The 66,791-nt window shown below is 52.9% G+C and overlaps 1 protein-coding gene and 1 long non-coding RNA gene across 5 annotated transcripts; one reads left to right on the top strand and one right to left on the bottom strand.

The window, feature by feature from the left end:
- Positions 1-6,539: 6,539 nt before the first annotated feature.
- LOC110344845 (uncharacterized) lies at positions 6,540-50,801 on the bottom strand. Of its 3 annotated transcripts, none has more exons than XR_002387726.2 (2): positions 46,206-50,801; positions 6,540-10,551 (listed from the first exon to the last, which is right to left on the bottom strand). It is a non-coding gene; the product is annotated as an uncharacterized LOC110344845 (long non-coding RNA). The 3 variants fall into 3 exon arrangements; XR_002387731.2 differs by lacking the exon at positions 46,206-50,801 and adding an exon at positions 14,782-20,980; XR_002387733.2 differs by lacking the exon at positions 46,206-50,801 and adding an exon at positions 12,353-14,398.
- Positions 37,201-45,938, top strand: Ccr7 (C-C motif chemokine receptor 7). Of its 2 annotated transcripts, XM_004859431.3 has the most exons (3): positions 37,201-37,281; positions 41,731-41,780; positions 44,014-45,938. In XM_004859431.3, the coding sequence occupies exons 1-3, from the start codon at positions 37,272-37,274 to the stop codon at positions 45,088-45,090; spliced, it is 1,137 nt and encodes a 378-aa protein (XP_004859488.1). In that variant the 5' UTR covers positions 37,201-37,271; the 3' UTR covers positions 45,091-45,938. The 2 variants fall into 2 exon arrangements, with proteins under 2 accessions (XP_004859488.1, XP_087058747.1); XM_087202621.1 differs by lacking the exons at positions 37,201-37,281; positions 41,731-41,780 and adding an exon at positions 41,789-41,911.
- Positions 50,802-66,791: the final 15,990 nt, after the last annotated feature.

The raw sequence follows: 66,791 nt of genomic DNA, 5'->3' as shown, positions 1-66,791 counted from the left end.
CTTGCGAGGCAGGCGCTGTGCCTCTGAGCTACATCCCCAGCCCCAATTCATTCATCCTTATTGTACAGGGGGAAATTTTTTTTTTAAACCAGGTTTTCCAAAGACAGAATAGATCACAAGTATTCTCTTAAGGAATGGAACATTCTTACAACGGACTAGATAACTTGAAAATGATTAGCCTATTCCAGAAGAAAAACAGCTGGGAATTTAGTTCGTCTGCTTGAAATTGTTTATAATCAAAACATTCAAAACCTCAAGGCTCAGGATCCCACAGATCAGAGCCAAACTTTTTGATAAACTCTTAGTAAGTCTTGGAGACTAGAAGCAAGATAGTTTGTGACATGTATGCGTCCTAAAAACTAGAATAGATTTTTACTGAATAGTGGTATATCTGATGGTCTATGTTTCTTAAAGGTTCAAATGTAATAAAAAAATGAAAAAAATGGTCTCGGCGTTTTTAATGCACTGAGTATTTATAAGCAAGACAAGCATGGGGTTTTGTCTAAGCCGGTGATGGCAGGGAGCGGCCACTGGCAACCGGGAGGAATTTGCTTGCTCACCCCTCATCTTGCCCTGCTATTTCTGTATGACACTGCGGTGGTAAGTTCATCTGTACAAAACACCTGCAGAAGTTTCCCTTACGACAGTCATGTTACTCATGGAGGCTGTGAAGGGAAGATTTGCACATTAACATGAACATGATCTTAAAAGCATGATGAAATCGTGCACGCCCTGAGCTTGCAGGGAGGCACGCTGCCCCGGAACACCTGGCTGTATGGTGGGTTCCCTGTCCATGGGCACGTGGCACTGTGAGTGACTGACCCTGTGTCCAGTCCCAAGAGGAGCAGAGCGGAATGGGGCAGAAACACCCTCTGACATCTGCCTTGCTAGGTAACGAGGAGCCGCTCTGGTTCACTAGTCCGAGAACCTTCAGATAGGCCTGTTTCTAGGAGTCGGTTAGGAACCCACGAGGTCTCTGCCCCTCCTCTTCGGTGTGCTCTCCAGCGGCCACAGGGGACAGAGCCGTTCAGAGCGAGATGGAAGCAGAATGAAAGCACTTCCTTGGCCGAGCTGGACACGGATGGAAACGAGTCTAGACCGAGCCTGCAGCACAAGGCCAGACACAGTGGCTGGAGGACTTAGGTCAGAGGGGACTTGACAGCATTTAACCTCAGGGGAAATGGGATCAAAATTCTCCTTTGTTGGAGAGATGCATGCGGACCTGGATGTTTCTTAATTATGAGAATGAGGATATGACAGTCTTGATTTCTTTTTCTATATCCCCACAGGCACTGGGCAAGTAGCTTAAATTCACAGCTTGTGTTCAACCCTAAAATAGATTGAGCCACTTCTATGATTTTTAGTGCAGCTGGGTGGGAGTGTGTAGTTTGAGGGCTTACATTTTATTCGTTTGTAACAAGTCAGATGGGACTTCTATAGCTCCTCAGTTTTCTTCCAGAAATTTCAAATTCCTTAACTTGCCCCATCAGTCCGCTTCCCCCCACATACATTTTTCATTGACTCCTGCCGTGTTTGGTCATTCTGCGGTCTGGTGTGGCATAGTGGTGTTTGGGGCATCGCAGGACCTCATACAGGACGGTAGTCCCATAAGTTTTTTTTTTTGGTACCAGGGATCGAACTCTGGACCTTTCGCTTGCGAGGCAGCCGGTGGAACCACTGAGCTAAATCCTAGCCCTAGTAGTCCCATACGATTACAATGGAGTTTTCAAATTCCCATCACCAGGAATATTTACTGCAGCTTTCCTGAGTGTGAACACAAATGCTTAGCATCGCGTTCCGGTTGCCCGCAGGATGGGGTGCAGTCACGTGCTGGGCAGCATTGCATGCTAGGAGCAGCCGGCTGTGGGTGGCAAACCTGTGGCACGCGCGCCACAGCTGGCTGTTTGTTATCATTGAAAGCCCTAAAACGTTTGCCACCGCTGAGCCCATGTAGTCTAGCTGTGCAGTGGGCGGGGCCATGTACGTGTGAGTGAGTCCACTCTGACATTCACACCACAACGATCTGTTTCCCGGAATGTGGCCCCATTACTAAGTGACCCAGGGAGGAGTAAACAGGAGCGATCTCGTTTTAACACAGGATGTGAATGGCATATGGAAAAAAGCAGAGGTTAGAACAACTCAAAGGGGATTCTGAGATCATCGTGGTAATGGACTGAAGATGAGGCAGAGCCAGATTTTCCACTTTGATCCTACATTTAGATACTAATTCGGATGTTACACAGTGGGAGCCGATAGTGTGAAACTCCTACAGCCTGCCATTAAATGGAGGCTTTGGTTTTTCATGTGAACAGGGAATGAAGCTGGAATTATACATTTAAAATCCGCACTTCAGAAATAATTCCCCTCCTACTGCCAAGTGCTACCTCACATGCAGTCTCCCCGCCTGGCTTCAGCCCCTGCGTGCTGTTGTATCTTCTTGTTCACCTCTGGCCAAAGCTTTCTGGAACAACAACAATTGACTTCTTAATGAGTCGCACATTAAAGGGCTTCACATCTTTGCAAATGATGTACTTTTGTACGCTGTGCCGGGCTCTTTTAGAAGAAATCATGCTGAATGATAATTTGACCGACCCACCGTGGTGATGTTTCTTTGATCAGTATGGTAAGGAAAGCGCTGAGTTCAGTAGAAAACACTAAGTCCATCTGTAATCCTAAGACTATTTATAAGTGTCTTGCTGTTACATAGCTTGAACCATATGAAATGGCCAATGTAGATTTTTATCCACAAAAATGACCATTTTGCCAGGTTCAGACTAATAATTCTACATCTTATACCTCACGTATAAGCTCTTAGGAGCTTTCAGAATGTAAAATGTTGGAAATTGGGTTTTACCAGACTGATCTACACTTCTCTAGTACTTTCACTGCACAGAAACAACACCTAATTAAAATGCAAATTCCAAACTATCAAGAATCCAGTAGCCTGATTTTTAAAATATTCTGTGGTAGGGCCGGGGATTTAGCTCAGTGGTTCTGCCGCCTGCCTCACAAGCGCAAGGACCCAAGTTCGATCTCCAGTACCAAAAAAAAAAACAAAACAAAATATTCTGTGGTAGACATATAGCTCGGCTAGCTGGCTTACGTTCCCGTTGTCTCATTTAGCACCAGAAAAGTCTCTTTGCATGTATTTAGGAATGGAATACACGTGCTCATGTGGAGAGGGGAAATTCCAAATGGCAGCAAAGACATAAAACTGAGACAGTAACTCACAGATAATATGTGAAGAGCTGCTTGAAAGGCAGGAAAGGCTGCCCCAGACTCTGGGCATTTGGGGGGGACAGAGGGCCCTGGGTCATCACCTCCTACACCCACCCAGCCATTGGCCCCCCTGGGCATCATGCTCTGGGGAAATAAATCCCTCTAGTCTCTCGAGACAGCTCATTCCTTCCTTAGTTAACTTAAAGTATTTCCTTTCATTGACCTGCAGTCAGACCTCCTAAGATTGTAGCCTCCTGTTTACGTACCCCGAAGTCACACAGAACAAATGCAATCCTCTTCTGAGTAATGGATCTTCAAATATTTCAAAACACGTGGCCCTTGAGTTCCATTTCCGTGCTTGTGGTCCTTCAGCTTCTCCACCAAGTGTCTTTTCCTGGTGAGCTAAGGCAAGGGAGGGCAATGCCTCTGACATCTGAGGTCTAGAGCAGTAGAAAGCACTGTTTTCTGCAATATGGTCGAATCAGAGCTCCTCCCCATCTACTCTGCTTAATCAAAGGACCACATCTCTAGACCTCGGAAACCAGCTAAACTCGGGGTTGCCCGACGGTGATTGCAGGTTCTATGCAACACAAAGATTTTATGACCACATTATAGACTCGAACCCCGTGGAATGAATGTTGATGGATATTTTCATATAGAGCAAAATGAGAAACAAGCAGGTTTGATTTCACTAACTTGGTACTTCTCCAAGCTGGGCCATTTGCATACCACCATCATGATTTGCCATTTCTGGGTATCACCAGTGCTATTATTACTTCACAGCTTTCTTTGAATTATTAGTATCTTCTCCTTTTTTATTTTACAAGGAAACTTTATATCAGCATAAATGAGCTATTCTTGTCTTCTCTCATAAAAGAAATCCTAAGCACAAATATTTTAGACATTATGCTTATGCTTAAATACATGTTTTTTGGGGTTTTTTGTTTTTTAGGGGGTTTTTTTGGTACCAAGGATCGAACTCTGGTCCTTGCGCTTGTGCAGCAGGCAGCAAAACCACTGAGCTAAATCCCTGGCCCAACATGCTATTTTTTATTGTTGTTTTGTTTTGTTTTGTTTTGTTGAGACAGACTCTCTTACATAGTTCAGGCTGACCTTGAATTCACTGTGTAGCCCAGGCTGGCTTCAAACTCATGGCAATCCTCCTGCCTCAGCCTCCTGAGTGCTGGGATCACAGCTGTGCACCGCCATGCCATCTTATTCTATTTTATGCTATTTTAAGGAACTTGTATAAAAGGTCCACCTACCTCCCCAAACCATCTCAAGGATCCTATGTACTACTGGCTAATGCTCATTGGAAAAGATTGCATTAATGAAAAGATATATTTCCTACTACTGGAGAGGCAAGAATCTCATCTTCTTAAAATTGTCCCTGGGTATAGGCGGGCATGGTGGTGCACATCTGTAATCCCAGCATTTGACAGGCGGAGCAGGAGGATTGCTACAAGTTCAAGGCCAGCCTGGGCTACATAGTGAGACCCTGTCTCAGAAAAAAAAATTGTCCCTGGGTCAACAGTAGCTTATAACATGTGCAAATTAGTGGACGTTATTTCCATGATCATCTAATAAATAATAAAAGCAGTCAAACATTTAGTATATGGCCGTGTGTTTTATGCATTTTCTAATTCCTGGAGTTAATGTCAGAGTGGATCACTTTACCAGGGAACTCTATATTTATAATCTTGGGCCTGCATAGATCAGTCAACTCCTAGAAACCATTTTTCCTGAGAAAGAGCTGAGTGACATGAAACTGAACATTTGTCCAGGGATTTTGTCCCTGTGGGTCAGTAACCCACAAGACTCTGGACAAGAGTCCGCGTGGAGATCGGGCTTTTGTAACGGGAGACGTAGGCGTGCGCGACTGCCTAAGGGATCACATCCTTCCCTCCGGAGTGTTCCGCACCGCCAACAGGAAAACCCACAGGCTGAAAACAAGTGCCCGGGAGCGTGTGAGAGCTTACAAGCTATCGTGCTACACGGGGAACTTCATGTCTGACTGGGCTGTGTTTTGTTTGCCTTTTACACCTGTTGTGGTTTCCTGTCGAGCTGTGAACCATGGGAAACCTTTTAAAGACGCCCCGGTTGAGTGTCAGAAATTTCAGGACATCCCAACATCAGATGGCACCGGATGGTACCCAGAGTTCCTGTCCACCTTGCCCCCTCAGAGATCCTCTCCCACCTGCTCAGATCACACACCCCGTGTCCTGGGGCGCTGGCCGTTCCTCCCAGCGGCCATTACTTCTCCTATCACATCCTGTCTGCCTCCCCAAGTAGCCACTGAGCACAGAGTAGTAATGGCAGGTAAGGCAAAGATAGGCCGATCCAGGCTACCATTTTCGTTCTTGGGGGGGGGGGGGGGCTGGGTACCGGGGATCAAACTCGGATCCTTGTGCTTACGCAGCAGGCAGCGAAACCACTGAGCTAAATCCCCAGCCCCACTTATTCTTTTTTTAGTACATATTTGTCCTACATACTGACTGCATTCATCACAGGGAATTTGTACCTGTGCATGACACATCTCAATTCTTCTTTCTTCCCATTCCCCTCCCCTCCCTTCAACCCTTCTTCGCCTCCCCATTTACACAAGCTGTTTCCATCTTTTCCATTTCTTTCTTTTTTGCCCCTTTCCCTTCCTTCCCTTCCCTTCCCCCTTATTCCTCTTCCCATTTGAACATTCTCTACCTACTTCACAGTATCTATCCTCCACTATGTTCCTCATCATATACCCTTTGGGTTTCTCAAGAGAAACAATGCGGTATTTAAACTTGTGTGTCTGATTTATTTCACTTGAGATTATGGTCTCAAGGTGCATCCATTTTCCTACAAAGGATTCAAGTTTATCCTTCTTTATGGAAGAGTACTATTTTCTTGATCCATTCATTTTTTAATGGGCATATGGGCTGTTTCCAAGATTTAGCTATTATAAATTGTGCTGCTATCAACATGAGTACGCATATATCACTGTGGTACGATGCTTTTAACTTTCAGGAAGATACCTAGAAGGGGAATAGCTGGGTCAAATGGAACCTCTAGTTCCAGTTTTTTGAGGAATTTCCACACTGATTTCCACAGTGGTTGCACCAGTTTATACTCCCACCAACAGTGGAGAAGGGTTCCTTTTTCCCCACACCCCCGCCGGCATTTGTTATTGGCTGATTTCTGGATGATAGCCATTCTTTCTGGAGTGAGATGGAATCTCAGTGTTGTTTTAATTTGTATTTCTCAAATGACCAGTGATGTCAAGCATTTTTTCATATATTTATCTCCTGTTTGTACTTCTACATCTGAGAAATGACTGTTCATTTCAGATGCCCATTTTTGAATTGGGTCTTCAAGTTTGGGGGGGTCTGATTTTTGTTTTTGTTTTTAGTTTTTAGTTTTTTATATATTCTAGATATTAGTCCTATGTCTGAGGAGTAGCCAGTAAAAAAATTTTTCCCATTCTGTGGGTTGTCTCTTTACCCTCTTAGTGATTTCTTTTGCTGTGCAGAAGCTTTTTAATATGCTGAGATCCCAGTTGTTGATTCTTTGTGATAGCTCCCGTGCAATCAGGGTTTTGTTCACAAAGTCTTTTCCTACGCCAATGTCTTCAAGAGTTCCACCTAACCTCTCTTCCAGCAGATTGTTTCTGTCTTTATATTTAGATCTTTGATCCATTTCCATTTTAGTTTAGTGCACGGTGAGAGATGTGGGTCTAGATTTAATCTTCAGCATGTGGACAGCCTGTTTTCCTGGGGCTGGCTTTCTTTTGGTGGGGGGGTACCAGGGATCGAACTCGGGACCTTGTGGTTACAAGGCAGGCAGCAGAACCACTGAGCTAAATGCCCAGCCATGGCATTTTTTATCTCTAGCTTTCAAGGCTGATTATTTTTCAGTTCTTTCTTATTTTCAGAAACACATGGTGGCACCACCAGTCATCTTGTCCTTGGCAGTGTTTGCGGACAACTTGAAACCAGAACCCAGGACCCGGAGATTGCTGAGTCCTCCAGAAGCGAAACTAGTAAGATCCAACCTGTGAAGGATGAAATCAGTCACGTGAAGAGAAGCAGTAAAGAGTTGAGGTTGAGAACAGGTTTTAGTACAGTTTGTGGTTCAAGTTCAGTTTTTAGTTTTCTCATCTGCGCAAGAGGGAAAAAATTACTGCAGTATCCGTTTCCTGGAGTGGATGTGAGAAGAAAATGAGAACATGTGCAGGGTGCTTTGTCTCTTGCCAGGCGCCTCGCGGTCAGCCCGTTGGTCTTCGTTGTAGATAATGAGGAGGAGGGTGAAGACAGTTCAAAGTTGGATACCTGTGAAAACTTGCAAAACATCTAAACCTATTCATTGAGTGTCTCTAAATATGAGATTTGATTTTTAAAATATGGTGATTACTACATTTTTTAAAATGTGTTAAAGTAAAGAGTGCACTGCCATGAATCTCCCTCAGAATCCTTCCCCTCACTTCCAACACACTTATCCATCGCTCTTGCTGCTTTCTGCAGCAGTTCTGAAAGTCCTCTTTCAGGAATGTCTTTACTTGCACTGTCGTGGCTGCCCCCATGCCCTGAATTGATTCAAAACTTTTCTTTTCATGATCATTTAGACTTTGGAGAAGAGCCCGAAGTTGCACGGTGCCATACCTGGTGACTAAAGTGGATGAGGACACGCTGTAATGTTTATATGAGCCTGCTTTTCCATACTTGAATGGCACTTGGCATCAGCATTCACCATAGTTGTTTTTATCACAACTCGTAATGACACTCACGAAAGAGGACTCCAGAACTCCTTCAGAAAGTGGAAAGAAAGGGCCGGGGATTTAGCTCAGTGGTTTCACCACCTGCTGCACAAGCGCAAGGACCCGAGTTCGATCCCTGGTACCAAAAAAACAAAAAGAAAGTGGCAAGAACAATGGCATATGTGTGTTCAAAGTGACGGGGGAGTATTGAGGGGGACTCATGGCAACATGTCCTTTACTGTAATAAATTTCTTAAAATTTAATCATTCACACTGTATTTTGATCACGTTTCATGCAACCAATGAAAGCCATAACTTCATCTACTCCAGCATCATTCCAGCTAAACAACAGTGGATTAACAGAAGAGGGAACTTGAAGTTAAGAACAGGAAGTAACTCACTCCCTCAACACACATAGAGGCTGAAACCCTGCAAAGGCCAGGTCTAGACTAAAGACCTTACCTGTTCTCTCCCTTCACCCACCTGGATCTCAGGAGGATGTCATGAATATCATCACCATTGGTTCAGGGAGGTTAAATAACTGGTCCAGAACTACACGATGAACTTAGGATGGAGACAGCATCCCACCTGGGTCTGCCTGCTGGGGCTCTACGGGTGATGGCACCCCACTGCGGGGTGAGAGCTCAGACTGGGAGCCACAGCGCTGCCTCTCCTCCGCAGCTCCCTCCGAGCACCGACGCTTTTCTCCTATCCCTGCAGTTCTTCAAGTGATTTTCTAAGAGGGTGAAAGGCTTTGAAGCCAGTAACTTCTCTTCATCATACAGGAAGAAAGACGGGGACCCTAACTAAGTCATTTTCCAGACATGGGTGCAGGCGCACACAGCCACACTAACAGTGTCCCGAGGAGTGAGCAGCACCTCTGCTTTTCAATCCCCAGCCGGGCATCCTTACAAAACAGTGCCCACACACACCTGAGGAAATGCAGTTGTTGCCTCAAGTCTGGTTTAACAACATAGAGTGGGCCGCGAGAGCCTCTGTCCTAACGCCTCTGCAGCCCAGCCGAGCCCCGGGCAGCTGCACGCACCAGGCGGCCACTCATGGGCGTTGCGTGCGGGCCCGGGAAATCTGCGCTCCCGGAGCCGGTACTGACTCCTGTGCTTCTGCCAGGCCAGTGCCCGAGGTGGGATGTGTTGGTGGGGCCCAGGATATGTGACCCCCCAATTATGGGGTCTTGGGATATGGACTTTCTTAGGTAGAAGTGATCAGAGAAATGGCAGGGACAGGAAGGACTTTCTGGCCTCCTCTTGGAGCGGTCATAAGACTCTCATCTGAGAGCTGTCCTAGACTCAGGGAAAGAAGCGGCCTCACTTCTGAAAAAGAGGGGATGCAGAGCTCCTCGAACCCGGAGCTGGCTGGGTCCCGGCTTTACTGCTGTCAGCTCAGACCCCCTTGGCCCTCTCCTACGTTCCCACAGCTTTCTGCTCTGCGTGAGACTTCTGTACCCACTGTTCCTGCCCCGGTCTGATTGTCACGGCTCCTGGCGAGGTCACCTCTGCAAGCACGGCAGCCCGAGACACATCACGGTTTATTGACACAGTTTGCTTTCTCGAGGTCAGAAATAAGAGGTGCAAGCATCAAGCTTCTCTGACACGGTCAGCCCTGTCCTCCAACAGCACTGGTTCCCTGCCAGGTGTCCCTCGTGGGGGTGCTAAGAACCGTGACAGGAAACAGAACCTGGAGTCTGATGGTGCCTGTGCCCCTGGGATGGGACACATCTCCACCCGGAAGGGCTCAGTCCGCTGGCCTCTGCTTTCTGTGCTTTACCTCCAGCGCCCTCTACAGGAGCATGACAAGAACTGGGTGAGCGGCTATGACAGAACCCTGTCCCCATTTACCTGGGACTGAACGGGGATGTTGACCGCTGAAGCTATCCAACCCCTGCAGCCACCGGAGTAAGTCCCAAGCACACGGGGACAAGTCCAACTCGTACACCTTACTAAATCGAGGTGGGCTGCTAAATCCCTGAAACAACAATGTGTCCAAATCTGCTGCCTGGGCTGGGGAAAGAGCCTGGCCAGTCACAGATTTCTTGTGAGGCATGAATCCTTCTTACAAACAACTACTGAGTACCTTTAATATGCCAAGGACTGTCCTCGGCCCCAACAACACAAGATCCAATAAGGCATGGCCCAGGCCTGCCACCTGGTAGAGGAGCTATCTCTACAGCCCAGTGGGTAAGTGCACCTGTGAAATGCTTCGCACAAACATGTCCCCCAAATGCCCCTTAACCACTGAAAGATGGAGGTGGCTCTTTTTTATGGGTACCTTTTGCAGGGCTCAGCTCCAGAGCCAGGTTGAGGGCAGGCTAGAGTACCTCTCCCTCCTCCAAAGCCAGTCCCCATTCTCTGCTGCCCCCGGGTCTGACAGCCCAGGCAGACTGGCGAATAGCTAGCTTTGAGTCGTGAACACAGAAGTGAGGCTTCCAGCCACAGGAAGTCAGGTAGGTGATGATACCGAAGTACTTTGCACATTGATGATGATGAGAAAGATTATGCAGTATCTCAGGGCCATGCAAACTCTAGCTGCCAGGCTGGGCTTCGTCAAAAAGCAAATGTTCTATCAATCTGCATCGGCCAAGAACTGGGAAGGGGAGAAAGAAAGAGGATTCAGTGTGGTAAGATCATGAGTAATCTCTTCCTGTCTCTTCAAAACCAGGTTTAATATAATTAGATCATTTTTATAATCAATAAGGATTCACATCTCTGGTGTTCACATGTACACGATTCTAATGAAAAATACAGTTTTTTAAACAACTGCATATGTACGATGATGTGTCTTTAAAAATATTTTTTTAGGGCGGGGATTTAGCTCAGTGGTTCCGGTGCCTGCCGTACAAGCACAAGGTCCCAAGTTCGATCCCCAGTACCAGAAAATAAAAATAAAAATAAAAATATTTTTTTAATGGGCTGGGGATTTAGCTCAGTGGTTTCGCCACCTGCTGTGCAAGCGCATGGACCCAAATTTGATCCCTGGTACCAAAAAAAAAAAATTTTTTTAAAAACCTACTTCTAAGTTCGATCCCCGGTACCAAATAAATAAATAAATAAAAATAAAAACCTACTGCTATACATTACACCTGTTACAACAGGAAAAGGAAAAAGAAAAAAAAAAAAAAAAGAACACCACTCCTGGATTAACACATTTGAAGTTACCCAGAAAGAAATGGAAGTAAAAAAAGTGTGCCCAGGAATGAATTCTCCTTTCCTCTCAAGGGCTTAATGACTTTGTCCCTCCTGGTGCCAGCGGTGGCATCGGAAACACCCAGGCCAGGAGTGAATCCACCACCCTAAGAATGCCAGATCAGCCAGGCCGCCTCCAGGCAGGCTGGCGATGTCAGAGGAGGCTGGTGTCCTTCCAAGAGGAGACGCTTGGGGGCTGACAGACCCAGGCTGCCGTCAGAGCGGGAGACGGAGGCTGGTTCGACAAGAAGCTGGGCCCAGTGCGGCTTCTCCCAACACCCCAGGTGTGCACGGATCGCTAAGGACCAGGAGAGGCCACCAGGGGAGGTTGACAGCTGCCCAGCCCCCAGCTCTGGGATCCCAGGCTGCCCGGTGCCAGTGGAGGCGGCCACCCCCACGCTCCCCCAGGCCCCACAGCTGCACGGACCCCTGCGTGGCTCTCAAGGTTGCCTGTGGACGTGTAAGAGCAACAGCTGCTTCCTGCTCGTCCCATTCCAAAACTCCTGAATGCTGATGAAACCATAAGACACTCAATCCCCACCCAGTGCCCATCCCAGCACCCCAGGCCTCTCCCGGGAGAAGGCTGGGCCTCGATCAAGGAGAGCAAAGTGCACACTCATTAACTGGGAGGAACTTGGTAGAGTTGTCGGATCCTCACTGGACGGGGGCTGTCGCCATGTGAAGCACAGTTCTGAGGTCATACAGGCTCCTCCTCAAAGGTGGCCACATCCTTCACACCCCTTCCTTCATCCCCCAGAAAGACAGAAGAGCTGGGCTACCCTGGCCAGCAGCTCTGTCCACCCTGAAAACCACAACCCTCTGCAGGCTGGATAAATCTGCTCCGTGGCACGGCCCAGTTCACACAGATTTCCGTCCCTCCCTCCTTCCCTTGCTGGTCCATCGTCCTGTGGGGACCAGGCTAGGTGCTCTCGGAGCCCACAGTCTGGACCCCAGAGAGACCCCAGCCCTCCCTGCCTCCCTGGGAATCTGCCACGGCCACTCCTGCCCAGCCATCTCCCCAGCCTCTTCCTGGGCAAAGAAGGGCAGACAGAGGCCACCTCCTGGGTCCATCCGATTCCTTACTCGCCTCCAGCCAGGACTTCTGGTGGCTGATGGGGCAAACTCAGAGGCGAGGGCCGTGGAAGCAGAGAAGGAGCCAAGATGAGCAGGAAAGGTGGGAGGGCCGGTGTTGGGGGACTCACAGCTCTGCGATCCTATCTTGGGGTGTCTTAAAGAGAGGCCTCAGGCACATGATCCCCCAGTGCTCATTTCCAGCCCTGCTGGCCTCCCACATGGCCCTGCCCTTGAGCAAGCCCCAACCCTCAGCAGGCAGGGAGGCTCCTGTGAGGTCCCTTCCCCAGCTGGCCCCGCCTGCCTTGTTTGCAGTTCCACAGGGCCACGCCTCGATCCCTCTCAGAGCTTTGGTGAATGTGACTTGGCTCCTGGGACTGCCCATTCCAGACGTGCTGACCCTGGCCCTGGCCCTGGCCCAGCACGAACTGTTGTTTCCAGAGCACAGAGGTCAGTGTCTGCACCAGGGCCTGCAGCTTCTGGGCAGCAGGGCTCCCTCCATCCCAGCTGCTTTCGGATTCTCCCCTTCCCCATGGGCCGTGCCCGTCCTGATCGCCAGTGAAGTCTGTTAGGGCGACAGGAAGGCCAGGGCCAGGCCTGCAGGACTGCGGGAGGCCGCAGTGTCTTGGCAGCAGATGCTGTCACCAGGACTCAGGCTTTGGGGTGGAGGAGCCCCAGGAGCTCGTGTTCAGAGAGACCAGCAGAAGGGGACACAGACCTTCTGTACCCAAAGGGCTCCCCAAGAAGAGACCGGCTCGCATCCCGGACTTCGCAGAGCTTTCTGCGCCAGGCATGGAAAAGCTCTGCTCAGCTTCCCCGGGTTCCCTTCCCCCAAAGCAGCCCATCCAGCCCCGGCCTGGCCTGCAGCCCCAGGAGCGCCCCGTGTGCCAATGAGGGAGACCAGGCCGCTCAGAATTCCCACCTCGGGGAGCTGGGGGAGCCTGAGAGTGGCTCATGGATGGGAACAAGCTACAAAAAAGTACGCAGCGCCCTCCAACCCCAAGGGAATGTTTGGTTGTTGTCTACAAAGCAAGAGGTGCTGTAAGAAAATTCTCCCCTTCTGTTTTCACTTCCTCTTCTCTCTCTTAACCCTGGGAAGGGGAAAATCCTACAGATTAACAGCTGATGGGTAAAAGGACCAAAACGTTCTTCTAGTTGCTTTTTTTGTTTTTTGTGGTGTGGGGGATCGAACTCGGACCTTGCGCCTGCAAGGCAGGCATGGTGCCACTGAGCTACATCCCCGGCCCTCTAGTTTCATTTTTTTTTTTTTTTTTTGGTACCGGGGATTGAACTCGGGTCCTTGCACTTGCGAGGCAGGCGCTGGAACCACTGAGCTAAATCCCTGGCATCTAGTTTCATTTTAAAAGTGTCTCCTGGCAGGCACCACAAACCCAGGTTCTGAAGGTCACTGCTCAAGGTCAGAGAGAATCAGTGGTTCAGGACAGACTGTGCTGCTGGAAGGGACCCGGAGGCCTCCAGTCTCAGGGCGGGGATGGGGCGGAGGATGGGAGCGAGCTATGTTCAGGCAGCCCTGTTGAAGACATCCTCTCAGTCCTTGGGGCTGTGCTGGCATTGCAATGGCACGGTTCCCAGGGAAGCCGGACCAAGGAATTCAGTGGAGCAAAGAGAAGGGACTCAAAGTCCCAGCATAGGCCCTGCTATGTCAGCATCCACGATGTCCCCAAGCGCTGGGAAGAGTCCCTAGGTTCACAGAGAATGATAACAAATATCTGCACACTGGCAGTGACGCCAGTCCCCAGGGGGAGCAAGGCTGGCGCACACACAGAGAGACAAAGCGGAGGGGAGAGCGCTCGACGTGCACTGATTGCCTCCCCGTCCTGGGAAGGACTAGGTCAACTGGGCACCTCCGGCCACGGGTCCACAAGTATTTTCTGACCCCATGAGGTGCCAGGCTCCAGTCCAGGTGCCAGGCACACATCAGCTGGACAACACGCAAACCCCTCACCCTCGGGGGTTACATGGAGTGGAAACTGAGGCATGCTCTTGTGTCACATACACACTTCTCAGGGACACCCCAGGGCTCCCTGCTCTAAAACTTAAGGCTCTAGCGATGGCCCTCCTTGCAAAAGAATCTGCATCCTTTGGCAAGAATGGTAGGCGAGAGCCATTTCAGTCATCAGTGGCCCATTCGAGAGGTGGCACTTTTGCCCTGGGTCCTCAAGTCCTACTCTGGGTCACCTGACAGCGGCTTCCACCTGCCATTGGGTGGAACTGGGCCTCCTATTTTAATTAAAGTGACTTAAACGGAGTCAGGTTCAGTAATTGGGTGACGCAGGAATGTCCTGACAACCACCCTGGCCCTAGGCACTGGCCAGCACTGGCCTCTGGAGTGTGATCGTCCACGGTTTCCTGCTCAGGTTCTCCCTGGCTCCTCTGGGTACCTGGAGTCTACAAACCCCTGGGTCACAAGCATCTATCAGGGGTGTGGCCCGCCCTGCAGGAGGAAAGGCTTCCGGAGAGTGGGCACTGCTCTTAGGCCACATTGTCCCTTTTCCTGGGTGGTGTGACACTGTCACCAGGAGAGTTCCGAAAAACTCACTTGGTGGAGCAGGGCCCACTCACAGCGCAGGAGACCTGGCTGGTGAGGTTTCCAGCACAGCCAGGCACACAGGGATCATCTCAGTGACCGCTCAGTCCTTTGAAAAAAAAAGAAGAAGAAGAAGATATAAAATGCACACGGGAAACTGTCTATTTAAAGTGGTCATGTGGTACATTGTTGCAAATTCATAATAAATCTTTTCCTACAGCAAAAGATCATAATTGGGTTTTCATGACATGGACTTGTCAAAGGCTGGAAATGAATCGCATCCTTCCTGAATTAGCTTCTCCTACAGGCTAAAGTGGAAGGGCTGATGGCTCTTGAAAGCACCAGTCATTTACATATCCCTCTTCACACCCACAGCGCAGGAAGGAGGGAGAGGGGTCAGAATAATCCCGCCAGAAGAAAGCCTTACAGTTCCGCAATCACTGGGAATTCAAAGGATGTGTTGTTGCCAAACAAAAACCGGCTCCACAGTCTGTGTTTCACAGTTAATAAGTAACATCCTTCTCGGCCCCCTTCTGTTCGCGCCCTGAAATGAGCTCAGCAGGGCTGCTATTTTCCTTAGAATGCCGCCTGATGAACTTGCCTGCCTCCTCATCAACTCGACCTGCAGCTGAGGAGGGACAAGTACCACTTGACATCAGAAAGAAAGCAAACAGTTCAGAGAATCAGATCTGATCAAATGTTAGGTTGGAAAGTTTCAGCCCATCTACATCTTTGTCTTCTGGGCAAGAAGTGTGGACTTCTGTGAGTGTTCATCCCACTCCCAGCTGGCCTTGGTTAGAATAAATCTGTCCCTATTTGCATTCGGTTCACAAAAGGGCCTGGTAAGACTCCTAAGACTTTAGAAACAGTTGCTGAGTCCTGTGAAAAGAACGTCCCACTCCCGTACCTGTATTTGTGCCTGGCTTTCTCCCTGGAGGATGGGTTGTCTGGGAAATCACACTGCAGCTGATGGCTCTGCAGCCCTAAGCTGTCATGGGCTTTTTCTATCAAATCACAAGGGTCATTGCTCTTTCTTGCCTGCTTTGCACAAGGGAGCAAATGAAACCTAAGGCATCGCTGGCTTTATAAACATGGCGTGAAAAGGTCCGCTATTGAAATGAACAGGGCTAAGCATGTTCTTCCCATGGAGTGGCCCGTGGACATTCTGAGCTCCCCACTCTCTCTGCCTCCTGTCTTCCCAGCAAAGCCCTCCTAGTCCAACTTGAACTTCTTTCTCCCTTGCATCCTTCTATGTCTACCCTGAGAAACATGCCTCTTGGTTTCAGTTTATTATAGACGGCTGAGTTAGGGAGAAATATTATAGGCAGTCAGACAGGACCAGGCCCTCGCGGGAGTCCGTGCAGAGGATGAGAACATATTATCACTGTGGCTGGGCACATCATTAAAGGCCAGGCCTCAAGATAAAGATGGGATGGCCAGGCCTGCTCGCCTGACCAAGGGATAAGCAATATACTATAATTAGTATTCCCTGGTCCAATAAAGTCTAGACAGACATCAGTCACCCATGTAAGTGACTAGGTCCTCCTGATTCATCTCTTCCTAAAAAGGTCTTGAGCAGGGAATTTAGCTCAGTGGTTCCACCACCTGCCTCAAAAGTGCAAGGACCCAAGTTCGATCCCCAGTACCCAAAAAAATAAAAAACAAAGATCTTGTTCTTTCCATGTGCACTTGCTATGTGACCTTCCCCACTGGATCAATATTACCTAAGGGCTATACTTGTAATCTTATTGGTTAATCATAGCCTTGACCCACGTTATACCCACCTCGTGATTTTGCTCTATAAAACTTCCTTTGAGAAGGAAGTTCTGACAGCCCACTTTTGGGGTCCCCTCCTGTCTCTCAGTTTTCTTGCTGGATGTGGTGCCACATGCCTGTAATCCTAGCACTCAGGAGGTTGAGGTAGGATTACCCTGGGTTCGAGACCAGCCTGGGCTACAGAGTGAGTTCAAGGCTAGCATGGACTACATAGTGAGATCTTGTCTCAAAAACCAATAAGTAAATAAACTTTTTAAAAAAGTTTTCCTATACTTAACCTCCATTGTTCCTTAGAATTCATGCTTCAATTTCGGGGAACACAAACTCAGCATATCTGACATCTAGCAGGTTGGGAGTTATATTTATTTTCCCTATCAATATGGAACCCCATGTGAGATAATTGGAAGGAGGTAAGAGTTTGCTTTTATTTCATGGATTCTGGATTGTGACTCGTTTAGGAAGTCAGAAATTGTCAGCCTTGTTCGTCAATTGCTTATGCCTTGAATTGTTTTTTGTCAACATGATAGTAAATTTAAGTTGAGAACATGGGAAGATTATGATGTTTCTTTGATGGACATTTTTCTTTTGCAGGCAAGATCTTGTGTTTCTGTTTTGTATATGGTGCATTTGAGCTTACTAGTTGCTGAATTTATTGGTGCTCCTTGCTTGACTTGCTTGACTTGTTTTGACTGTTGTGGTTTGTTGTCTTATCTTAGACAACAGTGCTGGGAACAGTAATGTTACAGCGTCCCCCAGTAGACTTTGATGAGAACCAAAATGTAAATTTAGAAAATGCTATAAAATGGGCCTTTTATGAAATCTAGTTTATGCTTAGGAAATATACATGTCTATGAATAATTCCCAGGACTCCAACTTCCCGTTAAAAGGCAATAGGCTGGCAGCCATTCTTCAGACTTGGAGGACAGGTTTCACTGGGACAGTCTGGCCTGATCCCATCTTACCAGCTGGTCCAACAACACTGAATGGCCCTAGGCACTCTCTGCCTTCTCCCTCGGGCCAGACTGTCATCTCCACAGAGGAGCACCGGATAATCATGACTATGGAGGGAGAAGAAACCAGCCTATTGCTGGACACTGGTGCATGTCTCTCAGTCCTTCTCTTTAACCATGGCCTTCCTTCCAGCCACCATATGCCAGTGAAAAGAGTCCCTGTAGAGGGGGTAACTCACTATTCCTCACAAGCCTTGGGCTATAACTGGGATTGCTTTCTCGTCACCCATTCTTTTTTAATTATGGCTGAAAGTCCAGTTCCCTCCTGGGGAGAGATAGCATATGTTGCTTAAATACATCCACCTAGGTTAGGTAGGATCTGCCTCCCCATAGTGGAGATAGAAATAAATCCTAAAGTATGGGAAAGGAAAAGTGGAATAAAAAGAACACTAAGAGCTTCCCTGGTGCAAATATGTCTCAAAGATAATTATATGTGGTTAACTCCAACCCTAGGACAACTTAGTAGAAAGATCCCCTTGTGTTGAGAACAAAAAATCACTCATTCTCATTGGCCTAACTACTAAACACTTGGGATGGACACCCCCGAGCAGTGTATATACACCATAACTTACAGGTCAAAGACTGGTCTACAACAGACTGGTTTCATTGCCCCAGAATTAGATGGGAAGCCCCCAGTGGCACTCATTGGTCCTGTGGAACCAGTCTGTGGCCCTGGCTATCTCTAGATAGAGAGAGAGGTACCTGCTGGGACTTGCGTGTTACAAGACAGGAGTGTCAAAAATATCAACCAGCCTGAAAACTTACCCCATCCACGACATCAGTGGTCTAGGAGTGTGTTTCACTGGTATGAACATTTGGCCTCTATCTTTGTCCCTTCCCTAAGATTAGACGATGCCATGCAACACATCAAGGCCTTGACTAACTATATTCCATGGGTTTTAAATGACACCTCAACTGGCCTCTCTCTCCTAAATGAAGCAGTAAAATTAATGAGGCAAGTCATCCTCCAAAATCAAATGGTATTAGACATTCTAACAGCAGCACAAGAGGTCACTTGTAGAATTGTAAAAGCTAAATATTGTGTGTGCATTCCTGATCCTTCTGCTAATATCTCAATGGCTGTTCAAGATAGTAAATGACAGATGAGGGCCATGTCAGATTCTGAAATTCCCTGGACCTTCTCCTTACCCTCTTTGTGAGACTATTACTAACTCTTTCTGGTAGAAACATTTGTTGGTTGTATTCATAATAGTCTTGTTGATCTTACTGTTTGCCCCATGCATACTTAACTATTTCTTTAACCCTGTCTCCTCCAGACTCAAAGCTAAAAACCTACCCAAGACGAGAACAGCCGGTGTTTATCGAGGGCCCCTAGATAGACCCTCTGAAGAGAATCTCTGACTGCCAATCACAGCTACGACCCCCTTCAGCCAGAAGTGGCCAGAACAGTCATTGGCTCTTGCCCCCTATGGCAGTTAAGGGTACCTCTTCGGAGGGAGGAATATTATAGACAGCTGAGTTAGGTAGAAATATAGGCAGTCAGACAGGACTAGGCCCTCGAGGGAGTCAGTGCAGAGGATGAGAACATATTATCACTGTGGGCACATCATTAAAACCCAGGCCTCAAGATAAAGATGGGATGGCCAAGCCTGCTCACCTGCCCAAAGGATAAGAAATATACTATGATTAGTATCACCTGGTCCAATAAAGTCTAGATAGACATCATTCATACAGGTGGGTGACCAGGACCTCTTGATCCAGCTCCTCCTAAAAAGGTCTTGTTCTTTCCATGTACACGTGCAACGTGACTTGCTTCCCCATTAGATCAATATTACCTGAGCAGTTATATTTGTAGTCTCACTGGTTGATCATAGCCTTGACCCACATTATACGCACCTCCTAATTTTGCTCTATAAAACTTCCTTGAGAAGGAAGCTCACTGACAGCCCACTTTCAGGTCCCCTCCTGTCTCTCGGGAGCGTTCTCTATCTCTCTCAATAAAGTTTTCCTACTCTTAACTTTCGTTGTTTCTTAGAGTTCATTCTTCAGTTTTGGAGAGCACAAACTCAGCAAATCTGACATCTAGCAGGTTGAGAGTTACATTTATTCCCCTCCGTATCGAGTTCACCAAAGATTTCTCATCAGGGATAAACAGTGGTGACGGAAAGAGGGGAGTGAGGGACAGAAAGTGATAATTACCGATCGCTGGAAGTGACTAATAAGAAAGCAGCTGGTCAATTACAGAGTGTTGGTCAATTTCAGACTCACTCTGTGGAGGTAAACACTGACATTTCAGCAGTACTGTAGGATTCGCCTGAGACTCTAATTAGTCATATGTGAATTATGGGACAGCTCGTTCTTGGAACATTTCAGGACTTCTCAGAAGTAGCAGCACCCTGGCGTGCATAGTCTACTCCCCACACTCCCATAAAATCCACATTCTTCTGAGTGTGACCATCTGATTCTGAGAACTCGCAATTAGTTCTACTTTGCTGAACTAGAACCACTGTGCTGTTGGTGTTCATAGCCTTCACTACTGCTTCTCCTCAGTCTTGGTGAATCAAAAGCCCACCATCCACTGGTTAAATGCATTCAGCACACCCCTATGATTGACTGCTCTGTACCCATTACAACCGATGCTGTGGGAGAATATTTAATAACCAGGAGAAAAGTTCATGACACATTGTTACATGAAAATAGTAGCTTACAGGACTCCAGGTGCTGTAAGTATGAATTCACTTTTAAGATATACATTCTTTTTTTTTTTTTTCTGTACTGAGGATTAGACCCAGGGTCTTCACACTGAGCTATATCCCCATCCCTTTTTATTTTTTTATTTTAGGGCAGGGTCTCACTAAGTTGTCAAGTTGCCCAAGCAGTGCTCAAACTTGCAATCCTCCTGCCTCAGCCTCTCAGAATGCTTATATATTCTTTTTTTTAAAAGGTTGGACAGATAGGGTCATCTCAAAGTAGTTTGTATTTGCCTGTTTGTGCTTTTTGGCATCTCACAATAAATGTTTTTGTCACCGAACAAATGTGAAGACTTCCTACCTGTTATAGGCTGAATTGTGACCCTCTCATTCATATGCTGAAGTCCTAACCCTCATAATATGAGATTTGGGGAATAGGGATGATGAGGGGTTCGTTAAGGTAAAATGAGGTCATATGGGCGACTCTAATGCACTACGACTGGCGTCTTCCTAAGAAGAGGGGATTGGGACCCAAACAACATCAACCACATGAGGCGACCTCGATGAGCAAGCTGAGGAGAAGGCCTTCAGAGTAACCCATGCTGCCTGCACCTCGAGCTTGGACTTCAACCTCCAGAACCAAGAGGAAATAACCTTCTGACATTTCAGTCACTGTTATGGCTGCCTGAGCAAACTAAGACACTGCCCATCCCTCAAAGACAGCTCCATGCCAGCCCAGCCCCGGAACCTCCCCATACCCCGAACCTCCCTCCCTTCCAGCCTCCTCCGTCACTCGCTCTTGGTCCATTCAGCACCCTTTGAAGTAACTTGTACTCGCCCTACTCCCCATGGGGCTTCTAGAAGCCAAAGTCCACGTGTCCTTCAGCTTGGTCTACTCCACGTCTGCTAGCCCTGATGGTAGGGAGGGCTCACGGGAGGCTGCTGAGACAAGGATGGAGGACTTCCCTGGAACACCAGTAGGGATCAGGCCACTCAGAGGCTTCCTGATGCAGGCGCTGGTCATGAAGCTAGTGGTGCCTGCATGCATATGCATGTGTATATTTACACAAGTGTGGGTGCGTGTGTCTGTGTGTACACGTGTGCACGTATGTGTGTGCCCACATGCATGTGCATGGGTGTATATTACACATGTGAATGCATCTATGTGGGAATGCGTGTGTAACTGCACTGCAGGAGTGTGTATGTGCACTGAGGGAGGGTGTGGTTGTTCCAAGACAGCCACCACTTTTTTCCAATTGTGTGATCTTGGGGGCAGTCACACTTCACACCTCAACCTGAAGAGTTTACAAAGCACTTTCATATACATTGCGTATTTGGTTGTCATAACAATCCACCAAGGTTATATATTATTTCCTCCGGTTCACAGGTGAGGCAACCATCAGAAAGGTGGGAACAAAACATTGGGTTTTGACAATAGCTAGAAGGCACTAATCCCTCTGCATGCATGCCCTGTCCTCTTATTCTTGTCTCTTATTCCTCTTATCCCTGAGGCTGGGATTATTGCTAGACCCATTTTACAGATAAGGAAACTGAGGCTCAGAGGGGTTGCCCAAGGTCACGTGGCTGGAAAGAGTGGAACTGGGATTTAAACAAGGTTTATAAATCCACAGACCACTCTTAGGAGGAAGATGCCATGCTGCCCCTCCCCACATAAATAAGCAAACCATGGATGTCAAGTGACAGAGACAGCCAGATACTGCTCCAAAATTCAGAGGTACAACGGGAGCCGAGTCTCTGGGACTGTGTTGAGTGGGAGGCTAAGGTAGGGTCACCTCATGCTATTCATGGCAAAGTCCCCCAAGTCAGATTCAGTCACTGAGTTCAACTGCCCTCACCCCGCTGAGCTCCCAGGATGTCAGCTGGGGTGAGGAGGGCTCTGCCCATGGGGAGCTGCTCATCAGAAAGGTGGACAGGTTCACACTAACTGTGATCAAGAAGGAGACAGAAGCCAATGATAGCACCACGGGTCTCAGGCTCTGTGGGGACGTGGGGGGATAGCCCTGGTCTCAGTGCTGCCATTGATTTGCTGAGAGTTCAGGCAAATCATAGCCACACCTAGAGATAGAGCTGGGGAGTCCGCATTGCTGAGCGCCTTCTGGGGCCACCGTCAGGCCTTCACTCCGAGCTTCTCCTCTGCCAAGCCCACCCGCGTCCCCCACAATCAAAAGCTCTGACCCTGATGAGGAGAGGGAAGCAGCTTACTTAGGGCTCCAGGGGCAGCTTCCATCTGACGTCACCCCAGGGACAAAGGCCCAGCCGGGCCCCAGCCCTCACCCCAGGAGGGACAGCCTTCTCAGGAGACATGGTATGAGTGGGCCCAGGAGCCCAGGGGGAAGGCCCAGCTAAGTCCCAACAGTGAAGATGTAAGGCCAGCTTGGAAGAACTACTGGGCTGCCTGTTGGCTGCCATTTCAGCCAAGGGCCCAGTGGAGCCCGAGAAGTTTAGCAGGTGCCCCATCTTGGCAGCCCCGGGCAGCAGCCCTGTGTAGCCCTGTCTGAGATGTGCTCCCTCCCAGGAAGGGTCAAACCTACCAGAAGCTGGACCACCGCCTGCCCCTGGGGAAGAGATGGTTCGAGTGGAGAAAGACAGGGGCAGCAGAGACCTGGGCCGGGATGGGCAGCCAGGGGGCTGGGGAGTGTGAATCTACAACCTCCAAGTAAACTGGGGCCTCCCCAGCCCTTGCCCACGGGGCGTGGTGAGGGCCCACGAGACCATGGCTGGCAGACACTGGAGCGGTGCTCGTGAACTGTTTTCAGCCACATGGATCCTTCCGATCCTCAGCGAAAAGCGGCCTCTGCCCGCCTTGAGCTCTCACCCAGCCTGGCCTGGTCTTTCTTTGTGCCAGCAGGAAGCTCCCTGCTTTGTTCATATCGCTAGACAGAGTTCGAGCGATGAGAGGATCAGAAACGATTCCTGTGGGAAAGATCAAACCTACAGACGAAGATGATGATGATAGCGTGGTTGGCAGAAACTACTGCCGGTTCCCAAAGCAAGAACCAAACCAGACAAAACCTTGGAATCCAGCTTCTAGCGCCAGAAACAGCGACAGTGAAAACCCAGGGAACCGCTCGAAGTGCGGGCCGCGGACATCACCTGCGAGCCTGTTGGGATCGCAAAGCCTATGTCAGACCCGCCAAGGTGGACACAATCTTACCACGCTGGGCAGACAGGGGTTCTCAATCTGCCCTGCACCGCCAGACCCTGGCCAGTGCCTTTAAACGTCCAGATGCCAGGCAGCTCCCCAGGACGTCCAGGATGGGGCTCATCTTAGAGCTCGTCATGCTCCCAACACGCAGCAGGGGTTGAGAGCCATTCTAGACCAACACGGCCTTTTGCCAGTCCAGGCACGAGGTCTGAAGGGGAAAGGGACCTGCCTACGGCCACATGGCCAGCTGGTGACGGTGCTCGGGATCTGAGCCCAGGCCCCCTGTATTTGACCGTTCTACGGAGAATGGGAGATGGGGTAGTAATGGGGGCATCGGGCTTTCTGTTCTCCATCGGGCTCTTCCTCGTCCCAAAGGAGGAGATGTGTGGACACAGGCGGCCTTATCTGTCTTTGGATTCCCTGACGGGTGGCACTCAGAGAACCCCACCTTCCTGAGCAGCAGGGGCTGGGTGAGACTCAGCTTCCCAGTCCGTGCCAGTCTTTGGGCTGGAAAAGCCCACCTCCCCTGCCCCTCCCCTCCCTTCCAGGGACTGCCCCCCGGCCAGGCCTCAAAGTTCTCAGAAGGCAGGTGAGGTTTCTGAGCCCCCACAAGCTGGGCTCCTGGCTCCTCTCAGAACTGCAGGGACAGGCCCCAGCTCAAGTCAGCGACCACGACGATCTCGAAACCAGCAGGCAAGAGCCTCCCTCGTGACTTGTTTTTCTTCCCCGGCAGGCTTCGGGGGCGTGTGTGTGAGTGCGCACCTGAAACCTCTGGTTGTCTCTGCTTTGTGTCTTTGGCTGGTGTTTTGAAGTGGCTTTTTGTTATTCTGCTCCTCTCACTCGGCTTCTCAGCAGCGAGGAAAACACTTGGCCCAGCCTGCTGTCCGCTGATGAGCCTTGGATCCCACGTAAACAGCTTGCTGAGGCCTGGCTGGGCTGCACAGCTAGGGAGAACCTGGGCCTGAGGAGCCTTTGAAAATAAACATGCGATGTAAACACCCCCCGAGCTCAAGGAGGAGGACAGGGCAAGCGACAGAAAGCAGAACTTTCTAGGCACACAGTACTTCTACGGATGGCCACGCGGGTCAGTCCTGCAGCCCTGGAGCAGGCAAGAGGAGGGGCTTTGTCTCTCTCGAGCCTGAGGCCTCCTGGAAGGAGGACAGCTTCTGCCCCCACTTCCTGGTGTCTGTCAAGCTAGGTCTTCATCTCCTCCATCCACCATGGTAGCCACCGGCGATGTGATGTGGTTGAGTACTTAAAAAGTGGTGAGCGCAACCAAGGAACTGAATTTTTTACATAATCTTAATTTAAATGAAGTTTGAGTAGCCGTGGCTGGGTAGTGGCTATTGGGTTGGACAGTGAGGCTCTAAAGCAGTGGTTCCCAAACTTGGCTGTGTGTTCACACCACCAATGTCACTTTGGAACCCTCAGAGGCCGAGGGCTACCACAGGGAATGCTGACTGGTCGGTCTTGGATGGGGCAGTAGAGTCTCAAAACTCTCAGGTGACTCAGGTGTCACTCAGGTGACAAAACTCTCAGGTCCACAGGTGATTTGAAAGTGAGCCAGGTTTGAGAGCCTCCCACCAGAAGTCTCTTTCACTGTTCTTCTGACTCTCACACCCTACATATTGATCTGGTTCCTACAGTTTTCAAGAAAAAAGGTTTTTTTCCGGTACTGGGAATTGAACTTAGGACCTTGCACTTGCTGGGCAGGCACACCGCCACTGAGCTACATACCCAACCCCAATTTTCAAAATTTAAAGACTGAGAAGCTTACCTAGGGAATTGACTCAAAATACTTAAAAATGTTTTTCCATGTTCGAAATTTAAGGAATGTTCATTGTAGAAATTAAGAAAATCCAGAAAAATAAAAGAAAGAATCCCCTAAAATTCCATTATCCAAAGTCACAGGGTCAAAACCTCTAGGTGTGTACCTCCCCAAACATCTTCCCATGGGGAGAACTTCATTTTCCACCAAAATTAGAATTACACTCTTTCCTATATTGTTGTTGGGTTTTTCGTCACTTTGATTCTTTTATAAATACTCATTTACCATCAGTGGTAATGGGGACTGTATGGTATGCTAAGATGTACAGAAAATACAATTTATTTACCTAAATCCATATGAATGTTGTCCCTACTTTTGCTACCATTTTTTAAAAAACATTATAATAATAGTAATAGCTGGGCCAGGGATTTAGCTCAGTGGCACTGCACCTGCCTCCCAACCGAAAGGCCCTGAGTTCAATCCCCAGTACCAAACAACAAAAAAATAGTAATAGCTTTAAGAAAAGCCAGCCATTAATCCCTTGGGAGAAAAGAAGATAATAGAACTAGCTCAAAAGATACCCAATGCTAAGACTTCCCCTGAGTGTTTACTAAATCGCTCTCTAGGAAAATTGAATCCATCCTCATCCCGCCCACCAGAGCCTGAGATCACCTATCGCTTATTAATGCTGGCACTGGAGACTGAACTTGTCAAATTTAACAAGGCTGGGGGAAAATGTTGTGAAGAAAGCACCAACCATCCTGAAGTTCAGCGTGCCCTTACTCAACACTGCCTTAGGGACGGGTGACCGGGACTGGAGGGCACCACACCCTCCAACATGGGGAGGGTGTCACTTCCACCTCCCGGTGGTCCCTACCTAGGTCAACTCTGTAGTCAGGAAGTTCTGTAGTCACTTCCTTCTATGCAGCAGCCTCTTATCGCAGCTCAACCTCCCACCCCCTGGGCATCTGTAACGGCCATGGGAGACCACTCGGGACACCTTTGGTGGCTGCAAGCCCAAGGCACACACCAAGCATGCTCCGTGTTTATTGATGAATTGGGTATCACAGGGCAAAAGTCAGGCTGGCCTGCATTCCCCAGGTCTCCAGTCCCGAGCCCACCTTGCTAGAATGGCCAGTGCCAGCCTCACTGAAGGCCTTTCCAGTCCTGGGCCCTGGGGGATTCACTTCCTCTTGCTGAGCCTACAAAGAAAGCACAGTGTTATGTTCCTACCTAGATGTCCCCCCAGGCCTTGTACATCCCAGGCAGAGCTTTTGGAAGGTGACCAGATTGTGGTCCTCACAGCTGATGGCTGTCCGGGTGGCGTCAGGTCACTGTGGGCATGGCCCAGAAGGGTTTATCTCCCACCCTGGCTCCTCTCTTGTTTTTGTTTTTGGGGTTTTTTTGATACTGGGAATCGAACTCGGGTCCTTGCGCTTGCAAGGCAGGTGGCAGAACCACTGAGCTAAATCCCCTGGCTCCTCTCTTGAAGCACTCTGCTTCCTGTCCTCCACAAGGCAAGCCGCTCTCCTCTGCCAGGCCCCTCTGCCATATCATCCTGCCTCGGAGCCAGCAGACAGTGGGCTGAAACGTGAGCCAGAAGAAACCTGTCCGCCCTTGAGTTGTGGGTGTCAGGTATCGTATCCCAGCAGTGAAGAAAGTGACCAAGACACGTAGATTGGAGGACCAGTCAAAAATTAGGCTGGTGGCCGATGATTTAGCTCAGTGGCACCGCGCCTGCCTCAAAAGGGCAAGGTCCTGAATTCGATCCCCAACACACAAAAAAAAAAACTAAGCTGGGAAGAGGGAAGAGGCTTTGTTAAAAATAATAACAACGCGGGCCGGGGATTTAGCTCAGTGGTTTCACCGCCTGCTGCGCAAGCTCAAGGACTGGAGTTCGATCCCCGGTACCACAAAATAATAACAACCCATGACGTCAGTGTGGGCCTACGGCCACGCTGGCCAGGCCCTGACTTCTCTTTTCGTGAGTCCCCAGGACCCACAAACACACACCGTTGAAACCCTGCCTCTGCAGTGCTAGCATTTCAGGAATCACGCGGTCCCCAAAGATGACCTTTCTCTAGAGACTCACTGAGAAATGAATTGAGGAACCATCCCTGCTGTGCTTGAGAGGGGGAGCAGAAAGGTGGGATGGTGCCCAGCCCTGTTCCCCACTCAGCCCTCTTTCCGGCCCCCTACTTCTGCCCTATGACGTCGGGGCCAGGGTGAAATTTCCCTCCGGGCCCTGCATTTGCCACCCCCTTCTGCCCTGCTCTGTGCCCCGTGATATCCCTGGAGAGTCCCCCACATCATCATAGAACAAAAACAAAAACAACAAAGAAAACTACCCGACCTTCCCTCCTTCCCAGCTCTGCCCTCTCACCCCGGCCGGCAAGGGGGCCTCTTTGTTTCAAACGCTAGAAATGAAATCGCTTTTTTTTCCCTTTTCACTTCTGCTATTTACACAAAAGTGCCTGCCAGTGGGCCTCGGCACCAAACCCATCATAATTCAAGGTTATTTTTGGATGTCTCAGCTGTACAAATCTACAAAATGCCAAAACCCAGAACGGGCTCGGTGAGTCAAGCAGCGAGAGAAAGACAGAGGGAAGGGATCGCACGCTGCCGAGAAGCTGCCCAGGCCAGGTGCCTGGCTGACGTGATGGCCCCTCACACTGCAGGCTCCCTCAGACTAGAACTGCTCTGGGCTGTATTTTTACCACCAGTGAAACTAATCGTAAGCATCGGGACATTTGCTTGAGGCCAAGACCGACTCGGAAACCAGAGTTCTTTTCGCTGAGCCCCAGCCCCCTGCTCCCGCCCACAAACGAAGCCACCAATTTCTTTGTCCCTTCTCGGCCTGTGCGTCACACACAGCTGCCTTCTGTCCTCTGCCCTTTCTGCTCTGGAACAACAACGGGCCCAATCAGAGAAGGTTCTAGAAATTTAGTAGGCTTCGGTTTGGCTTTTCCCCCGCAAAGCACTGGCAATATGTCTCATTCCATTTCAGTGACCACGGGAGAGGCTGAGGCAGGACTCTCTCGTGGAGCATGGAAGACCAGCAGAACTGGAGCTACTGCATGAGTTTCCTTGAAAAGAAAACCTAGAACTGTACCCTAGAGTGGGTGGGTTTTACTATATGTAAATGATACCCTGCATAAATTATGTCATAAAAATTTTTTGCTCAAAACCACATTTTAAGAAAGGAGTGGGATTTGAAAAGAGGGAAGTATTCGACTATATAAATGAACACTTGAAGTGACATTTAGGGTGAGTCACTACAGTGGGCATGTGTTGTGTTTATGGCTGTCATCTTAAGAAGAGTCATCCTCGGGCTGGGGATGTAGCTCAGTGGTGCTGCACCTGCCTCGCAAGCATGAGGTCCTAAGTTCTTTCCCCAGTACCAAAAGTAAAATAAAATAGATACAACAAAAACTCAAACTCCCAGCCTCCTCGAAGCCAGGACACAGGCCCAGGCCTCCTCCCCAGCCATTGAAGCGCGGGTGTAGATTGGCTCAGAAGTGGCACTGCCCTGACACCGGGCCCCCTGAGCTGCCACCCTTGCTGGGGTGGGGGCAGCAGAAGGATTTGACCTGGGGCGTCCACTGGTTGCGGAATGGAGCTCCCAGTTGACCCAGTGTGGTGCAGGGCACAGAGGAGAGGACTTCTAGGTGACTCCTCTGGGAAAGTCCTTAACGACTCTGGGCCTGGCCTTCCTCCTCTCTGGAATGGTGGAATTCAGCAGGGAAGTGTTAGCGTCCGTCCTTCCCCCATCTGGAAGCTCCTTGATGCCCGTGACCTGCCTGTCAGTCTGCTCACTCCCTGAGGCCAGGAGGAGACCGCTCATCCCACCAGAAAGCCCCCAGGGCAGGGACCCAAAGCCAACACTGATCTTGCAGAGGCAGAGCTCCATCCTCTGCCCAGCCTCCCTGAGCCCCAGGTGGAGCCTCCTTGGGGTCAGATCCATAGCCACGTGCTTTGGTTTAACTCAGCCCTGCACTGGGCAGCAGGAACATGCCAGGTGCTGTTTCCGCCGGGCCTTGAATGACGAGTTAAAATCCAACAGGGGCAGAGGAACCAGAGCAGCTTAGCTTGAAAGGAAAACACATGGAAACCCCCAGGAGGAGGAAAGTGCTTTGAGGAGACCTCTAAGTTGGTCCAGAATGGTTGAAGCAAAACAAGGATACAGCCAGGAAGTCAAGACAAGGAAACCCCAAGTGTCAAATGGGCCAGGTCGAGAGGGGTCCCCAAAGGTTAGGCCACAGAGAACAGCCAGGATCATGGGGTCTGGTCCCCAAGGGAGCCAGAGGAGGAAGGGCTGCACCCCTGCCTGCAGCAGCGGTCAAAGGCTCAGCACAGACACCTGGGCTGTCTAGGACCCAAGACGTGCGACCTGAGCTATTCGATGCACAGCTCCGCCCATGGGCACCTGGGTTTCTAACTCACCCCTGGCCAGGAGACCCATCCCATTACTCCCATCCCTGCTGCGGCAGTGAGGTTACTTCAGCCCAGACTTCCTGTCGCCCTTCCCGAACAAAAATAAAGGTCACCGCGGAAGGTTCTCCCGGCGGGGGGCAGGGGGCAGCCAGAGATCTGGGGTGATCCTCAGCCACACACAAGGGCTCTGGCTTGGACCTGCTGGGGACAGCAGGAATCCTCTCCGGGTGCCCAAAAGACAATGGCAGGAAGGGTTGCTGAGCAGTTTTGCAAAGATAACCAGCTGCCTTGCTCCTCCTTTACCTGCCCTAGGACCCTCCACCCCCCGGCCCCAACCCCCTCTTCGGATCCTGGCAACTTGAAAAACACAGACACCCAAGCCTCACCCTGGCTGTGCCCAGTGCCGAGCATCGCAGCAGCAAAACAGGAAGCGCCTTTCTGCCAAGGCAAAGCCATTGTTTCCCTCCCCTCACGTGTCCCAGCCAGAGCAGGAAACCACCAGGCGGCTGTGGCACAGGTGCCAAGGTGACCCGCTCTGCTGTCCTCCCCACCAGTGGCCGCAGTCCATGTTACAAGACCGCAGTCTCCCTCCAGATGTAATTCCTCACAGCGCCGCAAAAGGACCTGGGAGCTAAAATTCCAAGAGCTGCTTCTTAGATCTTTTGATCACAAAATTCTAGGCCAGTTCAAAGTTGACCTAAAATTTCTCCACTTTGGGGGGCCCCGAAATCCATGCCCACCGTCTGCGGGGCTCCACAGGGACCGATGGTTCCCACGTGGAAGAAACAGAGGCTGGAGACCGGAAGCTGTTGGACAATCGGGTGCAGCCAAGAAAGCTCCACTTGGACCAGGGCTCCCGGGCAGGACGGGCAGGGCTGAGAGTCTGCAGGCCGGCACCCTCCAGGGCTCTGGCCCGGCCCCTGGGCCTATCTTTAGGATATCTCGAGGATCTTCTCTGGGTGTCTCAAGACTCACCCCTTTCCTTCCTGCCTGCCTTGAGCCCAGGCCCTTTACACTGAGCTCCATCCCCAGCAGACAGGGTCTCACTAACTCACTAAGTTGCCCAGGCTGGGCTTGAACTTGTGAGCCTCCTGCCTCAGCCTCCCAGAGAGCTGCGATTCTTTCTTACAGTAGCAGGAGGCTGAGTTTACAGCAAGCTAATTTTCCTCTGTCCTGCAAGCATCCAAGTGATCAGCTGGACTGACTGCATGACTGTGAAGGTAACTTCCAGGTCCTGCTCCCTGCTCGTTTTCAGAAACCTCTGCTCACAGGTAGGACTTCCCCAAAGGACAGGAGCGTGCACATTCTCAAAGAGCAGGGTGGGGTGACATAGGCCATGTCTGAGGGCACCTTTCCCAGGCAGGGAGGGGGCAGCCAGGCCTGAGCCTTTCACACCCCCCTGCCCAGCGTCAGCAAGGACAGCTTGACATAGTGGGAAAAGTCCCTTAGCTTGGAATCAAAGGTCACTTCTCTTTCAAGTCTCCATTTCTTCGGTCAAGAATGGAAACCTATTAAACAGGGTGACCCTGAATGAACTCAGACACAAGAATGTGCTGGAAAACACGGAAGCCCCACAGAAATGTGGAGGTGTTGTTTTCCATTAGTTGGAAAGCTCACAGAGTAGGTAAGTGGGTGCTGGATGGATGGACGGATGGATAATGGATGGACAGATGGCCAGGTACTGGAGAACAGTCACCCCAGAGAAATGCTTTCTAGCCATCTCTTTCCTATGCCCCAGCAGCAGGAAGTATCTCATTTCAAAGCTGTGGCCAAAATCAAAGACATCTCAGGGCCCGGACTGAGGGGCCTGCCCACTGAGCAGGTAACAAAGGCCAGAAATCTGGCTCTGAGGCCCCATCACTCCTGAAAGTGTGGCCTCCCAGCCCTGAACCCCTAAACTGAGCGAGTCAGAGATGAAGCGACATGTTTGAGCCCAACTTCTGGCCTTGACGCTCCTGACCACTCAACCCTGTCCTCCGCCCTGCACCTGGTTACTTCTACCCTCAGCTGCAACCTTTCCCAGTGATGTGCCTGGGAATCTGGGCTTTCACTCCTGGGACATCTTGGGTTCGTCCCTGGTTAGCACTCACTACACTGTGTCGAGCTTTTGTCTTCTGTATTGCTAAACAGTATGAAATGCTTAGTACATAAAGTTCCAAAGAAAAACACGATGAAGACCTCTCTCATCAAGCATTACCAATAAGCACAGTTAAGCTTCTCTGTTATTTTTTTGGTACTGGAGATCGAACTGGGGACCTTGCACTTTTGAGGCAGGCGCCGGAACCACTGAGCTAAATCCCCGGCCAGTTAAACTTCTCTGTTGCATGCCCCCCACCCTGAAGTTAGAATACACTTTCTCCAGCTTGCTTTTACACTTTTATCCATACTCCTTAGGGTAATTATGTCCTTCTTTGTCCATCTCCTCCACTGTTATAGACTGAATATTTGTTCCTCCTACTATCAAACAAACAAACAAAATCACACATTGAAGCCCAAAGCCCTAAAATGGCTCACAGATGAGCCATCTAAGGAAGTAAATAAGGTTAAATGAAGTCAGGTCCTTGTTGGATATGATGGTGCATGCCTGGAATCCCAGCCGCTCTGGAGGCTGAGGCAGGAGGATTGCAAGTTCGAACACAGGCTGGGCAACTTAATGACTTAGCAAGACCCTGTCTCAAAATTTTTTTAAAAAATTTTTAAGGCCTGGGGGTGTAGCTCAGTATGAAAACCCTGGGTTTAACCCCCAGTACCAAAAGAAGGCGGGAGCAGGGTGCTGGGGGTATAGCTCAGTGGTAGAGCACTTGCCTAGCATGGGCCAGGCCCTGGGCTCCATCCCCAGCAGCACAAACAAGAGAATGTGCTACTGATTTCACAGGGTTGGTGTTCTCCTGAGAAGAGACAGCAGAGCGCCTTCTTCACTTCTTCTTCCACTCTCCCCACACACACACACACACCGTGCGAGGACACGGAGGCCCGATGACCACCTGCAGCCAGGTGAGAGGCTCACACAGCCAGGCCTCCAGGTGGGACTTCTGGGCTGCAGAGCTGCAAGAGCCTAACTTCCGCCTGCCTTTTTGGTCTCGGCAGCCCACATGGACAAACATGGCTCCCCATGAGGCTCCGTGTAACTTTGGCAAGGCCAGGGACCACCTGTGTTCATCTTTGCGTCTGTGGAGTCGCTGGCACATAAGCGTTCACCAGACATTGGTGGGATGAAGGAGAAAGGAAGGAAGGAAGGAAGGAAGTTATCACAGAAGCAAAGCCCGTGTCATGGCATCCATTCCCTAGCAGCAGGGAATGTCACAGTACAGCTCCTGCTCACGTGGGTGTGATGAGGACAGACAATCAGCTTCCAACCAAGGGAATGTGGAAGTCAGAAGAAGGCCTTCCCAAGAAGGGCGGAGGGAGCACCAGCGCCTTGGGGAGAGGCTGAAGTCACTTTGCCAGCCATAAACGTCTCCTGAGCACCTGCTCACGAGCTACTCGGGCAGGACAGCCTCTGCTCCCAAAGGCAGTCAGTCTTGAAAGACCAAGTGGTCCAGAGACGCCTCAGACGTAACAGCGTGGTACCTTCCAGCCTCCTGGAGACATGGGCTTGGGTCGCCCTCACTTCGAACACAAGCCACGTCCTCGCCACAGCATGGACGCAATGGGGCAGGAGACACCTGAGGCCTGGGTGAGAAGGAGCTGCCTTCAAGTCTTCGCAGGGTGTGCAACATCTGCTTTTACCAGGTGGAATGAACAAAAGCCCTCTAGGCTACAGACAGCCATGAAACTCAAGCAAAGCACTGGACTCTACCAGATTACATAAAAGAATCTGTTTGGTTTTGCTTTTGGAGAACAGGTGACTGAACCCAGGGCCTTGCACATGGCAGGCAAGTGCATAACCACTGAGCTAACCGAGGCAGGGTCTCTAAATTCCCCAGGCTGGGCTTGAACTTGACAATCTTCCTGCTTCAGCCTCCTGAGTAGCTGGAATTACAGGCATGCACCACCATGCCCAGTAAGAACCTGTTTATAAAGTCAGCATTTTTCTAGGCAATGCAAAGACTGTCCAATGCAATCCTGACTTCAAGACGCATGCAGCATATTCTAGGATAGGAAACAGTTCCCTGTCATTGCTGTATACACCAGCTTGGGGCCCTGAGGTTAGGGGCGAGGAGAGTCCCAAGGATAGAGGTCAGCACAGCTAGCACAGGCCAGGGCCTCTCGCTGAGAGCAGATGTGTGGTGCTGGGCACAGCCAACCTAACACAGGGAGGGGAAGCTCATGATCAGTGCTGAGAAACACTCGGGAATTCCCAACACTGTGCTCAGAGCCCAGCTAGGAAACTGAAACCGAACTTCCCAAGCCCGGCACACAGCTTCCACGCGGCTAGGGCGGAGGAGCCAGGAAGCTCCCAGGGGTCCCAGATTCCCCGGCACTGGGGTGCATCTGCACCAAACTCACCTGGCCTAATCTGAGGCCTCCTAAGAGGCCAATGCTAGGGAACCAGGAAGGCTTTTGTGACTAACGCAGATGATCCTGAGAGAGCAGCGGAAGTGTGTGTGGTCCTAACCCTCTGCTTTCCAGATGGGCAAGAACCAAAACACAGGAAGCAACTTGCGGAGGTGACCTAACCAGTGAGAAGAGGGAGACTGGAATACAGGTCTTAAGGCTTTAAACTCATTTTTTCTTAGAAGCATCTGGAAGAAGCTTCTGGACTAGCTCCAAGCCAATGTTGCCCTGACCTTTCTAATTGACATACTTGCCAGTGCATGAGCTCTTAGCGTCCCTTCCACCTGGTTCAAGAGACTGCTGATGTATGTGGAGTGAGTGGGCTTCCAAGCGCCAGTGATGAGAACAGCCAGACCTTTCAGGCTAAGTGGAAAGTTTGGGGAGGGCTTCTGATGCCTCCATCTGGGGATCCGAGACCAGTGGACAGTGCGTAAGCAATGGGCAGGACGCCAGGGAAAGGCCCTGGGCTTGTGTCCCGGGCAGTCCAAAGTTGGGTGCCTTTACCCGTGAGAACACTTCACTCACCCACGGCCACACAGCGAGCCAGTGAGGCGCTCGACAACTGCATCTACCCACCTGAATGCTCTCCGTGAGTTTAGGGAAAGGAAAGCTCTTCCACCTGCTTGTTGGCCTCCCTTCCGGCCCTGTGCCATCCTGTAATCCTTCCTTCGTTAGAGATGTGGCCTCATGTCATATGTGTGTGTCGAACAGAACCAATAAATGAGTTCACCAAGTTACAAGATAAATGTACAAGAATCAATCATATTTCTATACACTAGCAACAAGCAATCTGAAACTTGAATGAAGGTGGACCCCTACCTCACACCATGCATAAAACAGCTCAAGATGGATCAAAACTAAATGTAAGAGCTAAAACTATACAATTCTAAGGAGAAAATATAAGAATGAGCCCATGTGAACTTGAATTAAACAACACTTTCTTAGATGTCATACCAAAAGCCCAGATGACAAAAGAAAAATAAATAAATAAATTGGACCTCAAATTTTAAAACAGTGTCCTCCATAGGACACAAACAAGAAACTAAAGAGAATCCAAAGAATGAGAGGAACTACTTCTAAGTATGCATCTGATATGATGTATAAATATACATCTGGTTTGTTATTATATAAATACACCTCTTATATTCATATAATAATACATAAAGAATTCTTACAACTCAACAATAAAACATAGTGACCCAATTTTAAATAGGCAAAGAATTAAAATAGAGATTTCTCTAAAGAAAATATATAACTTGTCAAGAAGCACATGAAAAAATGCCCAACAACAGTAATCATTTAGAAGATGTGTATCAAAACCACAACGCGATAACAATTCATCCCCCTTGAATAGGCAAAATCAAAGGATTGTCGTCCAATACCAAGTGTTGTTGACTATATGGAACCCTCATACACAGCTGATGGAAATATAAAATGGTGCGGCCACTCTGGAAAATAGTTTTAAAGCTCCTCAAAATGTTAACCATACAGCCAAGCATGGTAGCACACGCCTGTAATCCCAGCTCTCAGGAGCCTGAGGCAGGAGGATCTCTGTGAGTTGGAGGCCAGCCCGGGCTACATAGTGAGGCCCTGTCTCAAAAGACCAAAACAATAAATAAATAAATAAAGCTTACAGTAACCATATGACCCAACAATACCACTCCTAGGCATATGTCCAAGAGAAATAAAAGCATATGTCCCCACAAAAACTTAGACACAAACGTAATAGTCATAATAGCTAAAAAACAGAAACAATTCAACATCTAACTGATAAAGAATAAACAAGATGTGGTATATCCATACAATGGAATACTATTCAGCCATGCAAAGAATGGAAAGCCGACCCTTCCGACTCAGTGGGTGAATCTTGAAAACATGCTAATTGAAAGAAGTAGACACCAAGGCCACATGCTGGCTACTTCTATTTCTAAGAAATCTCCCACCTAGGCAAATCTGTAGAGACAGAAAGCAGATGTGTGGTTACAGGGGGTGTGGGCAGGAGAAGAAACAGAGACCATTATTAATGATTGCAGGATCGTCAGGTGGGGAGGAGTTAAAATGTTCTAAAATCGGCTGTAGTGATGGCTGTACAACCCCGTGAATAAGCAAACATCACTGAACTCTGCACTTTAAAAGGGTGCATTTTATAGCATGGGAATTACAGTTGCCATTTTTAAAAAGAAAAGGAAATGCCATGGGAATAGATCCACCCTTGTATCTCCCTTCCTTTTCACCTTCCTTCATCTATCAGCCCCATCCTGTGGCCAAATCTACCCAGAAGCTGCAGGGAAAGGAGTTTAGGAACCATGGTTTTTGGTGATGCTGAGCAGGACAAAGCTATACCCAGTGCTTATAATTTTTGATTTCCATGGCCACCATTTTTATACATGTTTGACTTTCTCGTACCAGAAAGCGAAGTCAGCCAGCTTCCAGTACCGTCCCCCACTGGAGTGGCTCCCGCTGCTGAGCGAAGATAGAAAGTTAGAGGCAGCCAGACACGGTGGCACACACCTGACATCCCAGCACACTGCCAGGCCGAGCCAGGAGGATTGCCACAAGTCGGAGGCCAGCCTGGACGATATAGCGAGACCCTGTCTCAAAAAAAACGGAAGTCACAAATAACCCCACCAATGAAAGGTCCCCGTGGGAAGTCAGTTTGGATAACGCCCATGCCCACTAGAGGTCGTCAGTGGGGAGGGCAGCTGCGTCCCTCCCTGGACTCCAGGATCTGTAAATACCCTCTTCAACTTTCACTGTGTGCTACGTGCCACAGACACATGCGGGTGGGGCGTCCTGGGGAACCGCTCCTGGGTGACAGGTGGCCCTGGTCCAGTGCTCTGCCCTCACCTGGTCTCTGGTGGCTGCTGGGACAGTGGCTACTTAGCTGAGCTGAGGGTGAAACTCAGAGATGTGGGACACGGATCTGGGCAGCCCCTCACCTAGGCTCTGGGGGTTTTCAAATGTAAATGACCCAGTGATTCACGATCCTATGACCAGCGTGTGGGGCTGTCACTCTGTCACTTTCTCATACCCCATGCCCTTCTTGAGGCACAGGCTCAGGGGGCGGAGCAGAGGTGGGAGGGGCAGGCAAGGGTGGCTCCCAGCACATCTGAAAAGGGGCTCTAGGCCACTTCCTCCCCGGACAGGGGAGCAGGAGATGCGGGCAGAGCCTTCCTGTGTAGTGACGGCAGCCGACAGTCATGGACCCGGGTGAGTGAGGAGCAGCACTGGGGCCAGGACACCAGGCTGAGCCTGGGCAGAGGGTGTCTGCTTCCAGTGCCACCGCACCATGCAGGGAGGGAGGCCGCTGGGGAGGGAGGCCACTGGGGAGGGACAGGGGTCATCAGTGCCCGGGATGACAGGGCCCCTGAGGGGCGTCTTTCTGACACAGCAAGAGGTGGCAAACAAGCAGGGCACAGGCTGGGTAGCCTGGAGGAACTGTGCTCAGCTTGGGGTGATGAGTGAGGTCCCCAGGACTCCGGGCACCAATATCAGGGGGAATGAATGACCTCCGAGGTACCCAGCTAGGTGGGGCTTTGAGGGGGGAAAGTGGAAGGTGCCCAGGCCGTGGGATCGGTGCCAGCCATGCAAATGCCAGCCACCTCGCCCTCTCCACCTCCCACTTTGCAGTTGCCTCTTGCAAGTTCGGGGCCCAGCCAGGCAGTGCACTGGGGTGGAACCGCCCTAGCCAGGCCCCTGGTTGAACCGGGCTTAACAACAGACACTTTGAGGGGCACCCTGGGGCAGGGGGGTGCACGTCGGGTCCTCCAGCTCCAGAGCCCCAGCTGCCAATCTCAGCCGCAGATCAGACCCGGCCAGGTGAGGCCAGGTTCCTCGAGGGCTCCGGGCTCCACCAGTCAGCGCAGCCTCAAAGCCACACCACAAAGGGTGGCTTTAAAAGTGAAGGTTCCTGTGCTGTCCTCGCCACACCACAGCCCTCGCCCTTGGCTCTGCCTCCCCGCCCCTGAGCCCTGCGTGTGGATAAAAGGCTCCCCAGGCCCTGATCGAAACCCTGGAAAGCGGCATCTCACCCCTACATCTCTGCCTCCTCCCCTGCACTGGGGCTTGAGTGGGAAGTGTTTGTGGAAGGAAAGAATGAATGATGGATGAATGATGAATGAGTGAGCGAGTGAGCGAGTGAGTGAGTGAATGGTGTCAGGAACTCTAAGTCACTTTGAGTTTTGGAAAATCTCTTCCAGATGGGCGTGGTGGTGCCCGCCTGTCATCCCAGCACTCTGAGGGGTTGGGCAGGAGTATCCCAAGTTCAAGCCCAGCCTGGGCAATGTAGCATGGCCCTTCTTAAATATAAAATAAAAAAAAGGTTGGGGGTGTAGTTCAGTGCCAAGTTCCTGGGTTCAATCCCCAATACCATCAAAAAAAATCTCAGGGGCCGGGGATTTAGCTCAGTGGTTCCACCGCCTGCCTTGAAAGCACAAGGACCCAAGTTCAATCCCCGGTACCGAAAAAAACCACAAAATCTCAACCTCTCCCAGCCAGGCTGCTTCGTAAGGTCACTCGCCAGCTGTCCATCTCATGGATCACAAGCCCAGGGTACCCACAGTACCCACAGAGACCTGCCTGCTCCAGCCTCCCTCTCTGCTCACGGCTTAAAATGGTAGTGGAAGCGGCCGCTGGTTTCAACCGCACAAACTGTCCCCGGGCCTAAGTCTGGGGGTGCCGGATGCAGAGGGATAGGCACCGTCCGGCCTGCAAGAAGGGGTGCTCTTGCCTCCTAGCTCAACCCGAGCCCCAGTGCTGAACCCTCTGAGTCGCTTTGCTCAAAACGGGCTCTGGGCCGTTGGGAGGGCGGGTGGACGGCCAGCGAAGGCTCTGCTTTCCACCCTGCAGGGAGCACAAGGGAGATGCGGAGGCAGAGTTTCTATTACACAAAATGAGAGCTCCGCCCAGGCTGGGCCACTTTTTTTTTTTCCTGATTTGAATGAGCAGCCTGAGGTGCCCCAGACCTCAGAGAGCTCAAAAGCAGAGAAAACACAGACGAGCCTGTGGAAACGGCGTCCCACAGCCTGGCCAGAGACAGCGGCCAAGGGGATGCTGAGGAAGGCAGGGCCAGCAACTGGGCGGGGGGCTCCAGCCGGGCTCGCTATGGCCACAGCCTCCTCTTCCCCTGCTGCTTTCTTTCGGCTGCTCTGTCACTGATTGGGGAACTCGGGGATGACGAGCTTGATGAGGAGAGAGACAGGTGTGTTGAGAAGCTGCTGGGCCGAAGAGAACTGTGAACATAGATCAGGGGCAGTTACGCTGGTTTTTGAAGGGTGTGGAGAGTCTCAGATCCCTCGCTAGCAGCTGTGTGACTCTGGCATGTGGCTTCAGCTCTCTGGTTCCCTATGGAATCACATGGTGTCGTCCTGTAAGATGTCAGGAGCCAGAGACCCTCGAGGAACTGGGCACCTGAGAACAGTAGGATGTGGTTTCAGGAGTCGGAGGGGTCGAAGCCCAGCTCCACTACTGGTTGTTGGGTGACCTTGGGAAAGCCATTAACCGTTCCGTGACTCAGTTTCCCCACTGGCAGGTGGGGATGATTGTAGTGCCCCTCAGAGGGCCTCTGTGAGAAGGAAATGGGATCCCCCAGGTAGGCAGTATGGCACGGAGGGCTCTGTGCGTGCAATGTCACCCCTGATAAAGCACTGGCACCTTACGCACTCCAGGGTGGCACCAGCTCTCTCCTGTCCCTGCCCTCAAGACAGTGAGGTTGCTTTGGTAAGAAAGTCCAGGCAGGAAGCCGGCCAGGGTGGGACACGCCCGTGATCCCAGCATTCTGGGAGGCTGAGACAGGAAGATGGAAAATTCAAGCCCAGCCGGGGCAACTTAGAGACCCAGTGAGGAAAAGAGGTGGGGCAGCCACAGGCCTCTGCTCCTGCCCGGGAGGTTTCTCAGGCTGGGGTGAGGCAGGAGTCAGGGGAATTTTCTTTTCATAGTGACCATTGCCAAAAACTCAAGAACTCAGAAAGCACCCAACATCTAGGTCAACTGCTCCTTCAACCCCGAGATTCCCAATTTCCTGGTTCCCACCCCGCCCCTGCCCAGGGCCGGTTGCTTTATGACTTCTTAACAGACAGGAATGATTTGACTCACACCCCTGGCCACCAGAATTTCCCTAACTTCCCCTGGTAGCTTTCTCAAAAATGGGCTGTCGTGGGCCTCCAGAGCTCTGCTCGGCACCAAGTCCTGTCACCAGGAATGAGAAATCACACACACGTGCACACACACGCACACACACGCATGCACACTCACCCAGACTCCCTGCCCCCGCCGTAGCAAACAGAAGGGTGTACAGAGTCAAAGAGAAACAGTCTGCTCTTTGTGCCTCACCTACTCAAACTGATCAACACTTCAAGATCCTCCTTCCTGACGGTCAGCGTGGGCTTTCACTAGAGCAACTGAAAGACGGTGATGCACTGAAAAAAACTCGAACACTGAACACCAGGCTGAGTCAGGGGCTGGGCGTGCGCTGGACCCTGAGGACAGTGTGCTCTCGAGAACACGTGGCCCTCGAAGGCTTGGGCACCCCAGGGTGACTAATGCTCACAACAGCCAGAGACAGGGAACAGGGTGCTTGTGCCCAGAAATGGAGATGCAGAAGTCTCCAGGGGCTGAAGCACTAGAGGGGCTTCATCCTTCCAGCTAGGCAGAGCCTTGTGGGTCTGGGGAGAAGGTGCCTGAGGTTGGCGTCTCTGGCAGTGGCAGGCAGGACAATCTGCTGCAGGTGGCAGAAAGGTCTGGTTACCCATGGGGCCTGATGCCCTTCCTGCCTCCCCTACCTACGCCCAAGCCTATAACCCCAGCCTCCCCCGGCCTGAATTTCAGGCAGCCTGGGTGTCGTGTGCCCGGGGCTCCGGCAGGTGGCGCTGTGGCCAAGGACAGGAACTTCAGTGGCTTCCCAGTCTCCAAGGGCGAGGAGTGGAGCCTAGGGTCGCACCCTTCCGGGGGCTGCGACAGCCGGCAGGTCCGGCCTGGCACCATGAGTGCTGGTGCAGGGACTGACACCCCTGGGGACCAGGACCTGGCTGGGAACTGAGGGTGAGGGGACAGGAAGGGGCCGCAAGGTGCTAACACAGCTCGCCCCGGGCAGGGCGGCCCAGACCCCTGCCTTAAGGGTCCGTCCGCGTCCCCAGGCTCAGCCACGGCTGCCGTGGTCACCCAGGGCAGAGTGACCCGGGACAGTGTCCCCTCCGTGTGGCTCAGGCCACCCGAGGAAGCACAAGCCAGGCACTCACACGCCCTTTCAGTCCCCGGCGCCCCTCCATCCTGGGCCCGCGCTGGGTGAGAGGAACCGGTCCTAAGGTGGGGGGGGGGTCCCCAAAGCACCCCCGCATGGTGGAAAGACCAGCGATCCAGTCTTCTCAGTAAACCCCACCCCCAGGGTCACACCTCCGCTTCATGCCCTATAGGAGTGAGGGGCAGCAGACCCCTGAGCCAGGCCCCACGGTCTCGGGGGACCATGGCTAGGGCAGACCCCAGCTCCAGGAGCAGCCCACGTGGGCCAGTCCAGGGGTTCAAGGCAATCTGGTTCTGACGGTCCCTTTCCCAGGGTCCTGGAACTGGGGACGAGTGTTCCCAACACACCCCTACCCCAGCCCGCTGCTCTCCTTGATAACAACTCTGTTCCTGCCAAGCAATAACCTGCCCTCTCATCTCCAGGGAAACCAATGAAAAGCCTGCTGGTGGTGGCCCTGCTCATCGCTTTCCAGGTGAGGTTTCCCGCCACGGGGGGCTGAAGCCCTGCAGCTGCCCTCTCCCAAGCCAACCAGGCCCAGTGGAGAAGCTGGGCCTGTGGGAAGGAAGCAGAGCCCTGGGGACAAACCCACCACCATCCATTAAGGTGGGGCTGCCCCTCTCCATCTTCGGGGTGACCTTGGAGATGACATCCTTGGGGATGTCCTCTGCACTCTTCTACTCCTTTAAACCCAAGCATGGGAGCGTCACTCGGCAGCACCTCCCCACCCAGACCCAGCAGCGTCAGGCCCAGAAACTCAGACCTCCCGAGCTCCGAGGGAGAAAGGCTGCAAATGGCACAGGACACACAGGACCTGGCTCTGCTCTTCCACGTGCACCACCTGCATGTGTAAAATGTCGCATGTGAGCAGAGAGCAGAAGCCCTGGTCCAGTGACCCGCTTTCCTCCTGTCGCCCAGAGCTGTCTCTCAGCCTGGAGCCAAAGGCTCCCCTGCAGCCCAATCCCTTGGTGACACAGGGACTCACGTGGGCTCCCTGCGGGCAGGGATAGGGCCAGGACTTGGGGAGGTGGGGATGGAGCAGGCGCCTTTGGGGGCCTGAGCTCTGGGCGCACACGGACGTAGACCCACACACACACACACACACACACACACACACACACACACACACGCCTGTTCCCATTCCTCGATCCCAGCAGTGGAGGCAGGAGGTGGCCCGACTGCCAAGACTAGAGCAGAGGAAGCCCGACTCCGGAGTTGGGTTTCCTCTGTGGCCGGGTGGGAGCTCTCTGGGGTGGGACCGGCCTCAGAACTGGGCTCTCTCCCGGGTCTGGGGGCCAGACAGGCACTGTTCCAGGAGCTCTGGCCAGAGGCAGGCCCTGGCTGGGCAGCACTCCCAAAACCCGCTCCGAGGCCCCCAGGAGCTTGGGCTGCAGCCCTGGACCTGGCCTCCTTCCCATCCCCGGCGCCTCCCCAGCCGGCTGCACACTCCGAGGGGCTGCGGCGGGCGGGCTGGAGGCTGGGGAGGCCTTGGAGACAGCTGGGGTTCATTCTTCTCTTTTCCCGGGGAGGGGGGGGGGTGCAGACACACAGAGCAGGATGTGGCGGGGCTGTGGGCTGCAGAGGCGGCAGGGCTGAGGGGCTGGAGGTGCAGGGGGGAGCAGAGGAGGGACAGTGGGTGGGGAGCACTCTGCAGAGAGGCTGGGGAGCTGCCCCTCCCACGGAGCCCCAAAACCTCGAGTCCAAGGAGCTCAGACTTAAGCCCTGGGCCCTACTGCGGCCCACCTCGGCCCACCTCTCCCGGGCTCCAGGCTGCAGCCGTGTACGGAGAGGGCAAAGGCTCCTGGGTGCCCTGCTGCCCCCAGCCCGTCCAGTTACAGAGCTCAGACTGTCACTGAGCTGCTCAGGCCATCCCCAGTCCATAGTGCAGAGATGGGCCACACGCCTTCCTCCACTGATAAAACCACAGCGGGCTGCTGCTGATCCTTCACCCCAGGCAGACTAAGAAAAGCCCAGAGCAGCTGAGCCCTGCTGTGGGGGTCCGCCAGAGAGGACACAGGCAGGGAGTGTGGCCCCCGGGGCCTAACAGGCTCTAGGAGGATGGGGCAAAATAAAACCTCTGTGGAGGTGAGAGGAAACCAGAATGGGGGAAGGAACCTCACAACCACCATGTACGGGCCACAGGGAGATAGGATTTGTCCATCTCACAGGTGAAAAGACTGAGGCTCAGGGCCAGGCCTCGGATCTCCTTGGTTCCTAGGCTCAGCCCATATCCAGTCCCCATGAGCTCCAGGAGGCCCAGAGTTGGTGAAGTCAGAGCCCAGCTGCTGATTAGCAGAAACACAGGCGCTCGGGATGCAAGGCAGGTTACGCATTTCAGCAAGATCTGCAGGTAGTTTTATATATGGCGAAGTTCGAGAACTGATTTCAAATCGAAAGATCACTCAGAGGGCCGGGGATTTAGCTCAGTGGTTCTGGCACCTGCTGTGCAAGCGCAAGGTCCCAAGTTTGATCCCCAGTACCAAAAAAAAAAAATCACTCAGACATACAAGAAAAATACAAATCCTCCCCGCCCCACCCCAGATATTGGCCCCAAGAGACTCAGCTGAGGCCTGAAAATGTGCGTTGCCAGCCCATTCCAGGTGATGCCAATGCCGGGGACCATGCTGTGGAACCCAGCTGGCTAAATCCCAGCCAGACTCAGACCCGCCTGGCTAACCTGGGCTGCCCGCCCTCATTTCTTCCCCCAGGTGTGCTTGTGTCAAGATGAGGTCACGGAGGACTACATGGACGAAAACACCACAGTGGACTACACCTTGTTCGAGACTGTGTGCTTCAAGAAGGATGTGCGGAACTTTAAGGCCTGGTTCCTCCCCGTCATGTACTCAGCCATCTGCTTCGTGGGTCTTCTGGGCAATGGCCTTGTGGTGCTGACCTACATCTACTTTAAGCGGCTCAAGACCATGACCGACATGTACCTGCTCAACCTGGCCATGGCGGACATCTTCTTCCTGCTGACCCTCCCCTTCTGGGCCTACAGTGCGGCCGAGTCCTGGGTCTTCGGAGTCTCGCTGTGCAAAATCATCTTCAGCATCTACAAGATGAGCTTTTTCAGCGGCATGTTGCTGCTCCTCTGCATCAGCATCGACCGCTACGTGGCCATCGTGCAGGCCGTGTCTGCCCACCGCCACCGTGCCCGTGTCTTTCTTATCAGCAAGCTGTCCTGCGTGGGCATCTGGGTGGTGGCCACGTTGCTGTCCATCCCAGAGATGATCTACAGCGGCCTGCAGAGGAGCGGCTCCGAGCAGGCGCAGCGCTGCTCTCTGCTTCTCGACCAAGTGGAGTCCCAGATCATCATCCAGGTGGCGCAGATGGTGTTCGGCTTCCTGCTGCCCTTGCTGGCCATGAGCTTCTGCTACCTCATCATCATCAGCACCCTGCTGCAGGCGCGCAACTTCCAGCGCAACAAGGCCATCAAGGTGATCATCGCCGTGGTCGTGGTCTTCATCATCTTCCAGCTGCCCTACAATGGCGTGGTCCTGGCGCAGACGGTGGCCAACTTCAACATCACCGGCACCAGCTGCGAGCTCAGCAAGCAGCTCAACATCGCCTACGACGTCACCTACAGCCTGGCCTCCGTGCGCTGCTGCGTCAACCCCTTCCTGTACGCCTTCATCGGCGTCAAGTTCCGCAATGATCTCTTCAGGCTCTTCAAGGACTTGGGCTGCCTCAGCCAGGAGCGGCTGGGACAGTGGTCTTCCTGCCGGCATGGGCGCCGGGCCTCCATGAGCACAGACGCAGAGACTACCACCACCTTCTCTCCCTAGGCCGCCTCTGCCTGGATGGGGACCCCTCTCCCAGGAGCAGAAGCAAGCACTCAGGATCCTCCCAAAAGCTGCTGCGGGAAAGCAGTTCCGTTTACCCTGAGACTGAGCGTAACCCTAGCTACCTCAACCCAGGCGGAAAGAGAAGCTGGCCCCACCGCAAGGCCACATCCACAGACTGGAACCCAAAGCGGAAGTCCAGGGAGCATCCGCAGCTCCCACAGCGAAGAGGATGGGCAGGGGAGCAGCAGCGTGGGGCGCTGTGAGGGGACCGCTGTGTCCTCTGAACCCCCTTCCTGCTGTGGAGACGGGGTCCTCCCAGGCAGAGTCCAGGGCAGAAAAACAGGCTTCGCCTCCAAGGCCAGGATGGTTGGTCGGCATGGCGAGGCAAGGGCCCATGGACCAACTCTGCATCCCTTCCTCGGCTGCTCTTTCCACGGCCATCCACACCAGCAAGGGCCCTGCCCTCCAGGCGCTCCTGTCCCCGAGCTGCCACCCCTCCCAGCTCTGGTCGGGGCCGGCTGGTGCCTCCTGCGGGCCAGGCCAGCTGCTTGGCCCGACCCAAGGCCCACGTTCCCAGGCAGGGCTCCAGAGCAGGATGCCGTGCCACCAGGCCTGGGCTCTGCCAGAGGAGCGGAGGGGGCGGCAGGGCAGGGAGGACATTTAGGGGAGGAGGCGGGTGGTGGCCGTGCTGGCTGCCAAAGGCCAGTGAGTTCTTTCTCTGCTCTCAGGCACGGGAACAGAAAAACGCTCCTCCGGTTCTGCAACCAATCCATAAAGACAGCACATCTTATTCATACCTAATAAAGCTTTCCCCTGGGGAAACAACAGCTTTAAAAGCAGGGAAAACATCTTTGGCCCGCAGCAGGTCGGTGTGTCCCTCCATGCCATCCCAAGCCCCTCCTGGGCCTCCTCTTCCCGCCTCCCCAAGACGCTCAGAAACCCGAGGCCGTCACGTCCAGTGACACGAGCCCAAGAAGGGGCTGAGAACACCGTGTCCACCGCACAGGTGCAGGCCAGGGGACCGCAGCCTGGGTGGCAGCAGTGACGGGGGACACTAGTCAGAGTGAGGATGTGGGAAGGCTGAGCTGTCCTGTACCCTCACCTCAGGGACTCACCGCCAGCAGCATCTGCAGACCACTCCACCCGCCTGTCCCGGCTCTGCCCGGAACTGGAGCCCTGACCTCTGTAGTTCCCAGAGCTGGGGTTTGGAGGAGGAGCGTTTCCCTGCGATACAGGGTCTCGGATTGGGCCAATGAGACGCGCCGGATGGGGCTGCCGGGACCCCCCATGATGGCCATGTCCCTCCGTGACGTGGTGTGTGTCTCAGTGGATACCACAGGCTGCGTACCTGCTAAGCCATAGAAACCTCTCTCGCGCTGAGCTCCGGCCCCCAGCCCTGCCTGAGGCCTTTCCCCCCTTGCACAAGGCCGTCTCTCTGTCGGTGACGCACTAACAGGTGGATGTGGGAGGGACTCACACTCAGGCTTGCGCAGGGCGGACACCTGCCAAGGGGGAGAACCGATGCTGCTGCCCCTGCACAGGCCAGAGGTCCCTGTCACGGGGGCCCAGGTGTCCACTCCATGGTGTCCAGGGCGATGTCCATTGCTCTGGGCCTGGGGGGCACATGGGGTGGCTAAGGTGTTCCTGCAAAACATGGCTCCACCAGTCTCCCCACACGCAAAGAACCTCAGTAAAAATGGCACTTGGGCCGGGGATTTAGCTCAGTGGTTCCGCTGCCTGCCTCGCAAGCTCAAGGTCCTGAGTTCAAGCCCCGGTACCAAAAAGAAAAAGTGGCTCTTGCCCAGTACGATGCCAGGTGGTGACACCCGTTCCCAGTCTGGAACCACATGACGCTGCCCTCCTCTGCAGGATGCCCTGGGAATGGCCGCCCTGGGGGCAGAGCTGGCCCAGCTGTGTTCACAGCGATGGCATCAGCCGTCAGAGGTGCAGCCGTAGGTGCAGCCCATGTGGGAAGGCACTGCCAGGGTGCCCTGCGCCCCAAGGGGAGCCTGCCTGCGTGTGTGCAGTGTGTGTATCCCAAGGAGGCTGCAGAAGGGAAAACAGCCCTCACTCCTGCCGGGAGGAACGCAACAGAGCAGTCAGGGAAAGGGAAGCCAGGCCAGCCGAACGTGCACGCCACCCCAGCTTCCAATACGTTTTTCTACAATAACTGGGCGGCTCCAGATATTCACAGAGACAACGGAGCCCCCAGCCATGTCAGTTCCCCAAACTGGTGTCTCAGAAGTCCTGGCTGACCTCACCCTCTCTCCCTGGCACAATCTCACCTGCCTGCCCCCGGCCTTGGGGCGACCCCTGGGAAGGAGGAAAGGACCCCGGAGTCCCACCCGAGCCTTCTCCCGAGCCTTCTCATCCGTGTGCTGCCTCCACCCCACCTCCCCAGGGTCCCAGGTTCCCTTTCATCCCCTCCCCAGCTGTGGCCCCTTCAGCCAGCATGGCCACACTCCCGGATCCCAGTGCTGCGGGGGCCTCAAAAACCCTCAGGGCCGAGCTCACCCTTATCTAGATGATGAAACTGAGGCCCAGTGGGAGGAGCTCCCATGCCAGGAGAGATGTGGAAATGGAGGGAGGCTGCTTAAACTTGCCCCAGGAGCCGGAGGGTCTGGCAGGGTGGCCAGGGGGTGGGGAGCAGAGCCCTGGAGCCTGGCTGACTCCGAATCTCCCTGACCTCCCCCGACTCTGCTGCTCCCCAGCTGTGTGGCCTTCAGCTGTTGCTCAACAGTTCTGAGGCTCAGATTTCTCAACTGCAAAACGCAGAGGATTTGGGTATAAACAGCACAGCGCCCGGAATGTCGAATGGGGCAGGGAGTGGGGGCCCCGGACTCCGCTGCCAGACCGTCTGGTTCAAATCCCAGCACCGCTCCTTGGCCTGGTAGTGCAGCCCGTCTGTCGGTGCCTTGGTTTCCTGATCTGTACAATGGGGTGACTAATAGCACCTACCTCCCACCGTGGTGGTGAGGAAGAAATTAACCCACACAAGCAAAATGCTTAGAAACTCGGAGATAAGCATTGTGGGTAATCATTTAGATGTTTAAGAGACAGTAGCCAAAAATAAATAAATAAATAAAGTTGCTAACCTCAAAGCAACCACGTTCGATTCTTTAGATCAATTTCCATTCCCATGTAATGTAATAATACCACGTCGGAGGCGGCTTCAAGATGAGGAAGCCCGGCCTGCCCGAGGGAACCTGGTTTTTTGTTAGTGTGGGAGCAGGGTTAGCGATGGCCAGGTTTCCCTGGTCTGAGCCCCTAGAAAACCCCGGGGACTAACGGGGTCCTCTCCCTCCACTCCAAAGAGCACCCCAGCCCCAGCCCAAGGAGCAGCCACCTCAGGCCCAGCTGGCCCACAGCAGCCTGGTGCCCTGCACCCCTCGGCCAGACCCAGGCAGGAGGCCCACTGCCCTGTCTGTGCACGGCCCACTTCTGACTTTCCTATCCCATCGGCTCTTGCCTTCCTGTGCACAGCGGGAGAGGCCTGCCGAGTTACCTTTGTCTGTTGGGAGCTCACTGCCTGGGCTCTTCTATGTGTCACAGCAGCCCAGCCCTACGGAGCCCCATCTTGGGGTAAATGAACATCTCACGCCAGCAGGGAGGGGTCAGGCCCAGCCCGCTCTTGAGTGGCGCTGTTTCCTCCAAGGGCAGCAGATCCTGTGGTCACACCCGCACCCGCACCTGCAGAGGGCCGGTGACCAGGCCGCGTGCCCGGGTGTCTGCTCGCTCCATGTCAGCACTGGCCCCAGCGTTTATGTCTGCTCTGAGCAGATATCTGACACCTCGAAGCCCAGCAGATGCTGCAGGTTGAATGTTCAACATTTCCCCACGGCCCAGAGGAGGCTGGAAGAGCAGGCGCATTTCCCTCGTGTGGTTCAGGCACTGGCTCGGATTCTCCCCCAGGACCATGGCACTTCTGGCGGCCTGGCCTGACACCTGGAGGCCTGTGATCCAGCAGGTGCTTGGGAGTCACCTCTATGGGAAGCGCTGTGCCTGCTGCCCGGTCACCCACTCCCCCCACCCCGACCCTGGCACCCGCTGGCACCAAACCCTGGGCAGAGGGTGGACACGGGTGCTGGCGGAACAGAGGCCGGGAGGAGGTGTCAGGGAAGAAAGAGTCTTCGAGGGAGTGGAAGGACAGCTGCATTTCCCGAGTGCCAGTGATGTGCGGAGCACAGCACCGACCAAGCCACCTCCTTCAGGCTCAGAGAGGTTAACAACTGCCAAGGTCACACAGCCAGCCTGCGATAGAGCAGGAAGTGACTTCAGCTGCATCTTGCCAGCCTCCTGAGTCCTTGCTTTGTCACTTTATTACGGGCTTCACCCAGCTGTTTGTTCAGCACCAGATAAGCCTGGACCCCTCCTGGGTGCCAGGCATGGTGCAAGGCACAACCCATCTGTCTCAGCACCTGCTGGGCGCAGAGCTCTGACCCGGGAAGAGAAGGAATCAGCAAAGACATGGCCTCCTCTGACTCGCAGCTGGCACGCCCAGGGCTTTGCCACCACACTGTTGCCTTCTGCCCCGCGCCCTGCTTCCCACACGGGGGTCCTGGCTCTGCCTTGGAGTCGTGGTCCCCTGGGGGTCGCCTCCACTCTCTGTGTCCGTCTCCTCGTTGTCAGGGTAGGGTCCCTGCCAGCAGGGCCCTGGGCCTGGCACTGCTGGAAGGGGGACAGGGCGGGGCACGGGGCGAGGAAGCCACTCCCCCCCCAGCTGCGGTTTCTGGTGGGGCCAAGGTAGCAGCAGGTGCAGGGAAGTGTTCGTCACCTTTCCAACAAAGAAGGCCCCCAGGGCACCATGGGAGCAACGGTGAAGGCGCCAAAAATAAAACCCACCTCTCCCTCCTTAGGGGCAGCGGGCCCGTCCTCAGGGCTGCAAGAAAAGTCTCATGCATGGCATATGAAAGGAGCTGCTCAGTATTCACCCAGGAACACCGCTACACACACACACACACACACACACACAAGCCCAACCCTGGGTTTGTGCTTTGGGTCCCCGGGCTGGAGTTCTCGGCTCTTTCCAAGTGAGGACATTTCCCTTTTCCTTCCGTTGTACCCCTGGTCTTGCATGCTACAGTGTCCTCCTTCTGGCACCACTCGAAGCTCATCCGGGAACCTAGCAAACTGGCTGCAGAAGCACCCTGGGCCACACACCCCCAGAAGCACAAAGACGAGCACCCCTCACTGCCCTCGGGGCAGACACCCACGCCAGCTCCAACAGCCCCACTCATGATGGGGGCACCAGGGAGCGGAGGGCCGTGGAGAGAAGAGGGGTTCACTTCCTGTGCCCCCAACATCCTCAGCCGTGGCTTCTCCCACGGGCCTCGGCTCACAGAGCTGCCCAGCAGGCTGAAGACTGGTCCCCACCTCTGCCCGCTAGCTAGGTGGCCCCTCGGGGACTAGGCAGACACAGGACTTTGCAGGGGTGCGGGGTGCACGGAGGCCTGGGTGCTCCCAGAGCCCTTGCAACCTGACACTTGGTTCAGAGACGCCAGACCCCTCATTAAGGCCGCCGAGGAGGTTGAGCGCGTGTTTATTTCCCGGCTTCTCCTCCCCTAGCTTCCCGGCCAGAGCAAACACAGAAGGTGAATGCAGTCGCTGGCTGGGCCTCCCGTCGGGGACCTCCAATGTCCCTGGCTCCTTTCCATCCCGCAGCCCCTACCCCAAACCGAGCGGGCCCCTGCGGCCTGGAACTTTCTCTTCCTCCCCTGCTCTCCACCCTCAGCCCCAACCTTCCCCCCACAAAGCTGTTCCAGGCCCTGTCCCTTCCCTGAGGACCGAACATTCTGTGAGGCGATGCCAGATGCTGCTGGCAAAGAAGGCCCTTCCATGGGGCGTGGCCTCTGTCCGCTCGGTCACTGTCACCCTCGGAGGGGACAAGGACACCTGAGTGGCCACCGACCCGACGCTTGATTTCACTAGAGCCTTTCTGGGGGCACAGGTCACCAGACCCCGGCACCCCCAAACACTCCCTGTCGATTTACGGGAAGGAAACCGAGGCACTGCAGAGGGTGGCAGCCGAGTGGGGCCTAGGACTCTGGAACGCAGCCTCCAGGGAAGCAGAGCCTGCGCCTCCATGTCTCTGCCACCGCCTCAGTGCTCACAGTGTTCCCATCCTCAGGATGGCCAGTGGCCAGGCTGCCTGGGGGCCGGCCAGGGAGGGACGTCTGGTCACCAGGTCCCCTGGACAGGGAGGAGGGGCAAACACAGACCCAGGATCCCTGCTCCCACAGTGTGACCTCGACACATGTCTGTCTTGCCCTCAGCCTCAGTGTCCCCATTTGAAGATAAGTGACGCTACAGACACTGAGCCCATGGCTGCAGAGCCCTGTGGTGTGTGAGTCAGGAGGTCAGGACAGCCCTTTCCGGTCAGTGTCCTCCTCGGCATGGCATGTAGGGGGTATGTTTGCCAGAGAGATGTAGAAATCGGTCCCTCGTGACACAGGCAGACAGATGGCACCTGCTTTAGCACACAGAACTTCAGTGCTCAGGGTCCCCTGCCCCCAGCACCATGCCCCTGGGTGACCTCAGCTCCTTCCAGGAGTGGGTTCGAATCCCCCAGGCCTCTCCTGCCTGGCTGGCCTCACCCAGCGCCAGGAGCATCAGAGGTCAAAAGTTTGTGGAATGAATCTATGAATGGTGACTCTGGGTCTTCCGTGCCCGGTGTGGTAGAGAAGACCTCCTCGTGGCGGGTTAAGGCAGGGACACCCTTGCAGGCACTGTCCTGGAAGAGCCTGGACAATAACCCCTGACCCTGCCCTCTAACCTCCCCATCCCCCAGTACAAAATCCCAGGCTCTGACGCAGGCACCTCTGCAAATAGATGCCGTTTCCATGGGAACCAAAACCTCAGTTCGGTCATTTCCAGCACAGGCTGCACAGTGTCAGCTCCGGAGTCGGGGCTGTGCCCAGGACGGCGCAGCCGAGCTGACCTTGCGAGGCCATCCTGGACTGTCCCTCCCGAAGGCCACGGGCACCAACAGCCCTGCATCCCCTCTGCAGGGGTGGGGGTACCCAGGAGGTGGGCGGGGCCAGGGACGGCCTCGGGCTGGCCCCGGGGTGGGAGGCACGGAGTAGAGGGCAGAGCACGCTGCCCTTCACCAGCCCAACAGGCCACGATTTCCCTCCACCCTCAGGGCAGCGGCCCAGGTGCCCCAGGGAGCCCAAAAGGCGCTTCTGAAGTCAAGATGGAAAGTGGGGTGACTCCGAACCCACTCCCCGACCTATCCCTGTGCCCTTGCGGCTGCAGGGAGGCTGCTCTCGCCGTCCTTCCCCGGCACTGTGGGCGAGGCGAGGACAGCGTATGAAAGTGTTCAGTGGCAGGGGCAGCGGTGCCCTGGCCCAGTTGTTGTTGTGCCTATGAGGAGAGCCCCGCCAAGTCACCCCGGGGCTTCCCAGGCTTCGCCCCTGCTGTGGTGGCCGGCACCACAGGGCAGGGGAGCGGGAGGCCTCACACCCAGGGCAGGGCGGAGAGGGACACAGAGGGACGCTGGCAGAGAGACAGGATGTGGCCAGCCGTGCCCCCTGCCTGCATGGGCCACTCTTTGCTCTGCTCTTGGGGACTCCCACAGCCGGGGGCCCCAACTCCAGTCCCCAGCCACTCCCACTGCTCCTTGTGGTCAATGACAACAGTGAAACCACTGACCTGATTTTGTGTAAAGAGGAAGAGATAATAGGGCACCTCCAAGTGCACGCACACACACACGCACACACACACACACACAGGGACGCACACTGGAAACTTTCACTATCTTCTTGACAGGAACCCAGCCCCGACAGGGAGCTCCCCGGGGTACAAAGCGCAGTGTTTACCTGCGGTCAGTCACAGGCCCGAGTTCCCGGAGGCCTGGCAGCAGAAACACCGCAGGTGTGACCTGGGTCCCAGCGGGGTACAGGGCGTGCCCTGTGTCTGAGCCTGTGAGGCGTCTGCTCTCTCCCCAGATGCTTGCTCTGTGCCTCCCCCCAGAAGTCATGAGGGGCCCACAGTGAGCTCCTGAGGGTTGGTAACCCCTCCTGCTTCTCATCTCCATCAGAGGGCAGCACCTGCCCTCACCCCAGCCCCACCCCGCCCAGCCCCAGCCCGGCAGGCTCGGCTCCGGCTCCCCAGCAACGCACAGGCGCACAGGCGGGCCGGGCAGTCCTGGGCCTCGCCCGCCCGCGGCTGCAGCTGCGTGCTGGTGCAAAACGCAGCCCCAGGCCCACGGAGTCCAAAGCTGCCTCTTAACCCGGGACTGATAAAGGTTGAGGCTGGCGGCCGCTCCCCACGCCGGCCCAGCCCAGGCCCAGCCACGGCCTCCCTGGCCTCTTCCCTCCAGCCAAGAGCCCAGAGCATCCAGCAAGGCCCTGAGGCGCATGTGGAAGAGCAGGCTGCATCTGCCCTTGGCACCTGCCCCCAGGGCCTCCTGCGTCTCCTTCAGACCTGGTCCCTCTCAGAGCCAGGGCAGCAGGGGAGAGCAGGCCACAGAAGGTGCTCCCTGTCTGGCCTGGAGCTTTAAGCCCATCTGGCTCAACCACCCTCTAGGGCCCCATGGAGTCACCAGGGTGAACCTGTTCTGAAGTTCTCCCTGTCCTTGCCCATTGGCTTGGGTCCCCTGGTTGGCTCCCCATGTCAGACTAGAGCCCAGACCTGGAGCCCACCCCATCTGGCAGATAGCTGAGCACCTGGCACTGCAGGGAGGAGAGAAGGCAAAGCAGAACCTGAAAGCCATTAACAGCTATCAACAGCCCTGGGTGTGAATATCCGAGATCCATGGATGGCCATTAGCATCTAGTATGAATTAGCTACTGCTCTTTCTCAGAGGCTGGCAGAGACTGGGCTAGGACACCCAGGCCTGCGGAGTTTTGATAGGAGACAGAGGGGAAAGCCCAGGTCCCCCCTGCTCCAGCCAGGGCCCCAGGGTGAGGGGCACCCCAGAGCTGGCCAGTGCTGCCATGGACCCCACCCTAAGGGTCTGCCTCTGGGGCTCACAGCCCCAATTTCTTGTTGCTTCTCAATCTCCTAGCAGGGGAGCAACTGAGGAGGGGGCTCCTTCAGCTGCAGACAGGTCACCCAACTCCAAGCTCTGTCCTCAAGGCAGGTATCATATGGAAGGGAGGGACAGAAAAGGAAGGAAGGAAGGAAGGAAGGAAGGAAGGAAGGAAGAGAGGGAGGAAAACTGAGGCTGGAAGAGATGAATAACATGCACGCGGCATATTATTCACCCAGCCAGTAAGCAGCAGAGCCAGGATTAGACCAACCACCAGCTCCGCAGAAGGGAGGCCCTGATCCATTCCCGTCTCCTTCCAGGACCCACAGGACCACCCTCCTGGGACCCTGTCCTGAGCCATCCAAAGGGCAGGGGTGGCAGGCCGGCCCTGAGGACCTGCCGTGACCTGGACCCCTGGCCCTGCTCTGGCAGCCGCCCTCCCTCCTGTGTCAAACGCTCGTGCCGGGGCCATCACTGGCAGGAGCCCACGGCCCGCGTGATACAGCCCCTGCCACTGGATCGGGTGGACATGGCGTGACAACAGCCACAATGGCATAGACCCCACGGCCCCAACCATCCCTCCAGGTGGGAGACAGGGAGGGTCCCTAAAACTTTGCAGGCAGCAGATGGAAAGGGACAGGGGCTCCCCCATCCCCTGCCAGGCTGAGCTGGGGACAGAGCTAATCTCCCGTCCTCTCCCCACCCAGGCCAACCCCAGTCTGGGGAAACCAGTATTCGTCAGGCCCGGCTAGGAGCGGCCAGGCAGTTGCCGCCTTTGACCATGAGTGGTTAGCACTGCTGCTCTATGTCTCCCTGGAGAAACTGAAACCCCACAGCTAGCAGGGACAGAGCTGAGGGGAAGCCAGGTCTCTCTGGTTCTCCCGGCCTGGTGCTTCCCTGAGACTCTGCCCTCCAGGTGACCCTGGCTCACAGCGTCCTCCAGGCCTGAAGCAGAGCTTCACTGGCCCCCAAGCATGGGTGGTGTCCCGGGCCACTGTCCACACTGCCCTGAAGCTCAGGATCACGCCCCAGGACCGAGGCAGCCGGGAAAGTGGGTCCCAAATAGAGGAGCCCTGTGGACTTCGAGGTCCCCCCTGCTCAAAACCCTTGCAGGGTGCAGGCACTGCCCTGCTCCTGCCTCGGACCCCCAGGTCCGTGCTCAGTTCCTCACGGTATTTCCCAGGCCCATGGCTCTCCCAGTGACGTCCCATCCCAGGCACATGGTAGGCGTCCAGCAGCCCTGGGCAGGTGCACCACCCTGCCTAAGCCCCTCTGGAGGTGCCCCTGACACCCGGGCTGCAGAGGCTCAAATCCAGACTCGGGGGACACAGTGTCCTTGAGGGAGCCCCTGCCCCCTGCTCGGCTCTCGGGCACCGGGAGCCCTGCATGATCCAGGAACAGCACAGAGCCCAGGAATGTCCCGCCCACGGCATCTGGCGCTGCTTCCTTCCTGGAAGGACAACGAGGCAGGAAGGGCGATAAGACTTCTGCTGCTTGGCCCGAGGGGCCGGGAGGCCGAAGGCGGCTGCCAGGTGGCAGTGGGGCCCAGCAGCTGGGCAGCCCGGGAGGAGGCCGGTGGCACAGAGCAGTTGTAGCCGCCCGCCCGCCCCTCCTCCCTCCCTCCCGCCGCCCGCTCTGTGGACCGGGCTTCCCCAGCTGCCTGCTCCTCTCTCCGAGGACCTGTTCCCATGCCCTGCTGTGACATTCCGGGTCCTCCCCACCCCTTCCCGCCTGGACGCCCGCCCGCTCCTTCCTGCCTCCTCTTGATGCTGTGCTGTGACCCTCAAGCTGCCAGTGACCAGTCCTCCCTGGGCTCCACTGCGCCAACCCTGGAAATCCTCCTGTCCCCACCCCACTGCTCTCCCCAGGCCCTGCCCGGCCCCTCTGCCTCCACCCGCACCCCAGCCCGTCCTAGGGTCCCACCTTGCCTGTTCTCACCTCCCCACAGGCTATGGCGCTGCCCCAGTGGACAACAGCACCCACAAGGGACGTCTTTGTCCCAAGGATCCCTGCTTCCTCTCCCACGGTGCCTGGAACAGACACTGGGAAGACAGTGTGACCCACGGGATGTGAGCAGACCCGGCACTTCCAGGCCTCGCTCTCTCTCCCACCTGCCCACTGGAGGCCGATAACCGAAAGATCTCAGCAGCCACCTGCTAATGGAAGTTGCAGGGCCATCCCCACCTGGTCTCGGCATTCAGAGCTCCACAGCCCGCCTGGTATGGCCCTGGCCCAGACTGTATTGTGCTGCCTGCCGACCACCGCACCTTCGTGGGCCTGTCTGCTCCACTGCCCGCCTATGCTGACCCGCACAAGTAGCTTCCAATCTGTGGAGCATTTCCTGTCTGCCATGGACTGTGGGATGCGTCTGCCCGAATTCACTTCTCTCCCAGTTAGGTCGCATTTTACAGATGAGAAAACTGCAGCTCAGGAAGGCCGGGCCACTCACCAGGCTACCCAGTAAATAAGCTTGGACACGGTCACCTTCACATCCTCCCCAAGACTACCGTCACCAGCGAGGGCAGAGTGGCATTTTAGTCCTGCCTTCTCCCTGCAAGAAACAGTGTCTGAGCCACACTCCATGTGGCTGCTCTTCAGCTTCCACAGCCTGGCCCGCCAGGTCCTGCAGACAGGGTTGCTCTCTGTCATTTGTCACTAAGCTCAGGGATGCTCGGTGAGCTCCCACCTCAACCCACTTGCGGGCTGTGAAGAGGCAAGGTGCAAAGGGCCAGGTCTGTGGGGCCATCACCCTGTGCCCCACCCCGCCCTGCTCAGGGGAATGAGGGGCTGCAGGCGACCAGGCTGGGGAGGGCAGTGTGGACACATGGGTCCCACATGAGGCCGCCACTGTGCTACGGCTTCAGTCACACAGTCTGGTTCTCATTTCCTCGGGGAAGTGGGTGGAGCGAGACAGAAGAATGGAAGAAAAAGCCTGCCTCAAGCTGAGGGAATGAAAGATCAGAAAACATCAAAAAACTTTCTATTGAAAGTCTGGGTATTTCGGCCAAAGAGACGCAGAGACGGGAAACTGGGGCCCAGCTTAGGAGGCCTCCAGCCTCCCTCGGTGATCTTCATACCAACCCCTCTGCCCAGAAGCTGGGGACCGCCCGGGGCACCCGCAGAGCCACCTCAGCTCTGGGCTCCTCTGCCTTCCGTCCATCCCCACAGGCCCTCTGCCACCCATCAGGAACATGGAGAGGGCAGAAACGGGTCCTGCCCCTGGTCACTGTTTCCTCCCCAGACCCGAGGACCTGGCCATCCGGAAAGGAGCTTAGACCTGAACGTGACAAGGAGCGGCTTCCAATGCACACCCAGGACACATGTGTGCACACAGGCAGGCCACGGGAGTCGACACATGTGGAGATCCACAGCCCCATCCTCTCCCAGGCGGCGAGGGAGGCGCCAGGACGTGCTGTTTCCTGTCTTATCTGCAGCTACAGACACCTCCCCCACCTTTTTCCTCACCCAAGACAGATACACACACACACACACACACACACACACACACACACACACACACACGGGCCCGACTGGCTTCCCCCTAGCTGGGAGAGAGAAAGGGAGACCCCGCTTCCACAAGGGGGCGTGCGAAGACCATCAGACTCCAGGTCTCCACACCAAGGTTGCCACAGGGAAATCTGGGGGAGTCTCCTGGAAACCTGAGGCAGAGATGGGTAACGGGCCGCGAGACGGAAAATAATCAAAATGATTGCAGTGCTTGCTCTTTGGACCTACCAAATGTTCACCATGTGCAGGTCCCTGGCCTGACCACTTATCCAGTAATAATCACTCATTTAATCCTTCCCGCACTTCTGTGGGGCCTGCAATACTATGATTCCTGTTTATAGACAGATAAAACAACCAATGTCTCCACAGGATTAAGTAACTTGCCAAGGGTCCCTCAGGGAGGCGTGAAGCCAGGATTCAAACTCAGGACCTGTCACCCATGCTTCAGGCCTCACACCACTCTCTCTGCTCCCTGGGGCTTGAATTTCCAGCAACCTGCTATGCAGTGGAGGATACTGTCCTGGACCCCACTTCCCTCTCCTCCAGGCTCCTTGGGGTGGTTTTTGAAGGACCCACAAGCTGATTTCCTAGCTCTGACTAGCCCTGATTGGCAGGTCTGCACCTTTAGAAAGCAGTAAAGGGATTCCTAGCAAAGAACAAAAAGCTCTTCCTCCCACTTTGACCCAATAATCTCATTCCTGGGAACTTAGTCCCAGGAGAAGAAACAATTCAAGTGGAAGCCAAGTATTATCCTCATAATATGTGCGCCAGAGTCTTTATTTAAAGGTCAGAAGCTGGGAACCAAAATAGGGAAGTGGCTTAGTAAACTGGGACATTTGCACAATGGGCAATCAGGCCCGGAGAGCCGCAGCTGCGTGCAACTGCCGAAGGGAGTGTGAAAAAGCCTCTTACCACACACAGCCTATCACCAGCCAACTCAGCTAGGAGAGAGAGAGAGAGAGAGAGAGAGAGAGAGAGAGAGAGGCATTCAATATCCAAGGCTCCAGGTCCTGACGAGGTACAGGGCTTCTCTGAGAGTGGTTTTGATGATTTTCACCTTTTATGCTGTACTTGTTATTAAACAATAATTCTTCAAATAAATTCCATGAAGAGAGCTGGTGTGGATTCTGTTCTCAGATGGAAGCCTGAGAAATTCACATACAGACCCTTCGTGTCTGCTCTTCCCCCCAGTAATGATGCCAGGTGTGATCAAAAAACATAGTGAATGTTTACATGTTACGTTTTAAAAATTTATTACAGTAAAAGATACATTACCATCGGTCCCTTGAAAATCCCTCCTTAGCTTCACCAACACTTATCCCATCATCCTTGCCAATTTCTGAAGCAGTTCTGGAAGTCCTCTTTCATTAGTTGCTGCCTTGATGTCCTGAATCAATTAAAAATATTTACTTCTTATGTTCATGTTGACTTTGGGGAAGAACCAGAAGTACCATGGTGCCAGATCTAGTTCATAAGGTGGATGAGGACGCAGCGTCATGTTTTTATGAGCCTGCCTCTTGGTTGGATGGCACTGGGCAGCAGCATTCACATTTCTGATCACACCTCCTAAAGACATTATGTTATTATAATAAAAATTTTACATTTCAACATTCACCATATATTTGGATCACACCTCATAAGTGGTAAGAAAAGACTTGGGCATCACTACACCCGCCACGACCCAACTTGGGGAGTGGCATGTGGGTTTGCTGGAGATGTGCCCCCCAGCTCCGGTCAAGGTGCCAGCTGGCCTGACGCTGTCCAAGGTCGGGCCGCCTGGGTCCACTTCCAAGCCTGCTTGTGGCTGTTGGCGGGATTGACTCCCTGCGGGCTGCTGGGCTGCAGGTCTCAATTTCCTCCCTGCCGGGTCCTTGGGGTGCCTGACACCCTGGCTTTGGGGGTGGCCCGCGAGTTGCAGGTGGTCACTCCAGAGAGAAGGAGGGGATGCCTCGGAGACGGAGGGAGGTATCTCCCGGCCTGGCCTCCAAAGGGGACACCCTCACTTGTCATGTTTCACTCCCTAGAAGCCATCACTACATCCGGCCCACACGGGCGCTGAGATCACACCAGGTCGTGTGGTGTGCCTGCCACAGACTCAAACATTCATAGCATTGTCTGCATAACAAAAACAGTATTTGCGAAGTGACCTGCCCGACGTGGACATTTTCTCAGCCTTTTGATCGACGTCCCTGCCCATTGCTCCAGCCACAGCAGCCCCCCACCCCATGCCCGGTTCAGGCGTGTGCACGGGTCTCGGCCAGGTTCTGGGGCTTGGAAGGTAGGGTGGGGGCCGTGTGGACACTTCCCGATGCCAGGTCTTGAGAAAGAAGGCAATCTCTGCTGCTTTTTTTTTTTTCCTGAGACAGGGTCTCACTTTGTGCAGTTCAGACTGACCTTGAACTGACTGTGTACCCCAGGCTGGTCTCAAACTTGTGACGATCTTCCTGCCTCAGCTTTCCGAGTCCTGGGATCACGGGCTTGGCCACCGCATCCGGCTGGAGTAATTTTTAACAAGCCCCCAGGTAAGTGTTAGCATAGGGCAAGTGGAGCGTCCCCACTGTCCACTGCCACAGACCCTCACAGGGCTCCTCCCCGGCTCATCCCACGTAGGACTTCTGGGAAGCAAGGACCCAGCGCCAGGAAGGCCCCGGGGCTCCTGCAGTCATGAAGCGGAAACCAGCATCCCTGGGCTCCTGCTGGTACCATGTGGGTTTCCCAGAACCAGAGGATTAGAGATGCCAGGTTTAGCAAATAAAAATACAGAAGCCTCATTAAATTTGCATTTCAAGTAAGCAACAAAGACTTCTTTAATCTAGGCCTGTCCCAAGTGTGACATGAGTGCCCCGTGTTTTAGCTGCCAACCCAGCCAAGCTTCCAAGGGGAGGCTGAGGTCCCCATCCCCGCCAGGGTCCAGCGCAAAGGAGCACTCTCCCGGTTCCCATCTCTGAACAAGCCAGACAGGGAGGGCAGGGCCTGGCTGCAGCCAGCGTTCTGCCCAGCAACCGAAACAGGCTTTGCAGGGAGTGAATTCGTGTCCTGGTACCAGCACGAGCTGGGTGCCTAAAGTGGGGACCTTCTGTCTCTTAATTCTGGAGGCTGCAAGTCCCAAAGCCAGCAGGGCCAAGCTGCCCCTGAGACTGGAAGGAGCCCTGGCTCTGTTTCTGGCTTCCGGGGGTGGCCATGCCTCCTCCGAGTGCTTGGCTTGTCCTGTGGCAGGTCCATCTCTGCCTGTCACCACACTGCCTGCCCTGCCCTGTGCCTTCCTCTCCTTTCTCCTCCCCACCTGTAGGATCAGCCCCTCCCCGGACGCAGTCTGACTTCACCTTAGCCTGTGTCCACCAAGACCCCGTTCCAAATAAGGTCGCATTCACAGGGACAAGGGCTTCCACGCGCCTTTCTGAGGGACACAATTCAATCCACAGCAAGGGGAATGGAGAAATTAGATCCTGAGAAGGATGCCCACTGTAGATTTTCAGGGGGAAAAAGGAGCAACCTACAAAAAGAAGAATGTAGGTAGCATGACCCTTTTTAAATTTAAAAAAAAATTATGGGGCCGGGGATTTAGCTTAGTGGTTCCACCGCCTACCTCACAAGCGCAAGGACCGGAGTTCAATCCCCGGTACCAAAAAATAAAAAAATTATAAAATGAGCTTTTATGTATGATCACTACTTAATCATTGAGTCAATCAACAAACATTTACAGGGCACCACAGGCTAAAACAGTGATCACACAGAGCCTGCCCCTGGGGTCCTAGAACCCACATTTAAGTCCACCTTGGCCATTGGAAGGGCACCCATCTCCCTGTTAGGTGACTTCCAAGGAAGCCCAGAGGGGTGAAGGGGAAAGATGTTTTTTCATTTTAATTCTTTTTCTGCATTGCTTAAATTTTTATAGCAAGCATGTTATTAATTTGCAAGTTACTAAAAAAATGCTTAACCTTTTTTTAAGTCCAAAAGTCCAGCCCTTTGGATGCTGCTCTGTTTTCCAGAGTGCAGGGGGGGACACGGCTGCTGGGTAGTGTCACCCATAGAGGTGGCAGTGGGACAGGCAGCAAGATCTCGCCCCGGGGGAGCGAGGACTGGCAGGAATCTGGGCACCACCTGATCGCTCGTGTATTAAACATTTTAGTGATTAAAAGAATGAGATACCTGTAACTATTCATGCGTGTGTGTGTGTGTGTGTGTGTGTGTGTGTTTGATGTCTGTCTCTCCTACTGGACTCTAACTTCCCAGGTGACGGGTCTGTGTCTGTTTTGCATGACACTGTATACTAGCCTCAGGCGCAGCACCCAACAATACAGTTTCTCAGGAACAAAGCATTGCATGAAGGAAAGCAGCACATCAAAGTTTGGGGGCTCCTATCACACAGGTGGTCTGCACTGGCTCCTCGATTTACAACTAGGAAAACTAAAAGTTCAGGAAAGTTAAGCCGCAAACCAGTGGCAGCCAGGACAAGACGAGACCCCTCATCCTCAATCCAGGGTGAAGCCCAAGCCAAGAGTGGCAGCACACACCTGTGATCTCAGCACTCTGGGAGGCTGAGGCAGGAAGACCACCAGTTGGAGCTCAGAATGGGCAGCTTTGAGACCCTGCTTCAAAATAAAAACCACAAAGGCTGGGATGTAGCTCAGTGCCAAAGCCCTGGGTTCAATCCCCATACTACCAGAAAAAAGAGTAATCTTTGTTTTATAGGAAAATCAAGACATGGAGCTGGGGTGCAGCTCAGTGGTAGAGTGCTTGCATGTGTGTGAGGCCCTGGGTTTGATCCCCGGTGCACACACAACACACACACAACACACACACAAAGACATGAACAATTAAGTATAGAGAACCATTGTCTCAGAATCACCAAACAATGTCAAGCAATTCTTTCTTCTAACCTTGGCTTTTCCCAGTGCGGCTAAATATTCAACAGATGTCGGGTTTTGTGGGTGCTAGTGAATCACACCCCTCACTTCTCCGAGGTCTGATCCAATTGAGAAACAGTCACAGGAGACGAGCAGAGATTAAAATGTCAGCTTTATTGCTGGTCCAGATGTCTGGAGGATGTGGCGAAGACCCAAGGCCCGAATGGGCTTCCTATCCCTCTCCCCTGACTTGAACCCTCCCGCCCACTCTCGGCGCAGCAGCTGGACTATTGAAGTCCTCCCCGCAGAGGCTGGGCCAGCCCTGGTGCTCTTAGCCGGAGGAGGGAGGAGCAGAGACAGAGTGGGCCATGTCGACGGGTCAGTCTCAGAGAGAGCGCCAGGCACAGGCTAGGGGCGCGAGCCCAGCGCCCTTGGACTCTTTGCCAAGCCAATAACCCCCACTTCCTCTCACAGGGCAGAGCCAGTGCTGGGGGCACCAAGGTTTCTTCCCAATATCCCCTGGAGGATGCCAGTTCCTGTATCAGGGGCTGATAGGAAACTGGGGATGGGAGGATGTCCCCCTTCATTACCTCCTTCAATCCTTCAATGTCTTCTCATAGCATCTTACGCCCCTGAATTCCAGGAAGCAGCTCTGAAGTTTAAGTTCATGTCCATTGAAAGTGAACTTGCTGCAAAAGACAAAAATTGAGCAATTGGAAACATAAACTACAAAGGGATCTATTTTCCTCATGGGACAGGAAATGCAGACATAGGCAAGTCTGGGTTGGCGTGAAGCTGCGTTATGCCAGCAGGGGCCGGGGCTCTCCTTTCTGACTCATCTTCCGTGGAAGGCGGCATACTCAAGAGTGCTCTCTACCTCTGGCTCCTGTCCACACTCCTGGCAGAGTAAAGAGGCACAAAGAGATGGTTAAGTCTGTTCTTTTTATCAGAAAAACAATAGCTTTCCTGGAAAACGCACTCAGTAAGCGTGTGGTTGTGTCATTTGCCCCATCTCTCTGAGAGGGAAACTTATGGAATTTATTTTGCAACTAGGCAAAAGTGGATTCTTTTAAATAACGGAAAAAGAAGAATGAATATTGGCTAGAGAATGGCCTACTGAAAGGTCATAAAATAATGATGGAAAAAACAGAAAATATTGTCAAAGAATTGCTTTAAAAAAAAAAAAATCTAGATTTGGGCCGGGGATTTAGCTCAGTGGTTTTGCTGTCTGCTACACAAGCTCAAGGACCCAAGTTCAATCCCTGGTACCAAAAAAAAAAAAAAAAAAAAATCTAGATTTTTGCAAACGTTTAAAAAAGAGATTATCTCTGTGCAATCAATTTCAGAACATAAAAAGACAGAGAAAACTTAGCTTGTCTTACAGCAGGTTAGCATTATCCGATACCTCAACCTAATAAAGAGAAAACACACACTAAATTAATTAATTAAAACTATACACTAAGTTACTTACGAGCTGGAAAAAAATCCTAGATCTTCCCCTTTCTTGGTTTCTCTTTTGTCTTATTGCAACATATGCTCAAGTAACTTCCAAAGAAGGAGTTTGGGGAGAGTAAACTTTCTTACTGTATGTGTTAGACTTTTTTTACTGCTCTCATAGCCCAAAAGACAGTTTAGCTGGGTATCAAATTTTAAATTCAGTCATTTTCCCTCAGAACTTTGAAAACATTGCCGCACTGACATCCAGAAGTCTGGTGCATTTCCTGTTTTTTATTCTTTTATAGGTGACATTTTTCCTCTGTCTGGAATTTTAGATTCTTCTCATCTTCCTAGGAATTCAAAAATCTCTCAATCATGTGTGTTCTTTATGCTAGGGCTTGATGAGCCCTGTAAGTTGAAAGACTTGAGTCTTTTTGGTCCATGAAATTCTATTCAGTTATGTATTTTGAAAATTCCCCTCCCCTAATTCCTGTCTTCCCCCTACAGTACCTATTAATCAAACATGGACCTCTTACATTGACTTTTTATGTCTTTATCTTTTCTTTAATAAAATTCCATTTCTTTCTCTTTTTTTGGCTTTATTTTCTGAGAGATTACCTTGACTTTAACTTTCAACATTTCCAAGAAATTGTGAGTGTATATATATAGAAAATATCTTCATATTCCAGGGGTATTTTTGTTCTCTAATCCTTCCTTTTTCAAAACACTACTCATGTTTTATAGATCTGGTATCTTCCGGAGTTTCTTTTTAAAGTTCTCTTTTGGCTATGAACTGTCTCTGCTTCCTCAGAGGTCTTGCTTTCGGTTTGTTTATCTTGGTCTTTCTATTTCATATTTCAGGCTTCCTCAAATAGCTATGGCTATGATTGTCCATTCATATTTAAGAAAGAAGCAATAGAAAGTTTCCTGGACACTCTGCCTGGATAAGGAGAATGAATGGTGGGCTTTGTTTGCAGGTGACCTGGTCTTCGTGCATTGAAACTTCTAAATGTCAGCCTGCAATGTGCTTTGTTCTAAGATGCCACCTTAAACTCCAGCTGTCCTTGTCTGCTACAGACTATTTAATTTCTTTAAAGAAGACCTTTCCTTGGGGAGAAAGGGCCAAAATGGGGAAGAGCTGACCCTGTTTGGATAAGCAGTGTGCGTACAAGGTCGGGAGGTTCGCTGCTCTCTTTACAGACTTGCAGTGAAATCCAGCTGCCACTGAACCCGAAGTGTCCAAGTTCTGAGCTTCTCCAGGCTTCCAGAGTCAGGTCCACTCCTGCTCAGGCTATGAACCCTGCCCTGTGCATTCTAGATGCTATCCTCCTCTGCCCTGCTTAGTCACCACACTCCATCAAACCAGCCCTCCCGAAGCGTGCTGGGAATGCTCCTGTCCACAGGTGTCCTTCCCTTCTTCTTGGGAAGGCTTTATGTTTACTAATGCATTTCTGGAGGAAGAGGTAATAAGCCTGTGTGCATTCAGTCAGTCTCCTTGGAGTGGAAATCTTATCTCCCTTCTAACAGAGAGGGATGGACATGGGGTGTGTTTGCCTTTATAGTTTATGAGGTGTGATTTAAAAATATGGGGAAAGTTTAGATTTTTTTTTCAAATTTATTACACTAAAAGACACATCGCCATTAAGTCCCCATGAAAAGACATCCCCTACACTTTGAACACATTTATCTCATCACTCTTGCCACTTTCTAAAGCAGGCCTGGAAGTCCTCTTTCACAAATGGCTTTAGTTGTCCCGGTGTGGCTGCCTGGATGTTCTGAATGGATTGAAAACATTTCCCTTTCACGGCCATTTTGCCGTGGGGGAGGAGCCAGCAGTCACACGGTGCCAGATCCGGTGAACAAGGTGGATGAGGACACAGTGAGATGTTTTACAAGCCTGCTTCTCTGTTGGATGGCCCTCGGCAGCAGCATTCACTGTATTTCTGATCATGCCTCATAAAGACATGGAAAAGAACTTATAGACCTGCTTCGGAAAGTGGCAAGAATGACAGGATAAATGTGTCTGAAGCAAAGGGGAGCATTCTGAGGGATTCGTGGCAATGTGTTTTTACTGTAAGAAATACTTTTTACTTAAAAACACACCATATTGGGCTGGGGATGTAGCTCAGTGGCGAAGCATCTGCCTGGCAAGCACAAGGTCCCGAGTTCATTCCCCAGTCCTGAAAAAGAACCACCAAATTTTTTATCAGTCCTTGTGTATGGATAGACTTGAGCAGGCTGTGTAGTCTTTCTAGTCAATGAGACACATAAGAAATTCAAAAACATGCACAGATATGGGAGAAAAGCTTTTTTGTTACAGATCACATTTCAGTATCTGTTGATTATATTTTAAATATAAGACTAAACTCATATGTGTCCTTAAATCACCTCCTCAAAACCCTAAGAATTTTGTAGAATATACTCAGGAAACCACTGGCATGTTAAAAGAAAAGAACTGCACATGGAATTTGGATTTAAACAAACCTGATTCAAATCCGATTCAACTACCTGCCTCCTCCCCATGTTCCACTCCCCAGCAGGACCGACCTCCTCAGATTGCTTAAATGAGATAATACAGATGCAGAGCTCCCGGCTCAGCACCTGGTGATGAGTAGGTGTTCAATAAATGCTAATGAAGCTGGATGTGGTGGTGCACACCTGTCATGCCAGCCCTCGGGAGGCTGAGACAGGAGAATTGCTAGCTATGATCCCAGGCAGGCAGCCTGGGCTAGATAGTGAGACCCTGTCTCAAAAGGCAACAACAATAAAATAGCACTGGAATTGAACTGAATTGCAATGAACCGAACTGGATCACAGCAGCCTTCACCACTGCTAGCCACAGACAGGAAATCCAAGCTATGACCCAGGCGGACAGATTCTGACTTGTCCCATGCAAACACGTTGTTCCTTTCTTGCGGGCACTTCTGAGCCGCTGTCAT

Source organism: Heterocephalus glaber, unplaced genomic scaffold, assembly GCF_053883595.1.
Source record: "Heterocephalus glaber isolate CG9 unplaced genomic scaffold, H.glaber_assembly_v1.0 deba00001773, whole genome shotgun sequence".
NCBI lineage: Eukaryota > Metazoa > Chordata > Mammalia > Rodentia > Bathyergidae > Heterocephalus > Heterocephalus glaber.
The sequence above is the reverse complement of the archived record's forward strand: the minus strand, read 5'-3'. Positions and strand labels throughout refer to the sequence as shown.

What these genes read in the sequence shown, in the direction of transcription:
- Ccr7 (XM_004859431.3), top strand. An exon ending in CCCTGCTCATCGCTTTCCAG is followed by an intron (nt 41,781 to 44,013) that starts GTGAGGTTTCCC and finishes TTCTTCCCCCAG; the next exon opens with GTGTGCTTGTGTCAAGATGA.